General features: G+C 28.2%; 6 protein-coding genes across 12 annotated transcripts; 3 read left to right on the top strand and 3 right to left on the bottom strand.

The window, feature by feature from the left end:
* Positions 1-5,392: 5,392 nt before the first annotated feature.
* On the bottom strand, positions 5,393-15,075 carry LOC111039574 (short-chain dehydrogenase/reductase family 16C member 6-like). Of its 2 annotated transcripts, none has more exons than XM_022323150.1 (8): positions 14,945-15,075; positions 13,001-13,148; positions 12,549-12,703; positions 10,539-10,716; positions 6,140-6,269; positions 5,942-6,056; positions 5,732-5,857; positions 5,393-5,626 (listed from the first exon to the last, which is right to left on the bottom strand). In XM_022323150.1, exons 2-8 carry the CDS (start codon positions 13,127-13,129, stop codon positions 5,554-5,556), a joined length of 906 nt encoding a protein of 301 aa, XP_022178842.1. In that variant the 5' UTR covers positions 13,130-13,148; positions 14,945-15,075; the 3' UTR covers positions 5,393-5,553. The 2 variants fall into 2 exon arrangements, with proteins under 2 accessions (XP_022178842.1, XP_022178834.1); XM_022323142.1 differs by lacking the exon at positions 14,945-15,075 and adding an exon at positions 13,786-13,959.
* A 1,784-nt stretch (positions 15,076-16,859) lies between these two features.
* Positions 16,860-18,588, bottom strand: LOC111039398. The gene is made up of 3 exons (XM_022322916.1): positions 18,530-18,588; positions 18,207-18,463; positions 16,860-17,131 (listed from the first exon to the last, which is right to left on the bottom strand). The coding sequence occupies exons 1-3, from the start codon at positions 18,586-18,588 to the stop codon at positions 16,860-16,862; spliced, it is 588 nt and encodes a 195-aa protein (XP_022178608.1).
* Positions 18,589-21,792: 3,204 nt separating this feature from the next.
* Positions 21,793-27,303, top strand: LOC111039365 (arginyl-tRNA--protein transferase 1). Of its 3 annotated transcripts, none has more exons than XM_022322869.1 (10): positions 21,793-22,345; positions 22,432-22,558; positions 22,823-22,971; positions 23,034-23,150; positions 23,226-23,303; positions 23,390-23,568; positions 24,630-24,779; positions 25,573-25,754; positions 25,820-26,069; positions 26,123-27,303. In XM_022322869.1, the coding sequence occupies exons 1-10, from the start codon at positions 22,246-22,248 to the stop codon at positions 26,270-26,272; spliced, it is 1,482 nt and encodes a 493-aa protein (XP_022178561.1). In that variant the 5' UTR covers positions 21,793-22,245; the 3' UTR covers positions 26,273-27,303. The 3 variants fall into 3 exon arrangements, with proteins under 3 accessions (XP_022178561.1, XP_022178569.1, XP_022178552.1); XM_022322860.1 differs by lacking the exon at positions 24,630-24,779 and adding an exon at positions 24,825-24,980 and having other exon boundaries at positions 21,802-22,345; XM_022322877.1 differs by lacking the exon at positions 24,630-24,779 and having other exon boundaries at positions 21,799-22,345.
* A 443-nt stretch (positions 27,304-27,746) lies between these two features.
* On the bottom strand, positions 27,747-31,256 carry LOC111039380 (delta(3,5)-Delta(2,4)-dienoyl-CoA isomerase, mitochondrial). The gene is made up of 8 exons (XM_022322891.1): positions 30,914-31,256; positions 30,713-30,839; positions 29,896-29,984; positions 29,344-29,471; positions 29,123-29,249; positions 28,837-28,990; positions 28,493-28,619; positions 27,747-28,065 (listed from the first exon to the last, which is right to left on the bottom strand). Exons 1-8 carry the CDS (start codon positions 30,960-30,962, stop codon positions 27,967-27,969), a joined length of 900 nt encoding a protein of 299 aa, XP_022178583.1. The 5' UTR covers positions 30,963-31,256; the 3' UTR covers positions 27,747-27,966.
* A 3,983-nt stretch (positions 31,257-35,239) lies between these two features.
* On the top strand, positions 35,240-43,409 carry LOC111039464 (MPN domain-containing protein). 4 transcript variants are annotated; one of them, XM_022323006.1, is made up of 10 exons: positions 35,240-35,718; positions 35,911-36,132; positions 36,704-36,850; positions 40,961-41,051; positions 41,576-41,705; positions 42,015-42,184; positions 42,247-42,495; positions 42,562-42,722; positions 42,839-42,931; positions 42,995-43,381. In XM_022323006.1, the coding sequence occupies exons 2-10, from the start codon at positions 35,911-35,913 to the stop codon at positions 43,379-43,381; spliced, it is 1,650 nt and encodes a 549-aa protein (XP_022178698.1). In that variant the 5' UTR covers positions 35,240-35,718. The 4 variants fall into 4 exon arrangements, with proteins under 4 accessions (XP_022178698.1, XP_022178705.1, XP_022178715.1 ...); XM_022323013.1 differs by having other exon boundaries at positions 35,241-36,132; positions 42,995-43,409; XM_022323023.1 differs by lacking the exon at positions 35,911-36,132 and having other exon boundaries at positions 35,243-35,718; positions 42,995-43,409.
* Positions 43,410-45,130: 1,721 nt separating this feature from the next.
* LOC111039457 (cilia- and flagella-associated protein 57-like) lies at positions 45,131-55,874 on the top strand (the record flags this gene model as incomplete). Its single annotated transcript, XM_022322994.1, has 15 exons — positions 45,131-45,434; positions 48,228-48,579; positions 48,984-49,138; positions 49,603-49,860; positions 50,235-50,442; positions 51,315-51,737; positions 52,497-52,712; positions 53,226-53,399; positions 53,851-54,168; positions 54,224-54,408; positions 54,464-54,563; positions 54,636-54,817; positions 54,893-55,187; positions 55,296-55,511; positions 55,566-55,874. Coding segments are annotated over exons 1-15 (3,627 nt in total), but the record flags the coding sequence as incomplete, so codon positions are not given.
* Between the last annotated feature and the right edge of the window lie 16,215 nt (positions 55,875-72,089).

The raw sequence follows: 72,089 nt of genomic DNA, 5'->3' as shown, positions 1-72,089 counted from the left end.
ACGTCATTCGGCGGGTAGTCGATAATATTTTTTTTATAGTTGTATGTAAATATATAATATGTAATTTCAAATTACAATAACACAGTTTGCAGGCATTGCAGCACTTGCAAATTATTTTCCGAGATACCTTGAAAATAATTAACGTCACATTTCATTACTCGCGAATTCTTTGTTAAGGATTACCCAGACAATGTATGCGGGTTACTCGTTTTATACATTTTGAAAATGTGTATCAGTCAAGGTTAAACCAAGTCAATCAAATTTATAACAAATGGAATAGAGAAGACAATATAGAATAATTATGTTTTTTTTGGTAGTTAAATTATAATTGTGTACCTTTAGGTACATTATTACTAGAGTCTAGATTCTGTTGGTAACTGGTTATTTATTTATTGAAAAAATAACTCTTTTATAGTATTAAACCAGTATTATAGGTAGGTAGTTAGGTACCCACTTATTCTAAAACTAAAAAGCTATTTAAATGATTCTAAAATGTAGGCTTTTCATTTTGGATACCTATATTATATTTACCATATGCATGGGTGATTCGTCAAGCATGGTCTTCCTTTTTTCTTTAATAATATTTAACTATTCAAAATCTGATTTTTGGAATTTCTTTAAAGCCTTTATTTTCAATTTTTTTGTATTTTTTAAGGTTTATCCTGTGGAGATCCGAGTTAGTATAGGTATACATCAACATTTTTAAAACAATTATTCACTAAATAATTTACAATAAAGTATATATTATAATATTATTTGAAAAACAGAAGTTTGTACTGCCAGAAGAGTATAGCGCACTCCTTAAATAGTATGAAAAATCTCAAAAATTTGAAAATATGATCTTTATATTTCAAAATTCCAAAATAGGGATTTGAATAAATTCATTATTATTTATATTATTTTTTTATTAAAATTTAAAATGTATAATCTGTAGTATTAATTGTACAACAAGCAAATAGGTATAATATTATGAGAATAATTTACATTATGACTTTGTATAAGGAAATTCGGTCTAGAACTAGTGACAGACCCTCAAGGAGCAAAATGTATTATTAAATTAAAAAATGGAGATGAGCTTGTTTGGTAAATCATCCTGAACATTTTGTAAGAATAACTAATAACTATACTACTAATAATACGCCTTTTAAGTTTCAAACAAAATTATGAGATAACTGACTTTCCAATTAATTAATATGTACCTATTGTATAAGCCATAATATAATATGTTATATGTTCTATAGGTACTGTACCTACTACCTACTACCTACTGGTGCTCTATCAGTATGTTACTTTCCCTAATTGTATAGTAGGTAATTATATATTATATACTAGTATTAATTATTGTATTTAATATAAATGGCAATAAATAAAACATAACTATATGTAGTGAATGAAGATATATCTACTGTGGACACCTTGATTTACATTAATTATTCCAAAGTATGGAAAACTGAAAAGTTAATATTATATACAATTTATAATTTTGACAAAAGTATTTTTAACTTTGATAAAATAATTACTCTTATAAAATAAATACTTTATCAAATTTGGTTGTTAATATGAAAGGGTTTTTCGTTCTGTGCAACTGTAAATAGTAGGTACAAACTATGAGTGAAAAAAAACATTAGTTGTGTTGTAATTAACATAAATTAGAGAGGTCTAATTACTATATAATAATTAAAAACAAAAGTTGAACATCGTATTTGTGACCACTGGCCATTTTGCGATGTTTTATCTGCAGGCCATTTATTTTCCACGCAGATTTAAAAAAATAATTGAATGTCAGGACTCGGAACATCTAAAATTAAACCTAAATAGGTTGTAATTATAGTTATTATTCTTATTATATAGTTTAATTTTAAACACGATAAGATTTCTGATAATTTGTGTTACGATTTAGTTATTGAAGTTATTACCTACTTATAACACTATGTATAAAATGTAAATGCGTGACCCACATACAAATAAAATGTGCCACCTGTCTGTATATCTAGTATCTACTATCTATACTACCTACAGCATATGTACATCACACATTATACTTGTAAATCAAAAAAGAAGTACTATGATCGTATTGTAAACTGCAATGGCTTATTATAATAATAGTATAATATGTAATACTTTGTGCTAATTGTATATTTTTGTGTATGTACCTATGAATTAGAAGATATTACAATTTTCAACTTACATTATTGTTTACAACGCCATGGCAATCCAGACTTTCGTGTGAGTCATAAGTCAAAGTGTACAAGTCCATTACAAATCTTGAGTCTTTTTTATAGTGCCGTTGGTCGTAACGAAAATTGGTCGGGTTCATAGACCACGGATTTACTAGCATACTTGTAGCCATTTTCAACAAAGATTTGATTATTTACAAAAACCAATAAAAACGTATAAAATAAAAATGTACTTATCACTTATAATTAAAAACCTATTTCAATATAAGCAATTCAAAGTAAACAAAACGCTGTTGAAAGTCTTGACGTTACGATTATTTGTATCACACTAATATGTGTTTGGAATTAACCACTAGCAGAACATTAACTGTGGTAAAGTGAAAGTGCGAATAATAATAAAAAAAAATAACTAGAACTAATCGAAATGTCCTTGTAGGATCCGTTGCGACTGGCCGCAGTCTCAATTCTCGACCAACGACAAACATTTAATTAACGGAGAAGGAGTAAAAAAAATCCATAATAATATATCACTTTTTGTTGTAAATAATAAATAGATACCTACCGAAATTGTAACTGAATCACTGATCACAATGAAATTCAACAATTATTGTTGTGTTATTGTAGAAGTCGCTTTTCTACCTAGTTCCAACAGTATAATATAATAAAAAATAACTATCAGTGATTTAATTGATACATTTTTTACATAGTAAGAATAAGTGAAAATAGTGAAATAATTTTTATTTCGATAAATGTTATGTACAACAACTATTATAATAATTGACATCCATATTTATTAATTAAGTTATTCCAGATTAGGTAACATATTTTCGTGATTTGAACGTAGAAAAATTTGAGATGAGAAATTTGAAATTTAAACCAATAAAAAAAAAAAGAAAATCGTTATAAAACCAATATGGGTATATAGAAATATACATTCCTTACCTTCACTCAGGGTATATCATATAATATTATACCAGCTGTATCTTATGCCATTTTACCCGGGTTTCTTTTAACGATTATGGATCGATATGTGATTTTAAAAAAATAACATAAAAGACGCGTTTCCTTATTTTGAACAGGCAATTTAGTTATAACAATTTCCAAATTTTTAAACATGCAGACTGCATTTGTACCAATAACAAAATCAACTTTATTTTTTCAAACAGTAATTACTAGAGCTAGGATTTTAATGACCTGAAAAATACACAAAAGTTCACTAAAAAATCTAAAAAGGAACTTAAAAAGTGACGATAGGTGACTATAATTTTATCAAAAACGGGTGTAACAGCAAAAATATATTGGTATGTTTTCGATATAAGTTCAAAGGTACTATTTTTATAAGGGTACTATTGGTACTAATTGAGATAACCTATATACGTAACACATATTAAAAAACTTAAAATAAACACAAATTAGTTTAAATACACAAAATGAACTTAAAATTTCTAAAAATGAACTTAAAAATGCAATAAAATGCATTTAACACAAAAAATGCAAAAATGCAAAAAAATTGCAAAATAAAAATTATACATTCTGTTGTATCACGAACAAATTTAGTTTTTGGTTAGAACTGTATAGCACTTAAAGAAAAAAAATACAAAAGTCACCAAAATCCTTGCTGAAGTAAGAACTATATTTTGTGATGAACTCTAGCTGGTAAAGCTTTTTTTTCTGAAATTATTGATACTCAACTCATCAACTTTGGTTTACTTGTTTATTAGCTATGGTCCTCCAAAGTTTAGTAAATGCATTAATACTTTGAATTTGAGTTATTGGTATATATTTAGTTTACAATACCTAAATAATTTTTCTTTCAACTATCTTTTTATACACTTAAATCGGTAATCTAATGACATGCTCCAAAACAATTTTTTGGGAGAAATGCCTACATAATTCATTATTTTAATTTTAACATATAATCATAAAAATAATTATTTTTATTATAATCGTAATTCGTTAATTAATACTCATTTTTATCATCACAGTTACTTTAGTTACAATACATACATTTGAATTCTTTGTTAGGTGGCTAAGGTATTAGGTATATAATAATGGTACATTCAACATTGGTATTTGATTATTGACTTTAATTTGTCTTATGTATGGATTTATTAAATAATTTTTGTGTAACGAAAAAAATGCAATGGTTTTTGATGCTCTTCTCGTGGTGGTAAATATTTGAAATTAGAACCATAGCTTCCCTATAATGTCTCGCATGCAATGTATGCATTTAAGATTTGAAATATATCTTCCTTCATCCCTTTCGGACATTTACCAACACAACATTTTATTTGGTACCTTTCCTATCATAAACCATGACTTACAATAATATAATTTGTTGATACACAAAAATAAGCCTCAAGATCAAGACATAATATTAATAACCTTATGTTTTTCCAAAGAGGGAAAGTTGTTTTTTTTTTGGTTTTTGTCTGCAAAAAAGAGCTTCCAGATGATCATATAAGTTAGAATAACGGTGACAGACATTGACAATTTAATTGAGATGCGTCGTTCGCAAACAAACTAGTTCAATTGACCGATTCACTATAAAGTGCAATATTTAAAACTAAATCATTATAAAATTGAGTACTGATTTGTCAAATACGGTGGTTATGTTGATGACGTATGCTTAAAATAAGATCTATGGAGTATGGTATAGTACTATAGTAAGGTAATAATCTCAGAGCTGTACAAAGATTCATCAGTGTTCTTGGCCATTTAACATATTTCTGCCTCAGTTACACCCACACACATATAAAAAATGTATACACTTATTACTTTATTTTATTAAAACAACAAAAGATTACAAAGCCTCCCTACTCGATTACCATATATCATTATGACTTAAAATATGAAAAATTGAAAATAAATTGATCATTTTTGCAAATTGTCGAGATTTTGTTAAAATTTAAGTTTAAAAATTAATGTGACTTATTTTTAAACATTTTGCAACTGTGTTTTAATCAATTTATGAGAAACCATGTATTAAATTAAAAAGCTTTTTGACCCAACGAAAGCATTTTTATTGACACATATGGAAAAAAAAACCAAAAACAATTGAACATTTCAAATGTTTATAAACAGCTCAAAGTAAGTTTTCAAATGTTGAACATTTTACTATGCACAAAAAATGATAAAATAAACATTTGTTTAAAGAACATTTCAAATGTCTACGGTTATTTATTTGTACTGAATTACAAAGTAAGAAATTCGTTCGATGAGAATTAGTTAATTTTCTGGTAAATATCCGATGTCTAAAAAATTTGGACTTCAGAATTTGACTTTCTATGGCTATAAATTGTGATAGATTTGCTCACCGTATATAAAATGATATGATAATTTTGATAGAATTTTTTTTACATGGCGTGCTTGATAATCAATCATCGTGTGCATCAACGCCACTGCCCATGAAATCTTTTAAGTCCAATGCCATTTTGTGAGGATAACACCTAAAATAAATAAGAATGTGTAATAAAGAACCACAATGTGTATATTAGCACACACTCGCACACAGCTATGGTTAGACTTTATAATATTAAATAATTTTTGTTTACCTAAATATGTTATTGAAGGCGAGCAATGAACTCGGAATGGAATGTTCAAATAAGTTCCTTCTGACTGCAGATATTATTTCTTTTGCCGTCGCCTCGGGTGTAACGAGTGGTAATAAACTGGGAAAACTATTTAAAATTGTTTTATCAGTAACATTTTTACTTGCACGGTACATTTGTACATGCGTATTGCGTTACATCACCCGATCTTACCGAATTTTGGGTTTCTTACACAGACCGGTGTCGACCATATACGGGAAAATAGAGGTGAAGTGGAGATTTGTGAAGCCATTTACTCTGCACTCGTCCGTTAACGCTTCTGCAAGACCTAAAACCAAAGTAATGTTTAGGTATTTATTATTATTATTATTATTATTATTAACTGTCTGTTGCAAGCTGATAATCACTAACCTCTCACTGCGAATTTGGATGCGCAGTAAGGCACTAAGTTCTTCAAGCCAATTATACCAGCCATCGACGACAAGAAAACTAAATGTCCATTGTTCAGAGCTTTCATTCGGGGCAAAAATGTATCGAGCATCTACGTGTAATTCAAAAATGAATCTATATAATATAAAACATATAAAATCCAAATACCACTCACTCATTCACTCACTCATTCATCGCTAGTCACTACTCACTACATTTCAAAAACTAGGTACAAAACGTAAGAATTTGAAATTTGGAATAGTGGTTCCTCTAATACTGTCAATGTGCAATAAAAAATGATTTTTCGATATTAGCATTTTAAAGAGGTGGTTAAGTATCTTGCTAAAAGGAATAAGCTCACAAATGATTTTTTCCAGCTAACGAAAAAACAAATTTTTTCGTTAATCTAAATGTTTACCATTACAGATAACATATTATATTACTATTATAATAAAATATTAGAAATATTGCCTATACATTTTTTTACCAATATATTTATTAAAAATACAAATCTTTGGCCCGGGCAACGCCGGTCGAGACAACTAGTTTTATTTTATAACACAATCTTATATGCTTTGTATACAAATAGTATTATAGGTATTATATTATAATTTAATGTTACGAAAAAAAATACACTACAATACGATAAAGTCGGTGTTGTTCGGAACATAAAAAAAAAAACGGAAAAATCACAATTATTTTTCCAAATCGTTTTTGCGGTATTAAGCGCTTATAATATAACACTGCATAATACAAAATGTCAAAATATATTATACGCACTCTTCTATATAATAATGATGATGAAGAGGAAAGGGAAAAACGGTTCTCATCTATTGTTTGTTGATTCATGGAAAACGGTTCTTGTCGACAACAAAAATTCTTTAAACTGTATTTTTTTTTACTGTGCAAATACAATTTTAAAAAACATCAATGCATTGCCACATCTCTTTTGAGACAGTTTTTAGGTCTATATGAACTGAGAAGGAATAATATATTTGCTTTCAAAAAAGGAAGCCGTTTGGGCATTGTCGGATTTGAACAGCGGGAGCTGTTTGGATATTGACCTTTTTGTCAAACGGAAGCAAAATTTATTTAAACCGGAAAAAAATCGGCACATCGGCTTATTGACATAACAAGCCAACCATTAGATAGATCAATGCGGAGGAGTTAAGTAGATACACACAATAGCTGCCGCTGTCAAAGGTAGTCGATGGGACGGCGAATATAATATTATATTAGTGCTCACTATATTACGCGTGCACACAAAGAAAACATCATCCCCTGGAGCGTACCTATTCATAATAGTATAATAATACATCATAATAACCTAACCTTTTTAGACGGCCAATTTCACAGCCGTCAATGTAAATAAAATGATAACCATATTACACGCACGACACACATATCGCGAAACTAAATAGCGAAAAAATGCCCAAATAAAAAAAAATCGAACGGAAAAATGTTAATATAAATATGAACACATGTACATATTATATATTGTGTTATAAGTCATGATTTATAATTAATAATTGTTTTATATTTATTTTATGTCATTAGGAAGTCAATTATGTAATATAGAACCTATAGTCAAAAAAATCAGTCTTATAGCCTATAGGTATATAGTACATTTATATAAAAATTACACAACTATACAAATAATAATATAATAAGTCAATACAAAACAGGCTGTATAGTATCTTTAAAATTAGTTAGTTGTCCAAGTTTAATACAAGAAGAATTGATACTTACCAATGTGGACCTACTATTTTTTAAATTATTGATCATCTTAGTAACATCAGCTACTAGGCCATTAGTTATTATAATTATTTATGAATATTATCTTGTTGTCTATATTATGCACTATTCAAGGTGGATATATGTATGTATATGACACCTTATACGACACCTTTTATGCATGTACACCTTGGTACTATTAAGTATTATTGTCTATTGAAGATATTATGCTTTTTCGAATTATAATCAACGAAATATTTTAAAAATATAATACAGTACAATTGTATGGAATTCGTATGAATTTTTATGAACGTTAGCTTTTTTCTTGAGCTTTCTTTCCGTTTACCCGTACAACTATATCACTTATTTATATATATTTATAACAATATTGTGTCTGTATTATAGATACCAATATTATTTTAATATTTATATGGATATATATTGATATATAACACAAAACATCTTATTATTATATACCTAAGGGCTAAGAGATACCTGCAGGACGTGGGTTTTATTATAGGAAGGTACCTACGTATACCAAATTGATTCACGATATGAATAATTAATTGAATTATACTATTTGTATACAACAGCTTTAAAAAAAATGTTCATACATTTTTGCATAATTATTGTATCCAATTAGCCAAGCAAAAAATAACAGAAATATTTTTATTATTATAACATTGTATTATTTTAATTTTAATATTAATACTCGTTGAATATCTCGTGAATTCAACTGTGTATTGTATTTTTGTGAGGCAAATATTATACCTATATTATATATCTCGGTTTGAGTGTATCTCAGTTCTCCGGTGTCAGAGTTTAGTTTTGTGAAATGGTTCTATCTAGATGGCCAACCTCAAGTCGTGAATATACCACTTGGTATATTTTTTAACGTGGTTTACACTACTTACTCTCTACTACGTTTCTGTCATCTCTAAAAACAATTTCTGAAATTTTCATCAAATTCAATTTAGTAGTTTTTGAGTATAAGCTACATACATATACATTTGATTTTAAGTTATAGTTTCGTTATTCAAAGGCATAATATGCTCGACAATTTGATGTATGCATGTCCCAATGGCAACCATTCATAAACAAAAAACATTTCTATTTCCACCGTAAATCTCATGATCCCTGTTTAACTACCCCTTTAAAATGCGAATATCGGAAAATCCGAGTAACCACTATTCCAAATTTCAAGTTAGTACGTTTTGTAGTTTTTGAGATGTAGCGATGATATTTGGTTTATATATATATAATAGTAGAACTAGTCGAACTAGAGATATGTTAGGTAAAACGGTACTAAAGAGAATCAACGATATCAGATTACATAATTATTACAAAAAATTCAAAACTAAATTATATGCTTACCTCCCAGACAGAAATTGTGTAACATCAATATTATATCAATTAAATATTAAGTATTACAGCTTTAGTGTAATTATAACATATAATAATAATTACTCTATCTAGAGCAGCGGTTCTCAAACTTTTTTTTCGCGTTCCACTTGAGTATTCTATCAATCAGTCGCGTACCACTGATGATTAAAAATAGAAAGACACAAACTTTACATAGTTAAATACATTTATTTTAAATAAGAATGCAGAAAAATACTGCAATATAATAATTATATATTTATACAAATTTATTAGTGTTTAAAAATTAAGGTATGAATTAAATAACTCATTTTCAATTAAAACCATGGATTTGTAGATTTGATATTAGCGATGAAATATCTGGTTCAGTGTTACTTAAGGCCTTCCGTGTACCAACATCTAGTCTTTCGCGTACCACTAGTGGTACGCGTACCACAGTTTGAGAACCGCTGATATAGGGTATTTTATACGTATAATGTTTCTAATGTGTTTTCAAATATATTAGCACTTAGCACATTTTTATTTATTGCCTTTCTTGATCATAGCATGCGCATATTTATTCAATTGTTCAAAGTCAGCAAGTTAAAATATAAATAATTTTAAAATAATATTTATAACTACTTACCTATTTACAGGTACATATACATAATATGCCCCAAGAATTGAATAGCTTTAATAAAAACAGAATACAAAGTTTCTTATATATCTATAAATATATATAGATATATGATTATACATCTATAATAAGTTATTATTATTGTTATAATGTCATGTATTTATGTATTATTATAGCAGTGGTGACCAAGTATATCTCGCGATCATTTATTAACCGTTCCGCCAAAGTATTAAAATTAAATCAAAATTTAAAAAGGTTACTAAAGATTGTAACGTTTGTACAATTTAATATAAATGAAAATTTCCCATTTCTTATCGTCTAAATAATAATCTAAAAATGTATTAAGTTGTGCCAACAATAAAATATAATATGCAATTAAAGGTAAAAGCTTAAACTCCACCAAGAAATTTTTTTTATGGCACCCTGTAAAAAAAGGTTATACATTTATAATTATCCATACCATTATGTGAATAAAAGCGATTTATATACATTAATTGTTATATGAATATATGATACTGAAAATAATAAATATATTTATTTTGGCATGTGAAGAAATAATGTCCATCCAGACAGGAATATACAACGTCCGTATTTTCTATTATTTTATTTTAGTTTTTGCATGTTTAGATAATCCGACTAGCAGTTACTTACCCAGAAATGAGCAAAAACGTTGACTTCAAATATTTTTTTTATGGTGGCTTCGTCGTGAGCCTCGAGCGGCTTACATGGCATAATACCTGCGTTGTTGACCAGAATGGTAACAGTGCCAACTTCCCTCTCGACCTTCTCGCCAAGCTCTCTGACTTTTTCCAACGTCGACACGTCGCATCTGAAAATCCAGTTTGCAAAATGACATATCTAGAATATATCTACAAAAATCATTTTGTTGCATGGCGTGTCGAGTATATGCCATATAGGGACACACAATTTTATATTCAATATTATATCTTCGATGTTATATCTCAGGTCTTTCTACTATATTCAGGTAAAATATTATACTACGTTTTATTATAAACACCTATAAATTGTCTGTGTGAGATATTTAACAAATTATTATAATTTCAAATATATTTTTACTATAGTCAAATAAAATGTAACAATAATATTAATTTCGTGCCCACTAGAAATTATGTCAAAACAAAACACACGTGTTAAAAACCTACCATACCAAACCCTACCACTACCACTATTATCCTATGAACAAAAAACAGCTAATGGCCATAGTTGCCGTGCTTAAGAAAAAAAAATATATTAATTTCATAGATAAGATACCACTTTTGGTTACTTTATGAAATATTAGATAGGTAAAGATACTATTTATAAAAACCTATTTTTTAAAAGCGCCTTTCAGTTTTAAAATGTGTATTTTTCTCACAACTAATTAAAGTCTAATTATTAGATCTAATACATAATGATAATTTAATTTAAATTGTTATATAATATTTTTTTTTTAAATAATTAAAAACTACCATATTTAAATTTTTGAAGAAGTTAAAAATCAAAAATCATCATTATCATTATCATCATCGACGAGGTGAGACAAGAGGTAAAACTCATCAAAGAAGGATTTACGATGTCTTCCTCTAGTTTTTTTCCATTTATTTTTTCTACATTCGTGGGCGTAGGCAAGGATGATGGAGGATCGATTTTTTTAGATTTTGATCGGAGCAATGAATTTATTGATTGATGTGTGTTTTTTCCCTTCATCATTAATCACCTTTTTGGGCAGTTAAAATGCTTCAATTTTCTACTTCAGCATTTTATCTGATAGGAAAATGAATCTAGTTGGTACTTTGAGGAGTCAAAGATGAACAATTCTCAAGAGTTTTCAAAATTTGGGAAAAGAAAAAATTAGGAAAAACACTGATTTTTATGCAAAACTAGTTAAAAATAATTGATTTTGTTATATTTCGGTATGACTCTAAAAAAAATAACCGAAGATGGATATATCAAATTTACATCGACTATTTTATATTAACATTTTCGATTATACACAATACAATTTTCAAAATATTTTGACTCTTTTTGAGCTTTTTAGAGGCAGAAGACAATTTCGATATTAATTTGTTTTTAAAAAATTACTGTCCATAATAATGTAACAAAATGAATATTTTTTTTTGATTATTTATAGGGTTGCTACTGTTTGAAAACAATATTATATTATTATTATAGTTATAGTAGTATTTTATAAAAAAATTTTACAAATAAATTTATAAAAAAAATAACAAGTCTAGCACGGGCAATGCTGGGTCCTGGGTGTAAAGCTAGTAAGCAATTTAAAATAAACCGATATGATGTTAAATTGTGAAGCAGTACCTATACCTTAAAGGTAGGTAGATTTTCCATACAGGGCGTAACTTAACTGGCTACGCCGTCAACATAAGGACAAGGTGATCTATACCACCATCGAGATTTCGTCATTAGTTGAGATTATTCCCACCTATATTTTGCAATTTTTATGATAATAATATTGTAATATTTAGCTACATAACCACAAAAAAATTTTTTATCTCAAACGCCCATCTTTCACCACCCCTATAAAGCTACAGCTGTAAGTATCTACACTCCTCGCTAACGCGGTTCCTCCTCTGCCTTTCGATATCACGAAAACAAAAAGTATCTTCAGAAATATCTGACCTAACCTAACCTAACCTAACTCACGTGTAAGCGAAAGCTTTTCCTTTCCATTTGGCGTTGATTTCCTTTGCGGTCTCCGCGTTCGACTGTGCGTTGATGTCGACGCACACTACTTTGGATGACACTTCAGCGAACTGCATCGCCAAACATTTCCCTATTCCGTGTCCAGTGCCTGTAATCTATATATACATAAAAATACATAAATTATTAGTCATTAGTTATTGGTCATTTTTCAATATAGTCATTGCAATTACTCTAACTCTCCACTATCGTATTATATAAATACAAATATAATAAATTATTTTTACAGAGCTTGAAACAAAAACAATAAAATTGTTGAAAACTAATTTCAATGATAGATTTTATTACCTATTGCAATAAGGCGCACCCAAATTATTATTATGACAAATTATTGAAACTCTCCAAAGACCCTTAATGGTTTTATAACACTACGTGGACATCTTATCTGTACTTACCAAAACGATGTCGTCGGCCAACGATTTTTCAGTCAACGGTACGAACATGTGATAAATGGACTCGCCAATGTAGTAAACGCTTTTAACCAACAACAGCAACAGTTCTGTGAAGACGCTGGACCACTTCATTTTTTCCGTTTGATTGGTCCTGTGAGGGAGAAAATGATTTGCGTTTAAGGCTTTCTGCTTAATGTAAGAGAGGAATTTGAAGAGCTTAGTCGCTAAAGAATAGTTTTTGCCCAGAAATTTTCAATTGTGGGGGGGGGGGTAATGTTATAACGTATAACTAATGTGGTACCTAATGCTGAAGATACAAATAAAGGCATTTATCGTCAATGGGAGGGATATAACTCCACGGGGGGTTCCCCGTGGGCACGCCACTGGTGTTTATAGGCTTACAATAATTTAAAAATGTCTAAAGAAAGACTGTTTATAAAATTATTAGGTATAATATGTTAAAAAAGTTAACTGTATGTCTGTATATAATTGATAATTAAGTAACATAACATTATAGAGTATACTGTATACTATTCAATGTATTGCTTAAGTCAGAATTAAAACATACGTAGATAAGAGTTCTTAAAAAATAATAAATAACAAATAAACAATAACTATGCAAAACATAGTTATTTGTATTAACACATTTTTTTACAGTTTATCATTCATAGGTTGACATTGAAAAGTGGGTAGACGTAATATTGTATTGTTCAGTAATTATAAATTATATATAGGTATTTATTACATATTAGTACTATGGATTGTTATTCATTAAATACTATACTCACATGAAGAAAGTTCGACACTTAAAATGGTGGTAGTTGTGTAGAACTACTCGACAATACGAGATCTGATTGGTCTGAAATCAATAACTACCAAGGGGTTCAATATTATGACGACTGTCTCTATACGACACGCGACCACAGCCTACAAGTGAGTAACAAAAAATGACTGGGTATAGATTGTGGGTTTCCTACGATAAATATTAGGAACCTATGTAATATTATAATAATATCATATATAAATATCAGTTCACAAAGCTCAACAATGCGTGTGCCTAAATATATTCTTCATAATATTTCCATAATGTATTATACTCTAACCACCAAACTTCTAATATTATTATTCATATAATACATGATAGTTAATTTTAGTGAACAGGTAATACAAATATAATATATTCCTATATTTTTAGTTACACACACAAAATTACCCCTGTAGTTGCTATAATGAAAATCTAAAATACGGTTTTGTATTTCAACAAAGCGTAAACAAAGATCTATAAATAACAGTTTTTTTTATCGTTTGTAGGTATATAGGCACTACCGGTATGATCTAAGATAACAGCGCTTTTAAAAATTTTTTTCTTACTCCCATTTCATACAAAATATATTATACTGGTTCATACGCTATAGTGCTTGTCCGTATTTCCATTCAATAATCCGAACAACATATTATATATATGGGTACCTACAACCTACATAATATTATTATTGTCACGGGTGCCCGTACGTAATATAATATACATGTATTGTGTACGCTCTATCGTTGTCGTCGGAAAACTTCCGGTTTTCAATAGATATAAGCACGATTGACAGATAAACGGTCGTACGACTCGTTTTTTCGAAGTTCAAACAACCTGGACACATTCGTCCACTATACGATTATATCTGCAGGACTACAGCTATATTTTGTACCTAGTTTCTATATAATAATATCTATAGTAGGCATATACCGTTGTAGTGATGCAAAATACGACGCCTGAGCAATATATATATGTATTTATCTCTTTTTACTCATATATGATTCATTATTTGAATATATTATGTGTACGCATTCTGATTTACTACATTCTTATATATATATGTATACGCATGTAACTACTAATTACATATATATGTATAAGTGTAAGGACTAAGGATTTACTTATATAATAAATTAACTCACCCTAATTCAACTGCAGACTTGCCATATGTTAGATGGACCGCGAAAGAAGAAGAAATAGGTTTAATATTAATTAAAAACACAATTAATATATTAGAAATGCTTTACAGAATAGGTACATTTATTACTTAAACACACAAAATATTATAATATTGTATATAGTATACTACAATATTACATAGTTATGACCACTTCCGTTAGCATACGCGGAGGGAGTGCCGTTGTCCAGAAAGGGCCGAAGGTCGGTGGTTGTCGTCTAGGCTGATACAACGGTTTATTTAGATAAAGTCATAAAGACGTAACAATATAAAATCACAGATGTCTATATTACAATGTAAACCATTTGTGTGACTGCCTAATGTCTATACAATATGATACATTCAGTGTGATTTTTTAACCATGCTCACCCCATTTGTATGCTCAATTACGCATATATTCAAATTCTGATTTTTGGAATAAAATTTTAACATAAAATATTAAAAATACACAGGTACGATTTTTTTTAAGCATTTTAAGTTCAAATTTTGTCAAAATGTATCAAATTGGAAAATTGGTAAGTTATTTTGTAGTCAAAAATGTATTAAATGGTCAATTATTATAGCCAAGGATTGAAAATTAAAAAGTTTTCTGTAATTGTTCATTCTGTAACCAAAAAATCTAAAAATTATATGAACCGTTTTTTTTATAGATATCAGAAGTTTATTTTTTGACGAAATAACATGTTATTTAAAACCAAAAATAACGATTTTAATAATTTTGTTGTAATTTAAAAATATTGTTCTTGCCTCTTGCATGGTACTTGAAACTTCAAAAATATATTGATATATTTTATACACACAGTCAAATTTCAAATGCAATTTTGTCAGCAAAATTTAGTTTAATTTACTGTAGTCATAGTAAAACAAATTACTGTAATCACATTAATAACATAAAATATATTTATCACTGGCTTGTAATACCACAGAGCTTCTTTTCTCATAATCGTTTTTCTTATACAATGATATACATTGAATTTAAATTTTACACATCCATTGAAGTGATTCTCTAGACACCCAATGTATAGCAGAGCCAACTTATCTGCTTTTTTATGCGAAATAAAATGTACCTATTAGGTACTCAATATATTTGATGCCATTGAAAAAAAACAAAAAACACTGAAGAATAACCGAAATTGAATATCAACATAGGTATTTAGACTTAAAGTAACAAATTATTGTAACAACGCTCTTACATATTTGTAAGGAACGCGTTAGGTAAATAATTAAAAATATTTTCCAAATAGATAAAAATTAGAAATGTAATGAAAATTATTTTAAAAAAGAAATTTCTAAAATAAAACGCGTCAGCCAGTTAGCGTTTCAAGCAACGCAAATAAAAACTTTTAAATTTAATTGCTTAGAAAAATAATAGATTTTGACATTTTATAATTATGGTTTTTTAACACTTTAAAATCAACATTTACTGATTTACAACGAGTTAAATGTTAACAGAAACTGAATGGAAATTTGGAAAATCGTAAAACGATCTTGCGATTTGTCAATTTTGGTTTAAGAGCAATGGTTACCAAGCTCTAATTTAATTTTTAAAAATATTTCTTTAGTAGATAGGTACAATCGCGTAGCTAGAGGGCTCGACAAAGAGTCCCCCGTGTTTTTAGTGCTTAAAAATTTACCCTCGTCTGTATAAACCCTCCAAGTTGCATTTAAATATAAAAATTAAAACTTTAAAAATTCTGCCAACGCTATGCACATATTTACATTATAATGCCTATACTTACTTAGGAAATCAGGTTGCAATCAATTTATGTTTTGAAAAATGTTAAAAGTTAAAATTTACCAAAGTGACATAAAAAATTTGTAAGTTTAAATACTAATTTTAATTTTGTTGTGTTAAATTGTGTTGTTAAATTATAAATAGGTTATTTTTTGTGAGATTCTTCGCCTTTCTTGTCGATGTACTCCATCAGTCGTAGGTTGTTAGGCTCATATTGACCACTAGGTGTTTTAATAGTACGTAAAAACTGTACTACTGAAATAGCTTGCATTTCATCGAAATCACTGGAGTCTGCATCTGGTTTAGATGCTAATAGTACAATGAAATTTATCGCTTCTTCAAGATTATCCATGAGATTGGTGTCATTAGCTGGGGCAGTTTCATCCAACCATTTTTCGTAATCGTTAAGCGCTTGTCCTACATGAAGATTTAAATATTGGTTAAAAAATTGTTAAATAAATAGTTTAAAAAAGTAGTTAAACAAAAAAAATTATAATAATTGTTTAAATAATTTATTATTCTGCACACAAAATTTAAAGTTGAATTGTACCTACTATGATATTACATTTTAATCTTAACTAAAAATATATAAAAAAAATCTTGGTAAAAAAGTTTTAAAATAATTACAGATTAAAAACAACATATCGTTATTTATATTTGTTCTTTCCGATCCAAGCTGTTTTTTTAAAAAAACTCAAAATTGAACGAGTAATATTCCTGAAGTAAAGCTAATAGTGAGTTAATAGTGTCCTTAACCGTCGATTTTAACGGACAAACGTAAATTGTGCCTTGCGAAAGGAAAAAATTGTAAATTGCGTTCAACACATTTCAGGTATAAAATATGCCTTTGTAAATTTCTATGTAGTACCTAAATTGCGCCCAGCAGAGACTATATTAATTATTATAAGTAATACTATTTGTATGATAGCTGTTTAGCATAATTCAGAAAATCAAATGGCACCACGAGGAGACGATTATCAATTCTTCTGGAACTGATATTTTAATTTGGTTAAAATAAATAAATTTATAAAAAATGAAAACATTTGGGGGGTCTAAGTTAAAGAATTGTTTTTGTTATTTTAATTGTATATAGAGTAGTATTATAATAAAAAATAAATTGTGTACAGCTATATACGTCCAATATAGTGCTTAAAATAAATATTGATGAATTTCGGGTCACTTGGAAACTGTTGGCTCAATTTACTATAGGCAATCATAGAAACCAAAAAGTACCGGAAGCAATTTACTATACTCACCCATTTTACAAATCAAAAATTGCCGTATCCAATTTACAATCACTTATCTGAACTTCACACCCGTCATTCAAAATAATTTACTTACTAACATCGCGTAAACTTTAAATCACACATTTTTTATAAAAGCTAAAGTTATATAATTATCTGAGCTTGGTTAATAAACTAAATAGTTAATAATTAATAAACGCATATTCTATACAAGTTATATTATTTTAAATTATAATATGAACTTATACCATTATCTTCATTCTCAATAAGACATTTGTCAAAAAGCGATTCCTGAGAAATTTTCGGCAAATTTAAGGTCCTTATTGGTGTTATTGTTGGTAGCGCTGGATTTTTAACAACCGACTTTTCAACTTTAAATTTATTCTTTTCCATATCTTCTACTCTGCTTATGATATTTTGATATTGATCAAATTGGAGAACTTTATTCTTTTTCTCTTTTACATCTAATTTGATTTTCAAGAAACCACCGGGTCGTGGAGTTGGTCTAAAGGGAGATTATAATGTATTGAAGTGTGAAGTGTTATACAAACAAAAATTGAAGTATAATTACGTAAAACCCATTTCTGTAACTTTCTTTTCTTCTCCCTGTGCAGGTTGCTTTGCCGCCATGTTTAAGTCTGTTAATTATTTTCTCTTCAAATTTATATTTAAAAAGAAATGTGCAAGTACTTAATTTAGATTTAAAAAACGATTTAATATTTATTTTTACTTGCTAATATGTCATAAGACGCTATTAGTTTATTTAAACAATCTCAGGCATATACATGGTTATAAATAGTATTCTGTTTAGCCAGTGCGTAAATATTATTTTTTTTTATCATTGAATAGGTTGTAATTATAATTATAAAAAATAAATATAATAATATTTTAGTTTTATTTAAAACGTTTTTTTTCCATATAAGTATACTGTAATACAGTATCTGATGATACAGTTATACTGTTATCAATATTATTCTTAAATTTTTAATTCTAATGTCTCAAATTCATAGGACTTGGCAAGTCAGTCCATTTCAGTAGAATTTTTTGTATGATAGCAAGTAAATATTACATAATATTTCGGCTAGCTGGAAACTAATTAATAATTATTTATTGCTCTGAATGATAAATTAATATATTTTTGTAAATATCATCTAATAATTATAACAAGTACCTTCATTGACTCTCAATCACACTTTTTTTTAATTTCTATGGGAGAGGTACTTACTTGATAAGTGAAATAAAAAAAAAAGATTAGTGGATGTCGCTGTGCTGTACAGTAAGTGGGTCACTGTAATGGATGGGGTTAAATTTGAATTCAATGATATAAAATCATTGCTTACTAAAAACAATTCTGAGCAAAAACGGTCTATCAGTCTATTATATTACTTAGTAATTTAGTATATTTTATATCATTGTGACTAAAGTACTTTATTTTACTAGTAACCATTAGTAGGTTAGGTTAGGTTAGGTTACTCACTACGCGCAGCGGATTTCATTCATTTTTGCCAAAAAAACATTTGAAAAGTTATTGTGTGTATAAAATATATGAATATACTTTAAAAGTTTCAAGAACCCACGAATAATATTTTTAATTTACAACAAAATAACATAAATCATTATTTTTGGTTATTTAATATGTAATTTCGTCCTAATATTTGAAAAAAACTTATAAATTTTTAGATTTTTTTTGTTACAGAATAACCTATTTGCCTGGAACTTTGTTTTCAATTTTCAATCTTTAGCTATGAAAGTTGAAAATGTAAAAATATTTAACTGTATAAGATTATTTGTATATTTTGAATGATATGGATTTCGTCGAAATATGAACTTTAAATGCTTTTAAATTTAGTTTGACTTTCTGGTAGAATTTTTTTTTTGATAAAGCTAGACAAACTTATAACCTATAAGTTATAAGGAATCTTGAATTAAATTTTTAAATATTAGATATTAAATGGATATTTTTTATGAATTTCAAAATAATTTGCGAAATTATTATTACGAATTTTATCAAAATTCTAAATTCAAACGCTCATAAAAAATTATTGAGATTTACACTCAACTTTTTTTTCATTTCCACTAATAAACCAACAACTTACGAGGAACCTAGGCACTTTGCATTACATTTTCAAGTTTTTTGATCTAGCTAACATTTTTCTACCTACATTAGTTTAAAAAAACAAATAAGAATCGACAATTTCATATGCCTATAAATAGTTTTATTCAAAATATTTTGACAATTTTATTATGCTATATAGAAAACGCGGATATAAACACTCAGTGAAAATGCCATGTATCTACGATATTATAATCATATTTTGTTGCCTTCAAATATTTATATTAAGGCAATGCGTACACAGCCAACGCCCAACATACTATAAGCAGTGTTTCTATTTTTTGCCTATTGGCTATTTTATATTTTTACAAGACAATATAATATAGTAAATCCCTGTGAATTAACGGATAACAATAAAACATAGTCGATAATTATAAAACATGGGTATATTTTATTGTTTTTATATTTTATATTAACTATATAATATTGTCTAGACAATGACGCCAAAAACTATAATTGTAAGCTAAATAATATTATTATGATTTAAATCTTCGTCATCTACTTTTATTTATTTTTGACCGTGGTACACTGAATACTGTCACATAACGTCATAACACTTAGAATTCAATTTCACTTCTTACAATTTTACAAGTTCAAATATTGGATTTACAACCTATTTTACACTGTACAGTACATAGATAATCTGTCCAGTCAGTCTAGACTCCAGGTGTCGGTTATTAATTATAAGTATATAAAGTTTCAAATCAAAACCACACACAAATGTATCAAATTATTTTGTAGTAAAAAAATGTTTAATTTTTATAGCTAAGGATTGAAAATTTAAATTTAAAACAAGGATTCTCATATATAGTTTATACGGTAACCAAGAAATCTAAAAAATATATAAACTCTGTTATTTTTTTACAGACATTTTGAGTTGAAAATGTATTACTTATTAATACAAAGAATATCGATTTTACTTACATTGTTGTAATTTAAAAATATTATTCGTGGGTAGGTACTTGAGATTTTCAGAGGAGTAAATTGTTATATTGTATACAATTTACACACAATGACATTTTCAAATGCAATTTTTTTGGCAAAAATGATTTAAACCTAGGTAGTAGGTACTGTACCTCCTTACTTCTAATGCCTATAGTAACATAAATGTTTTTAATCACATGAATAGTATAGGTTGATTGACCTACTTCGCTCAGAATACAGTAACTAACCTAACCAGCCATTACAATGATTCTGTAGACACCATAATGTACAGCACAGCGTTACCCACTTATTATAGGTACCCGCTTTTTTATAGTTAACAATAATTGAAAATTAAAAATAAAATAAGGTTTCTCATAAGTAATTTATATTGTCACCAAAATATTTAAAAAATATTTATACACTGCTGTTTTTTGTTTGTGCCTACTTTGTAGACATTTTAAGTTCAAATTTGTACCTACGAAATTACATATTTAAACGAGAATAACGATTTTTTTTCTTTATTCTAACACTGCATATAAATATTTAATGTACTGTAATATTATGATCGCAACTCTTAAGACTTAATAGACGATAATATTGTCTACTGTAGACAGTCTACATCGTGATTTGTGACCGGATGGTAGGTTTTGAGTACCTATGTGTATGTGACAATATAGAATATACCTACATCTTAAATCGTAGTCGACGTGGTGTAAGCTACAACCACAATAAACCACAACTACGACTACAAGTCTACAACAATATTGCTCTGTGTTACAACTATGGTACCTACTTACTATCTACAGCTGCGATTGTGGTTATAATAATATATTTCGAAATGGAATTATATTATCATTCATTATCAACACTGATGCTAATAGCAGGCGCAGCAGCTGCTGCAGCTCTCAGATTTTTCTCTTGATACAAATATTCAGTAAATTATTATTCGTGGGCACTTGGCACAGAAGTAACCAAGTAACTGCATAGACAAGTATATTCTAATAATTATTAATTACAACTATCTCTGTGTAGATTATACAGTGTGTAAATGTTGTCTATAGATAACAATTTCGCGTATGTATTAAACTAAAAGCCTTTCTAGTTAAACTCTATATAGTGGATACTTTATACCTTAGTTCAGCTAAAACTTATTTTTCGGCACCTCGGTTGTTGATTTTTGAATTCAAAACGTTATACAGAGTGTGTTTATAGTTTTTGAAATAGTTAAATCTTCAAGTCGGTTGATAATCATGCAGAGCAATAATACAAGAAGCATAGTATTTTATAATGGGTCAACTAAGAGATCTTCTTGTGGTTACTGCAAGAAAGAAAATTCCAGCTTTAGCAATGGTAAGCATAGTATATTATACATATCTTCTTAGTTGTTGGGCCTACATATACATATGTTGATTTATAAACTATGATTAAATGAATAGGAATGTGGGCTTCAAGTCTTACGGTAGGAGCATACCAAGATATGATTGATCGTGGGTGGCGACGTGCCGGCAAGTATTGTTACAAATCATCGATGGAAAAGACATGTTGTCCACTGTATACCATCAGGTAAAATCTGTTTATTGGAAATCAGATAAAAGCAAATAAAGGTATTGGCATTCATTTTTTTTTTTAAGACTGGAATGTAGTTTTTAGCTTTTATTTATACCGAACAAACAATATGGAAATTTAAAAATAGTTAAACTTAAAATATGGTTTCTAAAAGAATTGTGCTTGCCTAAAAAATCTACCTTGATATTTATTATAATTAAATTATGCTATTTTTAAACTTGTATATGACTAACTACTAAATTGCTTATTCTATGAAAATAGATGTGAAGCTTTAAATTTTGAGTTATCAAAATCACAAAAAAAAATCATAAAAAGAGTAACTACATTTTTAAAAAATGGGGAATGTGAGAAAAATCCAGTTAATACTGAACAAGCTGAAAGAGAACCCATCATGAAATATGAATTAGAAAGTAAGTTTTACCTTTAATGAACAAATGAATACATAAACAGTTTTGATTTATAATATTTATAGATATACAAAATCATGATGACAAAATGAAAATTACTAACACTGATTATGTGTTTGATGAAGAACAAAGTTCTTCTGCTATTGGTTCTCATAATAGTTTTTTAGAAACTACCAATAAAGGTAACCTAAATAATAAAGCATTAAAGCATAATTGTTGTCATTAATGAAAATTTTTCAATATCTTATATTTTACAGAAGATAGCAAAATGGTTGCACCTCTTAATTTAAGTTGCAACTCTAAAACTAAAAAAGAAACCAAAAAATTTAAGCCTGGTATAGTTTTTTTTTTATTTAACATTTTGGCTAGTGTTAATTATATTAATATTCCCAATAATTAATTAAATAATTTAATATGAAAGGCGATGGAGCTGATCCAAATTTGCCGAGTTCAAAAAAAAAAAAATTATTACGCATTCAAAAGAAACTAGCCAAGGATCCAAATTTTGTAACTACAATTTCAGCCCCTCAACAAAAATGTTTAGAAGAATTTATTGCAGAGAATGATTCAGTATCTACCGGGGGAGATAAAAAATTAAGAGTAAGTAGCTATATTAATGGTAATTGGTTAATTTAGAAATATTTTGTGAAACTATAAATTTAAATTGTATTCAATGCATATTTTATGTTTTTTGAGTTTTGAGTGAGTATGACCTTATGTATATATTTTTTAGGTGCCATTTTTTAGGAGTATAACTAACTAGCTGATTCTAACTTAATTATCTTACTAGTGTTGATAAAAGATTAATCTAACAATTAAACTATTCAATTATACATGTAACATAACTAAAATTAAAAATATTTACTTAATCTAATATATTCATTTATATATACGCTCAGAATAGGCAGTATTAGACATTTTTATAAGACTGAGCCACTTATATTTGTATAATGTATAAGGCCTCCATATTGTATAATGTATAAACTACTTTTCTATTTACTTATCCATGATGTTTCTTACTGTTGTATCTTGTATCAAAAGATATTCAGAAGATAAATAAAGGCCAATTCAATACATTGTACATACAATTAATGGAGTATTAAAATACCTGCCTACACTATTATGATGGACAAGGGGGTAAACAAAATACAATAAGAAATATTGATATTTGTGAACTCCACATTAAATTTAAATGTTCTAAAAATAAATGCAATGATAACAAATTTCCATATTTGTTCCATTAAATTTTTCACTGGTTATTGCTAAAGTATTAAATGGAGCTGTTTTATGAAAACCCCATGTAAAAATTGGGTATACAATTTAGATAAGTATTTATTTAATAAATTCTCTGTAGTTTTTCACTTACATTGTCTCCATTGAATGTCATGTTAAAGAAAAGGATAGTAAGAAGAATGAACTTAAAAAGGTAAAACTATAATCATAATGACAGTTAAATTAAGTAAACAATGTTAATTTTAAATAAAATGGAAAATAAGAATTTATTGAAATAGGAAGTTTTTTTGAAAAAAAAATTGTACTTAAATATTTTATTTTTAGTATACAAAAAAATACAAATAATTGTATTATAGATATAATAATTAATACATGTCCAGTTTGCCATGTAAAAATTAAGATATGCAATTAAAAAAAATCAATTTTAGATAGAATTATTAATGATGAAATCTTCAAGCAATTCTTTTGAAGATGAGTTTGCAGTATACCAAAAATACCAAACTATTATACATGGTGATAAAATCGAACGTTGTTCAAGAGAACAATTTATTCGATTTCTTATTGATTCACCTCTTAAAGTAAGATTTTATTCCTTAACTTACTGAACATTTTTTATGTATAAGGTGTCTTTGGTTAAGACCGGCACAGAAGCATTTGCTCAAACTTTTACTGCTGGAGCTACACTATTTGCCAAATATCAAATAGCCGTGCACAACGACAAAGCAGATGACTGTAATATGGAGCAATACTTATCATTTCTTGTTGATTCACCTTTGAAGGTATCATTAATTTCTTAGACTAGCGGTGTTATTTGCTATTTATACAATACATATTATCTACAAATTTCAATACGCCGTGTTGTATGCTATTTATGCGTAAAATGCTGATCACTCATGATTGGTTGTAATATTATCTTTATTATTAACCAGAGCACTTCATGGGCCAAATTAAGATTGTCAAAAATTGTACACCTTTTTGGTTTAAAAAATTCACCCAAATTAACTGGTATAAAATATAAATCACCAATTGAACAAAAAACACAAATGATGCACACACAGCTAATGGTTAAATCACTTAAATTCTAGGGTTAAGAAATTCAATATAGATTATATACCTCTTCTAATTATATTTCAATGAAAAACTCTATGGCTCTATTTTGGATAAATAGTATTTGCAGATATCATACTATACTAACATTATTGTGTAGATAGCATGAGGCACCACTACCTTTCTTTCGATTAAAACATTATGTCATTTGTAATGCACAGTTTTTTTTGAGTTTGTCGGTCTGATCGATCCACCAATTTGATAAATGCTCCAAACTCAAACACAATATAATTGTTAAATAAATATTTTCAATTTTATTTCTAGGAGGAAAAATCTAATCATCCTGATCATCCAGGATATGGTTCATTTCATCAACAATACTGGCTTGGTGATAAACTTATAGCTGTTGGAGTAATAGATATTTTACCAAAGTGTGTATCATCTGTATATTTATTTTATGACCCAGATTATCATAATATAGTGTTAGGAACTTACAGTTCCTTGAGGTAAATTCAAAATTGTTTATAATAAACTTTAAGATTGAAATTAATTAATTCTGAGAATGTTTTAGGGAAATATGTTTAGTCAGACAATTGCACAACATGTCACCCAAATTGAAGTATTACTATATGGGCTTTTATATACACTCATGCCCAAAAATGCGCTACAAGGCCAAATTTCGACCATCTTACCTATTATGCCCACTTCAATATACATGGCATGCAATTGATAAATGCATTCAAAAACTTGATAATGAAAAATATTCTATATTCGATGAGTCTGGTGATATTCCAGATGTTGATATTTGCTCAATAGATAATGTAAATAATTAATGAAATTAGTGTATCCCAAATATTAATGTTGTAATTTATAGATTCCAGTGCTGTATCGTGGTTCGTTGATGCCTTATTCAGCCTTCAAAATAGTTGGCAATAAAAAAAATGAAGAAGAACGAGTTAAGGAATATAAAACATTAATTGGGCCTACACTAGCACGGAAATTAATTTACTGCATTATGGATTAATTATCAATAGCTTCTGTATATAACATATCGATCTGAAATCTTAACAACTTATGAGTTGTATCAAAATGTATAATATGTTTAGTTTTTGATGTCTTTATTTTAATATTAACATTTATATTATATACCTAGAATTATAAAATATACTAATGAGTAAAATTATTTGAAACTAAAAGTTTCTGAATAATTTTTTATTTTTCGGCTAAACTTATGTTTTAAAATTTGAACTACTATGGAGTTTCTGAATACAGTAGTTAAGAAAATGTAAGAAATGTAAGCAATCACCTATTCTAACTAAATGATAAGTATAGAACATTTTTTGTTTTGAGCTTTTATGCTTTGCCTGTGTACATATGCATATATTCACTTCTCTAGTTTTTTTTAATGTTTGCTCTAAATGTACGATGATACTCGGGTATACAGCCCTATACCTATTAGGATTTTCAGCTACTAAAACAAAATATTCTAAAATTATTATTAGTTATTTATAATTCTTATATGATATTTAGTAGATATCAGGTGGTTGTCAAAAAAATATTCTGAGAAACAATGATTTTTAATCTACCTTAAACTTTTTAAGGGTACATAACATTTTTCTGAATCTAAGTTTCCATAAATCAAAAGTGTTTCATCATTGTGTGGATTCTTTTTTTAAAGATGTAAAGATGTAATTGATATTTGTTTAGAAAAGTACTACATTAAAAATATCCAGAAGACTATCTTCAAAAATATTAAATACTTGTATCTGATAGTCACGAGTGCTGTAAAAAAAATGAAGGATATACATTTTTTTTTACTTATTACATTCACTGCAGATGATGTCAAATAGTGTAATTTAACATTGTTTGATTATGCTGATTAATGTCATGTGCCCTGCTATTAAAGGCACTCCAATTTAGTTAATATTACAATTAAACTATTAATTATTGGTTTTTGTTAACTTTAAGTATTTCAAAAGTACATGCAAGTTGACTTTTCAATTTTTAAGAATTTGTTTGAAAACTTTAATTTTTTCAGCATCACAAGTTTACTCAAATATGCTGTACAAAAATTTGTTTACAATAAGGTTTTGCTTTATCATTTATGTCCGTGAAAAAGGCATACCCACAAATATTTTTTGTAATACACCAGAGGTAGTTATGAAATTTAATAACTTGTATATAAATATATTACTTTTAAATATATTATTAGTTATTAGACATAAATGTATTCAATAATATAATATGAACTTAAAATAATAAACTATACATTTTATAACATATTGGCATATTGCTATTTATTCAAACAAACCTTTTTTATTGATGGTACCAAATTGCTTTCTATGATATTCTTATTAAATCTATTTTTTAGAATTATTTGTACTAGCTTTTATAACCAACAGTGTAAACCAAAAATATTAATTAACTAAATATTGGATGGTACCCATTAGTTGTTAATTTTAAATAAACTGTATAGATACAATTCTGAATAAGAGCAATTGATTTATGTCCAAAATTAAGTTTATTAAAATACTTAATTATAGTTTTTTTATCCTTTGTAGAAACAGCCATTGATGCTTTAATGAAATCTTCATTTTGTAACAATACTTAACTATTGGTTGTATTTAATTTAGAATAAAATGTAAAGATTCAATTTTGAGAGAGCAATTGATTCATGTCCAAAATTACATTTAAAATTAAGTTTACTAAAATACTTAATTATAGTTTTGAAAATATTGGTTTTTTATCCTTTGTAGCAACAGCCATTGACGCTTTAATGAAATCTTCACTTTGAAGTAATGTTTGATTCCAGTCCGCCTGTAAATTAAATATAATTTTTAGTTTTTTTTTTTGTGTATTATGTATACAATGTGCTAACACACTTCATACTTTAATATACTTTAATTTCAGACAAGTTATTTAATACTATGTGACTCAATAAAATTATTTAATTAATTAATTTGAGCTATTTTAGTTAACTGATTAACATAAATATTGTTATTTCTTAGTGTAAGGAATGTAATAATATTACTTATTGTTTTAAATAAAATGGTGTTAACAGTATAAGTACATATGAGAGTCTAATATATAATTAATTAAATTGAAATTTAATAATAAGTACTTAATTTAAAATCATTTGAAGGCGGAACTTGAAAAAAGTGTCACTAACTTTATTATTCAAGCTTTTATTTGAAAACTAGAACAACCAATTACTATTGTTCATTTTTAATACTTGCGAACTTACAATATGATCTAATCCTTCTTGAACAGTATGATCTCGTGAATATATAATGCTTCTTTTAGTCATTTGGACTCCTACAGGACTTTTGCTGGCTATGTCTGTAGCAATGTTCATAACGCTTTCTAACATGCTAAAAATTAATAATTAAAAATTTTAATTATTGTAGTTATATAATTATGGTAACATAAATGTATTAGGAATATAAAAATTATTAGTAGTACTACTAAATAAAAACAAAATTCAATCAGAAAAAATACTAAATTGTTTTCTAAGTTACAATAAACTTATAAAATTACTTTTTAAAGGCAAGTATTTAATATGCACAGATATATCATTATCAAAATTACCTTTCTTTAGTTTCATATACTTGAGTCACAAAACCAATACTTTTGGCTTCTTTAGAGGAAAATTTACGAGCAGTAAATGCTAATTCATTGAATGTACTCATACTTCCAATAATTTTTTGCATCCTTTGCAGTGTACCAACATCTGCTGCCATTCCTATTTAAATAAACATAAAAACATTAATAAATATTCAATTTGACTAAATTTTAAGATCTTAAATTAAAATTGTTGATAAAACTTCAATAATAATTAAACTATTATAACATAATATTTCAAAGTTTAACAAACCTATTTCGGTTTCTTTAAGTTGAAACCAAGCATCTTCTGTGCAATATCGTACATCTGCAGCTGAAACTAGATCAACTCCTCCACCAATACATCCATTATGAATAGCAGTCAACACAGGTTTATCGCACTGACAAATTAAATTACAATTTGTTCATATAAATACATTTTTAAATTTAAATAGTGATTTTGAGAATAGTTATGTTAGTAAAATATAATAATACTTTTTCAATTGCAGTGAGACAATCTTGATATTTCTTAATAAAAACTCGTAAGACTTTTGATTTTCTTGCAATATCATCATGACTTGCAACCTCTTGGCCAAGATTCATTAGGTCAAATAAATCAATTCCTATTGGAAAAAAATAAATATAATTAACATGCTTTAAACCGCAAATTGTAACCACAAAAAATATCTTATTTGGGGGCATCAGATTGTCTAATTTCAACACAATAACAATTTGTTATGCTATTAAAAGTTAATGATTAACTTGTGATAAACACAGGTGAATAATCTTTTTTTATCAAAACACAATGGTTATCAATCAAATTTTGAATAAAATTGTATACATATTCCAGTGGGAGAATAAGCTGATTCTAATTATTCCAACACAATACTCTACTATCGAGACTGGTCCCACTATGGTAAGGTGTTGAATATGGATTTACAGAAGAACCTAATTTCATTGAGCCTCGGGCATGTTATTTTGTTGGACAGAGTATAAGTCTGATACATCATTACATTATTCGTATTCAATATAATATTTAAATTGTACCTGAAGTGAAATATTTTCCATTAGCTGAAAGAACAATTACTCTGCAATCTGTATTCTCGTTTAGTTCATTGAAACATTTTCCTATTTCGCTGAAAATATATTTATAACATTGGTCACATGATACGCTTTAATTTTTTCTTCAAAGTTCCATCAGTTATCTTACTAAACCTCTAGAATACAAAGTTTTATATTTTATGTACCACCTATGTGGCTACAACTATGTACTAGTTGTTTTCTGTACCGATTTGCAAGTACACATAGTTATAGAAATTATTGAAAACTATTGTTTAATCCATTGTTAATTGTCCACATTACCTATGTATCTCAAAATAAATGCTAGCTAAATTGGAATGCTATAATAGATTTAAGTTATATTAGTAGTAGATGTACTAAGTAGAAAATATGCACTTATTATAGGTCATGATTAGTGTTGGACCCAGCTTGCAATCTAGTCATAATTATAAAGGGTTCTCTTTATAATTCAAATTATTAACATCCCTAATGATACAGGTATAACAACAAATGACTATCAAACTTTCTGAAATTAGTAAATAATGAATTCATAGACTTCAGCATAGATATTTAACTTAAATTTTATGGGTAAACCCTGGTTAGCCTTAAATCTTTTAGTACTTACTGCCTAAGAATAAAGGGAAAAAGAAATACTAATAACAGTGGACTCTAAATCTATATTAATTTGTTTGGGTCCTGTAGAATGGCATATGATAAATAAATTGAATTTAAAGGGAGATGATTTTCTAGGGGCTCCACAGATGGTAAGAAGTATTATGTGCATACATTTTCAAATATTACTTACAACCACATTGCATTATTCATTGCATTAGCTTTTTCTGGTCTATTTATTTGGACATTATAAACAAATTCTTTAGGATTTTCAATTTTAAGTGTATGATATTGAGACATTGCACTCATTTTTGATATATCTAAAGAATATTAAAAACAAAAAAAAATACATTGGTTTGTTTTTATTGAATATTAATACAAATTTTATATTTACTTCGGAAAAATACAGCTCCTTTTTGCAAACTAGAGATTCCTAAAAACATGGTAAATTATATGAACACCACGGAAATAATATTATGTAAGTATATTATATTATTAATGGATTTTACTTTTGTTAATGTATTATTTAACTCAATACCGAACAATTTGTTAAAATATCGTAAATAATATATATCGTAATGCGTTAAGTATTATATTGTAATTGTGATAACTAGTAGTACTATGGGATTCAAATTTTCATCAAGAAAAGGTATGCATTCAATGACGACAATTTTAAAACTTTCACTTTCTTCACGGATTTTAGATCATGACATTGTGCAAGTAAGCAATACAATTCAAATTGTTCCTAGTAATCACGACTTTAGATAATACTATCTACAACCGTGATAATATCATCATCAACATACAATTAATAATATTTAATAAATTCAAATTCCAAATAATGTAGGTAATATTATTATTTAAGAAACCCATATTACTCTATGAAATATGAATACAACATAATATTATTATATTATAATTAATGTGTCTAATATCTATAAGGAATATAAAAATGTGATGCAATTATTTAACGCGTTGGACATCTCTCATCAATTACTTTTCCCACAAGGGTTGAAGAGAGACAATGCTAGAATGCATTTTATATCAATTTCCTTGTCTTCTAAACAAACTGCACTAGGCAAAACAGTATTTTCACATTAAATTAAAAAGCATCCATTACGCCCTTATGGAATCACTGAAGTATTCATCACATTTACCTATAGTTTTATATTTCTATAGGCAACAAATACAAATTTACATTAAGGCTTAATAATGGTACCTACTTATAAGCAGTAAGGTTAGGTACCTACATTATAATATACCTAATTTATAATTATATAATTAAATAAATTGAATTGCCGAAAATAATAGAAATATAAAAGATAATTAATGTATTTAAATCTATAAAATATGAAGATTAAATGCTGTTCGTGTTTACTCGCATCACTTAAAAACACCTGGACCTATTTGGCTATTTTGTTTTTTATAATCTTTGTTATATTCTGAATAAGGTTTTTAAGGAAATAACAATGCAAAAAAACGGGAAGTGCTTTTTTGACTGGTTGATCAACATAGAACATTAGAACCTAGCCTATGATAGCTGGAGACTTGATTTTTCATAGTACTTACCTCCATGTAGAGGTGCATTAAGAAAGAATTTTCAAAAATTCACATTTTAAATAGGTGCTTACACAAGAACTTTAAGATTTATAAAGAAAATAAAATTTTTTTTGTTTTTAAATGGTTACCATTATAGTTACAATCGATCAGATGAGGTAAACAATGCATCAAATTGTCGAGTTTATGGCCTCGAATAAAAAACAACAAATCTCAAAACAAATATGAGTTGAATGTAATAACATTATAATATTACATAATACATATATATCTACTTGACCCATTTTGTAGGGATTTCTAACTGTTCCTGCAAACATATTTATAAAAATTACCAATGTTTGTCTGAAGTTAAAGTGTTGACAAAATTCATAAAAACCATGAAAATAGTCAAATTATTTAGTTAATAATTCATAACATTTTTTTATACAGCTTTCATAATTTAGTACAAGATTTCCCATAAGTTTCCACCTGAATCGAATAATTTTTTACAAGTATTTGAAGTTAGACATGGATATTCAGCCGTAAATTAACAAATTCTTTTTCAACTATTATCTTATTTTGTTGTTTTATAAAAAAATACTAACCCTTCTACCCCAATTACTTGAAATTTTCATCATATGTTTATTTTATCATTTTTAATACATGATAAAATTTTCAAAATAATTTGACTTGTTTGGAGTTATTTATAAAATCTGAAACTTTCAATACTTTTAGTTTTTTACTACATAAACGTCAATGAAATTGTGTTCGTTCTGTCAAAAAGATTGCAAAATTAATTCAAGGCCCTCATAAGTATTTATAATAACAGTTGAGTGATATCAATGGTCTATAGGCCTTTTTTTTAAAAAAGTATTTAAAGTTCAAATTTAGACTAAATTTATCATAATCACAAAAATGTTCAAAGTATTTTATAGTTAAGAATTAGGAAATGTTCAATTTTTATAGCTGAGGATTGAAAATTAAAAACAAGTTTTTTCATAAATAGTATTTGTACTGTAACCAAAAAATCTAAAAAATAAGTAAAAATTGTTTTTTTTTTTACAGACATTTTAACTTTTAAGTTCAAATTTAGACAAAATTACATACATATTAATATCAAGAATAATGATTTTAGTCATTTTGTTGTAATTTAAAAATATTATTCATATGTAAATACTTGAGACTATTATTATATTGTATACAGTAAACACAACAACATTTTCTAATGTAAATTTTTCGTTGAAAATTTATTTAACATACTTTAGTACCTAATGCAGTAACGCCTAAGAGTAAAATCAATTACTCTAATTACAATGATATAATAAAATGTACTTAATTATATTATAGTCTGACAGACTGTGTTCACTCAGAATTGTTTTTTGTATACAATGATATTGAATTCAAATTTAGTAAATCCATTACAGTGACTCTCTAGTCCTAGTCTGTAGACACCCAATGTACAGCAGAGTGTTACCTACTAAACTGGTTTTTATTTTACTTTTAAGTTGTAGTCATATTATTTTCTACCAACTCTCTATCTTTATTTTCAGTAATCTTATGATTAATACCAATTTTATATTTTTATTCTTCTCTTTGCTTCTTCAATAATGCAGGGTTGTACTTTAATAACATTGAATCATAATCCACATTACCTTGAGTTCTAGACTATCTTGTCATATTATGAGCTCTATCAAATCATTACAATGAATAATGATGGTATTTAATATACAAACTCAAAGGATAGAAAGTTTGCGGAGGACTCTATGGCTAAAAACTGTAAAAAAATATGTATGGCACAACTTATAATATGCCTCCATAGTATAATATTATATAATTTTATATATTTATAAATGTAATAAATAATGCAGGTATCTTTTTGAAATGTGGTGGAAAGGAATCAATATGTGGGACACATAAAACGCCTTTTTAAGGTTCACAAAACAAATATTTTTAACGTTTAAGTGATTAAATAATGAGATGATGACAATAGTGATGTTGATGATATAATAATTTTTAATTATATATTATTACCTGTTTATAAGAATTTTTAATAATCCACTGCCTATTTATTAATAACTTAGAGTATTATTTTTTTGTGTCATTAAAACCACATTTGTATCATACACTTCATACTAGAATATTATATTGTTTAAATATTGCTGTAGTAGCATATGTCAAGATAACTAAACCCTATTTAAATCTCTTGGATCTTCAAGGGATTCCATTAATTAAATTTCTAGTATAAATTGCTGAGTAGAATTATCCAATAATTTCATTGATTTTCCAGCATCTTATCCCTTTTCATATCTTTTCCTATTCTTTTTCTGTACAGCCATGCAATTGTGTATAGCTCCTTCTTCTATTTTTTAATCTGTGTTTTATAGGTATGTTTTAAAAACAATTTCTTGCAAAAATGTAGTGCATTTTATGTAAAACTGATAAGTACGTAAACCCAAAAGGGTAATCTTCATTTTTTGGATCTTCCAATGCAGTTTTAATTTCCTATTCTAAAACAGTATATATTTTGAAGTATTTTGATTTATTAAAACAAATTATTTTGAGTTTTGAATTCCTATACAAATTGTCAATAAAAATAAATGTACTAGTCCAAGGGATATAATATGACCCCAGCCCACTGTACAATAGTCTAGTAGCACAGTGACCCAGTCCACCCTTACCCCATGTCACAATTCACAATTTACAAATTAAAATATTATTTGTTCATATCAATAACTGAAATACCTAATGTGTTATTATTATTTATAATGTGTACAATAATAATTTTATTTAAAATTTATTTGATATTAATTTATATTTATGAATTCAAATTTACCAAATTCAAAATATGAAAAAAAAATAATAAGCTCATACCAACATAAAAAATATGAATTTATTTTCATGCATCTAAATTTGATGTATTATTACTCTGAGAAAAATGTAAATATGCAATGATATTTTGTGATCAAAAGATCCATTAAGTATATTCTGAGGTGTATTCTGAAATATGTGTTTGGTAATCAAATAAAAAGAGAAAATTTATATTTATATTTTAGTATACAATCCAATTGACGATATTGGCAAACAAATTATTTGTTAAGCGTTAAGCCCAGCCATGTAAAACTGTATTGTTCTTAAACATTTAATACAATCGCTCAAATCGAATATTATCAATACGAAAAAAAATCTAACTACCTATCACCACTATCACTTGCATCCCAAAAAAATATTTAAGATCACTTAAATTATCTACTTCAAATTTACATAATACGACATACATTATAAGTTAGAAATCTTAATTTTGCCGTCAAGAATCCTGCTCTAGCGGAAGCGCACCGTTTGATATCAATATTTCTTACTTCATATTTTGATTAATAATAATAATTACCTATTATTTATTAGTTATTACTATTATCTTAGCTTCGTCTTGCGCGTCAGTAAGTTACGATTGGAGACGACGCGCGGCGATCGAGGTGCCGCGGTGGTTGTGTACTTTTGACTGGCGGTGGTGTAATATTGATAAGACGGTCGCTGATAATTGTTATGTGCGCATCTATTATCAATATTATCATTAAATTATTCCAATCATTTAAATTTGAATTTTTTCGCGGATAATTCACGTAACGTCTGCGGGTGGTCCATCGAGCTTTGCGGTCACCGTTTCCGGTGAGTACGAATTTGATTTTTCGCCTTTGTCGTTACGAACAGCGGTCGGTCACGTACGTACGCCGATGCGGTCATTGTATCAATATTTGTCAATGCAACACTTCTGTCGACGCGGCCTTTGCAGTCACTAGACCGGACTTGACGGCGACAATCGCCTTCCCGTATCTATTATTCTCACACGTACTTCTTCAGATGGTGAACGGCTGCGAGATGAATGGGGTGGCCGTGACGGATTCGGCCGTAGCGGATTCGGACATGGCGGACTCGGACGTGACGGTAGGACCGTCCACATCGTCTGCTAGGTCCAATAAGCGGCGTATGCGCGGCACCACCAGCCGCACCGTCACCTTGCAAATGCTGTTGGATACAAACATACTCGAGCCGGGCAACTCTGTCTTGTCACTCGAGTACATGGTACATGGAACAATCTTTGCCATCCATCCCACCTCCGAGCAGCCTGCGCTTGCTAATACTTGATCTGCATGGTTTTTATTTTCATTTTCTTTCGTATTTGTCCATTGATTACTGTTAATAATATTGGGTGTAACACCTGTCTGAAGTAGCTTATGATTATGATTGATTCTGTAGGAGTATGTTCTTTTTACGTTTTTTGTTGTTATTTAATTTATTTTTGTTTTCTGTGGCACAAGTTTGAACTTAAAGGTGGTATGTCCATTAAACCTAATAATTATGTACTTGTTATTGACTGAAATTTGTTCCCTGTTGTGCTTTTATTCAATAATTTTTATTTTTGAGCTTATTTTTGCTGCGTGAGTAAACTGTCAAATGGATTGAATATTTTTATTCCTATTTTTGAAATTGTGTTGAAAAGTAATTTGATTTAAGGATATATTAAAACAAGAAGTAAGAAATAAATGTAAGTTATGATTTTTTTTTGTTTTAAAATTATTTAAAATCATAATTTTTTACTGAATATTTAGTTTGTATAATTTTAAAACTACCTAATACATTTTTTTTTTCATAGGGTCAACGATTTATGGGAGATTTATTACCAGATGGTAAAATCCGATCAGTTGAGACTTTAAATGAATTTGCATCTCCTAGTGCATGGGCCTATAATTGTAAAAGTATAATTAACAAAATAAAAAAAGCTGGCTGTGGTTGGTCATCAGTAAGTATAATCCATAATAAATACATTAAATAGGTATATTCTTTAAAATCTAATAAAAACTCATCTAATTAGTTTGAATTAATAACTCTATATTATCTTATACTAAGTTTTTAGTATTTAATTTTGAAACTTATAAAAAAATTATTATTTTACCAGATTTTAACACACAGATACAATACAGTTCATTGCATTTTCCTCTATTTTAAAAGTAATATGCTATTATTATGTAGTTATACAAAAATATCAAACATTTCAGATTATTTGAGCAACTTAAATAAAAAAAAATGTTATTTATTAATCTACCACAAGATTATATGAAGTTAATAACTATTAATTTCCTTGCATTTATATTTTTTGAAATTTTTTTAGATCAGACATCAGTTTAAATATATTTTAAATGTATCTACATTATTACAAACTTATTTAAGCTTAGATTTAATTTCAACCATAATAGGTAACCAACGTGAGCTCATCTAATTATTTCAGTTTTAATTTTAATAATGAGTATAGGTAGTGTACCTATAATGGTTTAAAAAATAAGCGATCTACACTGAATTTTTATTATTAGAATAGAATTTATTTTGTTATGTAGACAACAAATGAACCACCTATTTGAGAAATGACTTATGTCACAAAATATTGCAAATTGAGATATTGAGTAGAATGTGTTATCAAATGATAGATGAATCATGTGTGAATATTTGCAAAAAAAAATATTTAATCTTACCACTGTAAATAATATAATATAGACATCATAACAGTACATATAACTATGTATCACCGGTGGTATAAAAACAGTTTTTTCTTGTTTTCTCAGAATTACTTTTAATGGACTTAAGCTGTTCCTCAAATAGGTGGTTTAAATACTGAAATACCTATAAGATGAATATTGTATAGATTGTAGCCTGTAGATATAATGCCATTTATAGATATTAATTTCAAAGTATAGTTACCTATTTACCAAACACTATGTTTCTACTTTATAGTTATTAGGGATGGGTGGATGAGACCATAATGTCTTACTTCCCATTGCAATCAAATAGGTATCTTGTGTCTAATAGTATAAAAATCAATGGTTCTTAATTGTAACTTGATACTTTTTTGTTGTTTATCATGTTATCCATTTGGTTAAACATGCTTCATTGTTAGTAACAATGAAGCATGTTCTATAGTGTATAACAATTTGTTATACAATGCAGTCTTAATTGACAGTATGAAATAGCTATACAAAATAAATAAACGTACTGCCAGTTGCTTTTGGTTCTTTATTGTGTTTACTTTAGTGAGAAACAATTTTAAGACATAATGGGGTGTCCTTCATTCTAAATAAATCACATCATTTGCTAAGAGTACTATCTAATAAATTGCTGTAATGTTATGGTCGAATAAAAACTATTTTAGCATTAACAAATCAAATATTTAACTTTTAACTATGTAAAGTTATAACATAGTTTTAAATATTGATAAACAAGCTACTTTTTTTCACACAATAGTTTAATTAAAACACATGTTAATATACCTACATAATTTCATTTATCTTATCTTCTTAAATTGTTAGTAAAATATATTGTAGCCAGTGTCGGCCTGGGCTATGAAAGGCCTAGGCAGGGTTTTTTTAGGGCCTCAATTTTTTTATCAAAATTTATCTAAGATTGGGTTGAAATTGTGAAAGTCATGTTTTGTGATATCTTACATACATATAAAATATATACATTATACATGAATATTTTTGTAGCATATTAATTAATGTATTATTGTTAAATACAAACTAACTTGACTTCATACATACACAACATATTATAGAAAATATATATTTAAAATTAAACTATTATTTTATTATTATAACAAATGTGTACATAATATTTCTTATTTAAAAAATAGATGAATTTTATACAAGTTTGAATTACATACTCTTTATTAGGTATTAAAATTTACTTTTTCTTTTTTAATAAAATTACCTTAAATTCACTGATACACTATTTAAATAATTATATTCTACTAATTAACAGACTTGGTTAATTTTATAACAACGTTATATTGTATCTGTATGAGCGTTAACATATTATGAAAAATATGTAGTATTCAAAAATAGAACAAAAATAATTTACGAAAAATAATAAATACTCGTAATTTTAAACCATTATGATGCGATGAGAGAATTTAATGTTGCATGACAACAAAACACTTAGAGAATACTTGTATTCTAAAAACAAAATTATTCCTATAAACCGAAAGTATTCACATATTCAATGTTAATAAGTTTTTATCCTTTAAACTCTTTTTGCTCATTAATTGTATATATTTGTGCGAGACCCAATTTCCAAAATTTAATCGCACATGTATGTAATGACCTAAAGAGCCTTTAACAATACTTAGCACCCTGGGCTATTAAGTCCCCGTCCATCACTATTTGAGGTGCCTATGCTAGAATAAAAAAAAAAGTGAGGGCCTCGGCAGCGTTCGCTGCCCCGCTGCCCTGGCCAGGCCGACACTGATTGTAGTTACTAGCTACAAGCCTACAAAACACTCATTAAAAGTATCAAAACTCGTGCAGGCATGTAGCCAGGATTATTAAATTTGTGGGAGAGAGGGGGTTATTTTAATTTTATTTTTAAATACAATTTATTGCCCCCTCGGCTGTTCACACATTTAATATATTTTTTGAGCATTATATGGCTATGCGAGAGGGGTGTTTTAATATCCAAAATATCCACTTATTAATGAACTAAAATAAATTACTTCTATAAAACCCAAGTATATCTAAGTAAAATATGAGAACACCATATCTCTCATGTATATAAGATGGGAGAGTTGTGGAAACAGTCGTGTCAGCTGACAGTAGTAGGGTTATTATATACAAATTCAAAGGGTTTTCATCTGCCGTTTGTGCACTCTTATTTTGATAAGAGTGTGGTACTATAGTACATTGCATTTCTATTATTTTTTTTGGTTTTCTATACGATATTCATAACTCACGTATTTTATTTTCTTATGTTTATACTGCATATTTGTGTCATGGAATGACCAAATAAATATTATAATATAGCTTATAAGTGTGGTCCACTGTCCCATGACCCATAATCCTGGTATAATGTGATTGGCAATTGAATAAAGGCATAGTTATGTATGCACTTAGTTAATAGTTATATATATGCTAATGCTTTTATTGAACAATTAATTCATTATTAATTTATTGAAGTATGAATTAAAAATGTACGAACTAACTTTATGATGAAACATAAATATTTAGAGAATCTGAGAAATACAATGGAAGATTTGAAATAAAAATTATATGACATTCTGTAAATAGATTCGGCCTAGTAACAGTCTTGTTACTCTCTTGTAACCATCTTACTCAACTATCAACTTCCTTATCTGTCATCAGCCTAAAGCTTTAGGATGTGCTGGTCTAGCCCTTTCAGTCACATAGGTAATTCAGTAATTGTGTGGACCTGATTGGTTCAAACATTGAAAAATGCATATGTTAAACATACTATGTAATATTTATACAATAAATAAATTAAACTATGCATATACAACACATTTATATAATATATTATAGTATTATACACTATATGACATAACCCATATGCAGCACCTTATAAATAAATTATTCAACTATAAAATAATTAAAAATATTAATTTTTAATATTCACACCACAAACTAAATGTAGAGGTAATATAGACATTTTATTTCATAAAAATTGTGTTGCTATTTTTCAAGCAATTACATATAATTATTATTCTACTAATTAATAAACTATAGTAAACATATTTAAAAAAAACATAGGCTCCTTATAATACTTTAATAATTCAAGTTTAATTTTCCTTACATATCATATACTCACATGTAACAACATTTCCACCTTTAAAAGGTTTATGCACATAAAATATATTATGAAATATAAATATTATAAATATATTAATATGCAATGTAATATATTATATGAATTGTAAAAACATAATAATACAATTTATTAAGTTTAAAATACACGGGTAAATATATTTATATTATGTATAGGTATTGAATATCAAACAGAGATTTGAGTGTATTTAAATTTAAATTCTTATGAAATATTCTTATTTGAATTCAATATTTTTAATAAATAGATTCGGTATAAAGGAAAGAAATTGGATGCATATAAGCATGCATATTTTAGAAAAAGAGAATCTTCAAATATAGAGCACAATATAGTTCCAGGTAAGACAATTTAAACATTTAATAATTTAGTGTAACCAAAATTTAAATTCACAAATTTATTTAAAACTATTTATTTTTATTAAATTAAATTAGATTTTGTTTTGTTTTTAAAATCAAAAAACAATATTTACTTTATATTGATACATTTAATAGAAGTGTGTATTATGGTGTAAAGGTTTAATGGAGTCATTATCAATTCAACAATTCTGAGCAAAGTGATTAATTTATATTTTTATTTAAAAACTTTACTTTTATTAGTTATCATTTTTTTACACGATTGTTCTCAAAGTTTTTTGTGACTTATTTTCATTATAAAATTTCATCAAGTTTTATTTTGGTGAAGAAACGTGTATAACTTATCTGCTTACAATTAAATCAAGTTGTATTGTATTGAGTGTATCCTTAATGATGACAATACTAAATACATGTGGATATGACGTACCCTATCACTATTTGGATTTTTAATATTCTTTATATATTTTGTTTAAACAAAGTAATAAATGGTAATGAAGAACTGTTTTTAGTTGAAGATATGGAATCCGATGTCTCGTATGCAATTCAAAATGAAGTTTTACCACTGATTCCATCAATTGAGTCACCTGTTGCAAAAGAACCTATAAAATTTTGTGAAATTCGTTCAAGATCTAGTAATCAGTAAGTTTGTTTAACTTCATTGAGTTTGTTTTCTTAATGCACAATAATTAAAAATGTTTAACTGAGTTTTTTATTTGCATATTTGAGAATTATTTCTCTGTGAATTTAAGAAAATTATGAGTTATTCTAAAATAATTGAATAAAAGACAAAACAGTTAAGTCACCAGTTAAATCGTTTTAAAATTTAGTTTAAAAAAATAACATTGTTCAACATTTGCAAATTCTGGTGCATTTCTTAATTACTATTCTTTTATCTTATACAATAGTAGTTAATATTCTAATAGTTTGAATGATAACAATTTTTTTCAGAAATCTCAATACATTAGTGGAATGTACAGATTGGTCTTATATTAATAAAGTCCAACCATTTCATGTTAATATATCAGCAAATGCAAAATTATTACTAGATTTTCACTGTCATCTGATGAGTTCAGAAGTTGTTGGGTATCTTGCTGGAAATTGGGATTTTTCTACACAAAGTTTGTATTTTATTATTACCTAATTTTATAGGGATATTTTTTTCAATGTATACATTTTATAGCACTGACTGTGAAAAACGCATACCCATTCAGAAGTCGTCTACATGATGCGGAACTCACGTCATTGATTGAAGAAGAAATACGAAACACGTTTACAGCCAAAAACATGGTACTAGTTGGATGGTATCATTCGCATCCTGAAACAATCGCTACTCCCACATTAAGAGATATCGAGGCCCAACTTGAATATGAAGTACAAATAAAAGGACCGACTGTTGAATCGTACATTCCGTGTGTTGGAATCATTTGTTGTAAGATATATTTTTATTGTTTAATTATGAAAATGTATTAATTTAATTCTATTAATGTTGATTTAGCTCCTTACGACAAAGGAAAATCTACCTTTGATTCAACTATCACGTGTTATTGGGTACTACCATCATTTGAAAATGAAATACACGATTATGGACGTCCAATGAACATGCATTTTACTACTAAACCAGAAAAATCATTAACACTAGATATTGTTATGGCATTAGTAAGTTATATCTAAACACAAACTTAAATTTAATTATTTTGTTGTAAATTATGTAGATTGTCTTTATGATCATGTATTAATATTTATAGAAAATTTGTACATTTCTTTTTTTTCAGAAAAAATGTGTAGATTTCAATAAATATGATCCGGACGTAATCAATTTTAAAGATAAGTACAAAAACGATGTGACTTATTTGGAAAAACTTAAGGTATATACAATATTAAATTGTTAAAAAATAATAACTAATATCATTCAATGTGTTTTTCTTTAGATTTCATTGATGGACAAATTTCCAAAAGATGATACAATACACCGGTTTTTATGGAATTTCCTAAGTGAAATAGTTTGTATTGGAAGTTCAGGTGATACAGCCAAAAATAATTTGCAAAATTTGATTTCTGTAATCTCATCACGTCAACTCTTTCTGTCAACATCAAGTTTTCAAACACCAAATGCATTGGTTGAACATTTAGAGTCTTATTTGAAATCATGTAATGCTAACAGTTTGACGTTAGAAGATATTCCTACAACTAGTGATTGGTCAAACATAACCTCAGCGAGTATTGCCAGTTCTCTATTTAACGATTTAGACTTTTCTAAAGCAATGTCTTTGATAGGCCTATCTCCGTCACGGTATCAAACAGATCCTTTAAAATAGACTTAGAACCTTTTAAATAAAATTTTTTATTTAATTTTTGTAGTCAATGATAAACATATTAGAAATATATATTTATATACTATATGTATTAATTAAAATACTTTTGAACTAACTTGATATCGATAGGTACATAAATATTTAAATAAGAACTATTTTTTATTATGTCAACAAATATTGAAACATTTATTGTATTGTATAATATAAAAATCAGTTTTTGAACCTATGTATCTTAAATCAAATTAAATGTAATTTAACTATTGTTTTTCTTGGAAATTTAAAATTTGAAAAATGTACATTGTTGGAATACAATATTTGATTTTAAGAAAAATGTTTGAAAATGTAAACTTATTGGTTATTAGATTTTTTCAAAATTATTATCTACATTTTTCAGTCTAGAATGTGTTTTTTTTTTTTTATCCAGGATTCTATGACTAAACAACTTTGCTATTAATTTGTTATAAGTGATCCTTACAATGTCATACAATCTAATTTTAATAAAAATATAAAAATATGTAATAATTGATTTATTTTTATTTTATTTTTTAATATTTGTTTTGTAATAAATAAATGTGCTGAATAATAGTATGTTTTTCAACATTTGATACAAATAAAAATATTTTTTTGTTTGTTTAACTCACCATACCAATATTATTCAATTTAGTAATGTGATATTTTTCAACAATGTAAGTTAAATTTTACAACTCATAAGTGATTTAAACATACATCTTTCTATATGGCTATGGACCCTCTAATATTGAAAAATGGCTAAAGGCGCCTGGCATTTGCCTAGTAGGTCGGTCCGACACTGGGAATAGCATATTTGGGAAATTAAGAGTAAGCAACATGCACTGTCTCTCTAAAAATAAATATTGATAGGTACTGTTACGGTAGGTTCATTTAAATAGCCATAATAGTGGCCATGGTGATTAAACATGTTGCTACGTAATGTAGACTACATTGTGTAGTCAATATTCACCAAAATACATAAAAGCTATGGCTGTGCACTTGCATAGGGGCTACTGCCTACTGATTTAGTTGAAGGGATGCAAACATTTTATGAGGCGAATTATCCCCCCCCCCTACGACAGTCCAATTATTGTTAAAAATAAATAAAACATTTAATAAAACATTTTTTTTCTTGAATTTAAACATAACTATATTATACATAGGTCTATGGATTCTACATTCTTAGTGATTTTGTGACTTATACCTACCTAAAAACAAGGCTAAAAAGTAATTATTTATTGTTAGTAGTGTAACATGTAAACGATAAAAAATAATAATAGTAATGACTATTATTTTATTCAATACTTTAAAATTCGATCCAGTGTAGAAAAAAAATTGAAAAAGAATAGAATATTCAAGCCTGAACGCCGATACAAAAAAGTACTAAGTAGGTATCGATTAACAAGCACTGTGCATTCGTACACTAGGTACCTACTTACTAAATTTAGCTTGCGTCATAAAAGACAGCCCTTTATCCGGCCCAGACATTCATTGTATTAAATGTAAAAATTCTATATCTGACCGACAAGATGACAAAAAATTATAAAATCTATGTCTATCTATCTAACGTGATCGCACTAGAAAAAAAAAACAGCAAAAAACTACTTAGTAACGACTCGGCGTCGTGGAAACCAAACGGCGTACAAAACGTACAATTATCATTCCAGCATAATATATTATATTATTATATCGTAGACTCCTCGGATATTTCTGCGATCTCGACGACAGAAGGCACCTCTATACATCTATATATAGGTACGTGCAATATAGGTTGTGACCCCTGAAAAAAGGTCTGCAACACCGGCCTGGCAATGACCGCGAGCATGTTTTTCGGCTCTACGCCGTCCCTGGAGATTGAGCCCAAGTTTGTGTTCGGCCTAAACAGCAACATTTCGGGGAACTGTCTGTACTGGAAAAACGACGTGATCGTGTACCCGGCCATGTCGGTCATTGTCATCTACGACGTGAAGACTAACACGCAGAGATTCATCAACCTGACCGAAGGACCGCGAAAAGTCATCACGGCCATGGACTTGAACAATAACAAGTATGTTTGTAGTATGATAAGGCACACATAGCCACATAGGTACCTAACCTACGAAATTGTACCAACTAAATCCGATTTTCTATTAGAAACCAACTTCAAAGTTGAAAGCCAAAGTATTTTTTCTACAATCAAAAAATAAAAACACATCATTGTAAAATCTACGTACGCATTTATCATTTTGCTCAAAATATAAAATGTAAATAACACTGCTTTTATATTATATTATCAAAAAATCACCTTCTAAGTATTTTGATACCTAAGCTCTTTGTTTTGACAAAAAAGTTGACATTAAATCTTAGTTAAATGAATGAAATATTTTTATTATTCATTACTCTAAAAGGCGATGACAGACACATAAAAAAAATAGTGTAAAATCTATACAAAATATGGAAAAATGAGAATTTTTAGTTTTTCTTATTTTATTGTAGTCAAAAAACAAATAGCAGTATCTTCTACTTAAAATGTTCACAAAAATGTTTATAATATTAGCGTATTTTATATATCAATTATTTTCACAATGTTTTGAATTTGAATTATTGTCATGCCAAGTTGTTATTACTTGAATTACAAAAAAAAAAAAAAAATGAAGCGTAAGCCAACCATAATTTTTTATCTGCGTTTGCAGTTAGAATATTTCTATATTCAGAGGATTATGATTTTTTCTTCTTACCTATATTTATAAGTTTATAATTATAAATAATAGCTTAGACTATAAATCATCAACATTAACCCTGAAATATTGTGGGGAATAGATTGCTACAATTATAAAATGATTAAATTCAGTCATTCAGTCAATGATTTCATTTTCATTTTCTTTTAAAATAAAACTCTTTAAGGCTACTTGTATATTGGTGAAATATATTTTAAAAATAAACATCATCGATATTATTTTGGGGCTTATATCGAGTATCCAGGGATGTACTTATAAATTTGACTCCACGGTGCTATTGTTTTCCTCCTCCTTCACTACAAAAATTATTTGACTTCTTCTACCTACCAAACACGTCGCGGAGTTTACCTTACGTTGATCACTCGTAATAACGAAATGTATGTTATTGCTATCCTTGCTGCCTGCTGGTGCATTATGTTATGTCTATAAATTAGTAACAAACATAAAGTAGGTTTGTTTATTATCCACTAATTACGGAGTAATAAATATTTACAGTTTACATTATTTTTTTACTAGCTTTGAAGGAAATATATAAAACTGATCGGTTATCATCATCATTATCTATAAATCTTGTCTATAGCCGTGGTGCCATAGCCTAGTGCAGCGGTTCCCAACCTTTTTAGTTGTGGGGACAACCGATTTAGTAAAAAAATCTTTCAGGCCCACAAATAGCTCACCCATATATGAATGCTTAAATATATATATATAAACGTCAGTTGTTAGAACTAAAAATAATTAAAAAATCAATTGTTCATCATGAAAAACACTTTATTAAACTTCGTCACAAGTTAATCAATTTAATGAGATTTTTGACATTACGTGTTCTTCACGAGAGTCAAGATCGGGATGAAAACTGCATGTTTTTAGAATTAAATCACTTTCAACAGTCAGTTAATTCTTATATTAAGAGTTAATTATAAAATAATTTGACACTACAGAGTGTACATAATATTGATAAATATTATAACCAGAAATATTATTAGGTATATACTTAAAATACATAATAATATTATTTTAAAAATATATATTTATACGGTTCACGGTCTAGTACCAGACTGCTCGAGGCCCACAAGTGGGCCGCGGCCCATGAGTTGGGAACCGCTGGCTTAGTGTTATAATCTTAGAAGATTATTGATAAAAAAATATGTAGTCAATTTATATAATAATTGTTCATTAACAGAAGATGGACAATATAAAAATCTAATGTCTCCCGAGGCGTTCCCCTCTTCTATCCCAATCCCAACTAGACACTAGAATACTAGATACGTAACTGCAAGTATTTATTATTAAGTTAGTGAAATTGTAATTATCAAGTAGGTATCTTGATAGTATCTAATAGCAAGGCGATACTCCATAGACGATTATTTATAGTTGGTTGGTATCGGTATGCATAATGTATAGTATATCCGATATCGCGATACGTATACGCCGATAGTCATTTTTAATTACCTCGATCATCACTGCTTACAATAGGAATGCCAACTTTCAAACTGTAATGTAGGACAATTTTTTCATATCCATTTTATATTATAAAATGATAACTAACAAAAAAATTAATTTAGTTAGTTAATTTACATTTAATTTATATAACCTTTATTAAATTAGACATTATAGCTTATGCCTTATTGATGCTTCTGACTTAGAAAATTCAACGAACAGTATATCAGATATCTTACATTGTGTAAAGTAAATTTACACTTAATAGTGTCTAAATACATAATTAAATATTTAAAATTACCATACAAAATGAACAATAGTTATAAACAATATTTTAAATTATAAGTTATGACATTTAAATAAAATTAGATGTTGACCACCTTGGTAGTTAGTATTTTTGTGGACAGATTTACCCATACAATTAGTCACTAAGGATAAATTGATGCAATTCAAAAAATAATAGTTATACAAATATGAAATATAAATAGGTGTGTTGTGAAATGTAGGAATGTAGGATATTGTCCTACAAAAAGTTCAAAGCATTATTGGAACTAGGAAGTTGTACAAATCAAATAGGATATGTAGGACAGTCCCGCTTAATGTAGGACGATTGGAAACCCTGCAGGCTTCAACAAGTTTAAGTACTAATTAGATTCTTCCTAAGTACCCGACTGAATGACTTGCAGCCACGTGTTGGCTGTGGCGACGGTAGACGAGAAAGACGCAGTGGACGGCGGCGGCGGCGGCGGCGGCGCGAGGCCGGTGGTCAGCATTTACGATCTGCGCACGCTGGACTTGAAGCACGTGTTCCAGGAGCCGGACTACAACGACGGTGGTGAAGACGGCGAAAATGAAGACGACGGATCGCAAAAGACCTACCAGCGGCGGTTCTCTAAAATTCAGTTTTTGTGGGACAACATCTTCGTGGCGGCCCTCGTCGTCGGCGGCCATGGCGGGTCGGACTGCACGTTGTACTATTACAGCTGGAGAAACTCGACGGTCGAAACGTTCGTGAGGATCGATGGCCCCGTATCCGACGTGAGTTATGAATTTTGAAAAATGTGTGTCAATGTGTGTGATGGCACATTTTGCAAGGTTTTTACTTGGTAAAAAATAAAAACAGCGTTTCGAGCCATCATTACATTTATATTAATACTATACCTAAAGGTAGTTATTTTTTAGATTCCGAAAGGAGCCAATACTTAATTTATTTCAGTCGATCAAAGTTATTAGAGTAAACATTGATTATTATAAATTTAAGAGTAAAAAAATGTACACCCTGCTTATTGGCTTGTAAACAATTTTTCACCTATGGTTCATCCTAAATCCCAGCCCTGATCGATTGAAATTTGCAGTGCATAACGCAATAGCACTATACCTATCACGTGTCTTATTATAATTGAACTATATCATAATTATTATTGTCTCTTTCGTTTTTGCAGATGGCGTTGAACCCGATCGACACTGCCATATGCTGTTTCGTAGGCAAAGAGTTGTTCCGGTTGATGACCAAAGCCGAGACGGACTGGCAGCAATATGGTTTCCGCGAAGCTGATGGCATACACTTTACATGCGTCTGTTGGTTGTGCGGAGACAGGTACTAAATACGTGTAACGTCCATGCGTATATAATAAAATGTAATTAGTAATAACCGATGGATACTGATCAGCGTTTTTAAACATTTCATCCAGCTCAATTCTTAGTGGAAAGCGCTTACGGCAATACATGCAACAAAAATAAATAATAATAATAATAATAGATTAATTATCTTATTTTATTTTGATGTTAGCCAACTTTATCTACATTTTTAATTCTTATACAAGTATACCATAGACATATTGAATATGGATAATCATCATAAACCATACATGATATCTATATGTGAAGTCAAATGTAAAAAGTTTCAAACTATTCATGTGATGCAGACGTGTAGTTAACAATAACTAAATACTTTTATTTCTGACATTCATATAGTCACTCCTGTAAACTTGCTCTTACCCGGACACCCAGGCGTTAACTTGCTTGATTTTTATCGATTGTATGCATTATGTGGGTGTACAGATGTCTGGCGGGCACCACTGACGGCAACGTCATTCTGTTCAAGAACGGCGAGCTGCAAGCTTTGTACCGTGTTGATGCGATCAGTGAAATCGACGTGACAACGATAATGACAGAGGTCTATTTGTCTTTGACCACGAAACCCGCTAATTTATCGCGAAAAGACGTAATCCGGAGCTGTTTTACATTCGAATCTGGTCTGGTGCTATTGGTTGGTGACTTTACCATTTATCATTTCAGGAAAACGGACGAAGGACGAAGGTTAGATATACACACACAGTACAGACAATACCAATTTTTTGTTTACTTAATAATTATTTCGTACATTTATTATCGGTTTATCTCTATTTTTGGCAATAAACACGAAATGATACTATACAGTATACAAAATAATAATTCACGATTCATATTATTAAACAGCGTAAAGATGATTTTTTTCTCAAATAAAATCATAAATAAGTTAAAAATTACTACCGAAATATGTGCTATCGGGGAGCCAATAGACGTATACTTTTTGAGTATTATTTACCTGAAAATGTCAGGTGAGGCTCTACCTAAAAAATGATGAAGCCTCCGAGTACTACATTGAATTATAAGACACCGTTCACGGGATAAGCTGGTTTTCATTTTCGCAGATACGAGAAAACCGACGTGTTCATTAAGGAAGAGTATCGGTATTTGCAGCAGGAAGAAGTAAAGGGCGAGTTACCGATGCATTACATAGAGAGCGCGTGCATTAGCCCCAACGGCAAGATATTGACGTTCATCACGAAACGGCCTCAACTGTATCAGGCACTTCTATCTCAGCTGGATGAAAACGACGACGTATCGACAACAATGCTTGTATGCAAATATATTTATACATTACTATTGCGGTCGGCGTTATCACGGAAATATTTATAAGGCCCGGCGTAGGAACGACTAGGTATAGTGATGAAATCTCGGTGCTGCTAAAAATTATAAGACTTTTTCGTTTTGCTAGAAAATCTTTCGAACCCTGTGATTCAGGTGTATACTTTTCCCCATTTTCTTCTTATATTTATCCCATGTACACGAATCGTGTTCAAAATCTAGAAATATTTGAAAAATCCTTTTTTACTTTGATTACTGTAGCGTTCAATATTTATATCAATTGATTTGAAAATACATCAAAATATTTAGTTAAAATAATTTTTCTATAATTCTAAAATTAATGTTTAGGATTCATGCAGACATTCAATAAGATCGAACTAAAAATGTGTTTTGTTGATGAGGTAAAATGTAAGAATTGAATCTATTATAGGTGATTCGAATTCAAAAACTGTAAACTTCCAATGTAAAAGCCTAACGAGTTACCTAAAAAAACAAATCATAAACCGTAAATTAAATAAAATAAACCAGTGCCTATTTATTTCAAAATATGGGAAATAGTAAAAAATTAGTTTTTTAAATTTGTATACTACTCTGAGAAACATTTTTAACTAAAAAGGAAGGATGAAGCATCATCTAAGGCGTTCTGAAAAATAAATTCACCAACATCCGGGTCCTATTAATCGTAGTATAAATATATAATATTAATACGATATAAATATATAATCAATGTAATATGTATACCAATAGCATAACTAGCATAAGCACCATAAGGTCTATACATATAGTGCTGCTATTGTTTTACCTGAGTAGAAAATGAATGCATTTCACACCACGGGTTTGGTGTTTTTCTGTTTGTCTGTCAGAGTTTGCCCACCACACCAGGACCACTTGGCGTGGACATGCACCATGGCCCCGTGGAGAGCTTATCGACGAGCTTGTGGAAACCATTTCTGATGACATGTGGCAAGTTGGATTACACCATCAAAGTCTGGGACTATGTGCAGTGCACGTTGCTACTGTCTAAACACTACCCAAAACAGGTGTGCGTCGTTTCAATGCACCCCACCGGTCTGTATTCCGTAACAGCGTTTTCGGACCACATAGCGTTCCAGATGGTTCAGATGGACGATCTGGTGCCGTTGAAAATCTTCAAAATCAGGAACTGTACAGCGGTCACGTTCAGCGGGTCCGGTCACAAGTTCGCCGTGGCTAAACCAGGTGCCATAGATGTATACTGTTCGCTATTGTTCGTTAAATGTTTTTCGTGCCATGGTCACTTGGGGCCAGTAAGTATTACATGTATTTATGAAACGAGAATAAAATATTGAGTAAAGTAAAGTACGAATTTTGAAACATTAAAAATTATAAAAATCATATTTTAAAATAAAGAAATAAAACTATAAAAATATTTTAAAAAGGCTTAAAAAAAAACTATAAAAACGTGATCGAATTCAGTTTTGTTGAAAAATAAAAAATAATATTACTATGTTTTTTTTTAATTTCTAAAATGTATTAACGTGCTAAATGCATTATACTTACAAATTTGAAAATTAAAAATAATATAAAATTAAAAATTAGTCAGAAAAATGGGAAATATAATTTTGTACATTTATTCTGCGTTAAATGGTAATTCACATTTTTATTGATTTCAATCTGATCATGCTTCGTTTAGAACTAGTAGAAAATAAAATAAAATACCATACAAATTCGTCATAAATAGCAGTACGTCATTATACATTAATACAAATATGAAACTGAAATGGTGATACAATTTTCTATTTTTTTTATAGAATGGTTTTTAAATACAATATTATATTTTCCAAATCAATAACATTTTCTATCTATATTATCTAGGTATTATTTTAATTTTTTTTTTTTTTTGTGCATATTAAGGACGTTTCAATAGTTTTTTTTAGTACATAAGGGCATACTTAGTACAAATGGTATACGAAAGTCCTTATTCTATAGTTATAACAGAAGTACTATATAGGTCTATTTAACTATTATACTAACCATTTATACGATGCAAACTTAACTCTGGCCAGATTGAAAAATTGGTCTGGTGCAATCACGACATGAACATAGTCGCTTACGACATCGTTGGTGCCATATGCACATTTGACACAAAAACCGGAAATGTACTCACCCACATCGCTCCCTACTCGGGAGCGGCTTATACAGATTTGGCAGTTGCACAAGACGTTAATCAATTATTCGTCATTGCCAAGGACGGCAGTTTGAAAGAAGTCTTCGATCGAAAGGTTTTCAATTTTATTTACCTTCCGTTTATGAAGATGTTGCTTTAAAATGTGGCATCTCAACAATAATATCTGGTAACGCACTGCATTGAACCAAAATATTTTCTTCTTGTACCTACCCATTTTTATTTCATATTGTAAATGAAAACAACGTTATGGTTTTCTACTAAATGTTGGCATCATATTTTGTGCTATGTAAATAATGTTCAATTTAAATAACATGATATAAAATAATATTATACAAAAAATAAGCTTCAAATTTAAATATCCCTAGAATTGACACAAGCGAAGTGTAGACAGTGTTATCTTTTTAAGTTTTACAAATTGGTAGATATACTCGAAAATTAGTGGATAGTGATTTAGACAAATTCAAATACCAAATCTTTCTATTATTTAAGTTTTCAATGATCAATAATTTCAATAAATTTGCAGTGTGGCGTCATTGTAATTTAAAGAAACTTTATATTAGATGTCTAAACTGTGTTAAATATTATACATACTAACTTCTTATTTAAGGTCAAACGTGAAGTGAACTTTTATGGAACACCATTGAATGCAATATCCATTTCTAAGTCAGATTTGATTTTATTCATAGCATCCGAAAATGGAGTTATATTGACCGTAATATTACCTATGGGAGTTCAAATCGAATACAAAGAATTTAAAATCCACAGTCATAGCATCAAGAAGGTATGTTAGGTATGTCCTAGGATACCATTGCTTTCAATGGCAAATAATTTGGTATTATAATTTTTTTTTAATTAAACGTAAGTAGTCTGGAATAAAAATTATCATAATCTAAGTGAAAATTAGAAAAATTTGAGTGTTTTTGTAAAGTAAAAATATTGAACCATTTAATTAAGTTTAATGGATAATATTCGGAATACACCTTACAATGAAGAATACACTATATAATAATAATTTTAAAAACCATCTAAATTCAAAATATTTTAAGCACACAAGACAATTACATAAAAAATACGTGATTTATAAAAAGCAACGAGTTTTTCATTCAATTTTCATTGTTTATGAAACAATAAAATAATTTTCTTTTGATGTAATAAATATAAATAAACATGTATTATTATTGCGATGTGATTAAACAATTTTTCATTTACCCGACATGTACTTATTCGTTAAGATGTGTTTGGGAACAGACGGCTCAGTTTTGGTTTCTTGTTCAGAAGATTCGAATATATGTGTATGGGAAGTGAAAAACACAACAAATAAAACAGGGAAGATTGATATACCACTTGAATATACTGATGACATATTAGTCAACTTGTTGCAGTACGATCAATTGCATGAAAATATCAAAAAAATTGAAACAGCGGTGAATAAATTGGAGACAGAAAATACAATTAATGTAAATACAACTATTAAAGCAAAAGAACAGGAAATTAAAGATATAAACATAGCAAACACGACACTATATTATGAAACCATTAAAAAAAATGAAGTAATATAACTTCTATATTCAAAATGATACAATATTAATATATAAATGATTTAAGGAGGAACAAGAAAAACAAAAAAAATTGATAAGTAAACTCAAAGTTGAGTTAAACCAATTAATTGAAACAAATGAGCAGACTATAGTCAATTTAGAATCATATTATAATAAAAAATTAGTAGAGAAATACAAAAAATTTTCAATTCTTGAAAACAAGGGATTTGTATTAACTTCTGGGTTAAAAAAGTAATTTTTTATGATTTATTACACTATAATATTATAATTTATTACGGTAAATTAGAAATTTAGAAGCTCGGCAAGATGCTGTAGATCAAGAATTACAGGAGGCATCAAGTAACTACGAAAAGCAACTTAGAGAAAAAATTGAAGAAATACTACAAGTATATGATATTATTTACTATTATAATAGTGTGTGTTAAGAAATCTAAAATAATTATTGCATTTGTTCTTAGTCGAAGGAAAAACTAATTAATGAAAAAAATATCACAAAAATGTTGGTGGGTGATACTGAAAACAATGTAGATGACAATATTTTCAGTATAAAAAAAAAAATCAGTGATAAGCTGAATAATATGAATGACTTATATTCAAAAACTATGAGTACCTTAGCGGAGGAAAAGATTAAATATAATTTGTATGTATTTAGTACGTGTTAATAAAATATATAACTGTATAAGCGCATTGTTAATCAATTATAAATATTGTTAAGGCATACTATAACTATCGAGGAACTAAGGCAATCAGCGGCACTCCTCGAAAATGATATGGAAGAATTAAAGCTGGCGGCTACTAAAAAAAAACATAGAATTTCTGTTTTGACACGGTTACTGAAACAATCCAAAGATATTATACCGCAAAAAGATTCCCAGATTCTAGATGTTAAGCAACAAATGTCACTATTTGTAAAAGATTTAAATATGCTCAAGGAAGATATTATTGAATTAGAACAAACCACCGAGCCATTAGAGTTAGAAATACAAAATATGAAAAATTCTAATGATCAAGTAATTACAATTTTTTTTACCTATATTATTAATGATTGACATTATTATGTAGTTCAGGCAGCTATTCTAAATACTATATGATTATCTTTTGTATATATTTGTATGCAGATAGATATTAAACTCGAAGAAGATATTAATTCTTTGAAGCGTTTAAATATACTTTTGGAAGATTTAATAAAAAGGAGATATGACACCAAAGTCGAATTAAAAAAAAAAAGACTAAGTTTTGATAATATGACAAAAAATATCAAACAAATGGAAATTGACATACGTGCGGCTTCTCAGTATTTTCATAATGCATCTGAAAACAAAAGATTACTAACGGTAAGTCTAATGGTTATTTGGAGTTAAAAAATAAAATGCATGAATATTGTTTAGGATTTTTACAATAAAAACATAGGAGACACTGCGATTAGTGAGATCAAAGAAAAGGAAATAAAAGGGAGGGAAGAGTTTTTAAAGCAGGATGATTTTTTGAAACATCGTATTAGTAGTCTGAAAGATGAGTTGAACGCATCTGGCAAGAAAAACGAATTTTATTATTCAACAATGGAAGAAAACACGAAACTTATGAACGAAATTAATATGCTACGGAAGGAGGCTAATTTCTATTTAAACAAGTACACCAATTTCAAATATTTATCAACAATGAAACGTGTGGATGAGTTAAAAAAAAAAAAAAAGAAAATTGAAAATAGTACCTAAGTAAAATATATGAAACATTTATGTTTGGAATGTACATCGTCAGTAAAAAAAAACGAAATAAAATTTTCTTAAATATCCGTAATATTAGTCTAAAAATAAATATAATGGCAAATATTAAAAATAATAAATTAAAGGTATGAAATAGGTTTGTGGATAAGTTATTTAAATAAGACACAGAATAAACTGAGACTAATTTATTGTTCTATATGAACAATCAATAAACAATATATATATTTTTTATAAGCATTAAATAGTTATTTATTTTTTATTTATAAGACTTTCTTTTTATTTAGACAATTTTATAAAATAGTATAGACAAAATTGTACTTAATTATAATGTGGTTTGTGATAAATATCATGGTCACGTAATTCATATTCAGTGCTCGAATTGAGAAAAATAAAAGAAGGTGGGTGGAACTCAACTGATACAGTTATTGTTTTCATATATTGTGCGAACTGTGTTATATATTAGGTAATGATTTGAAATATTGCATTCCATTCACATACCTAATGCTTACTGCTACATTCGAAATATGTGAACATGGACAACCAGACATTGCTGAAGTAACGCAGCTTTTGATATTTTTTTATACCAAGCTCGGATATTTCCAGAGTTGACTAAAAAACCAAAAAAAATATTTTGATCGTTTGAAACGTGTTTTTTTTCAAAAGTTGTAGATCTTGAGCTGAATGTTTTGAATAAACCTACATCGATGGGTTTTTTTTATTAAAAACTAAGATAGATAAATCCTAAGAATAAAAAGTAAGATTTTACTCAAAATCAGTTTTCAAAAAAAATGAATTTTGTTTTTTAGTGTAACCTACCTAATCTTTGATACATGCAATTTTCATATTAGTAATTTCTATCTACCATACAATTTTCGAAATATTGTGATTCTTTTTGAGCTATTTATAAGCACAGGACAATTTTGCATATTATACGTTTTTTAAAATTATTGTTGATATAAAAACTTTCGATTATTCAAAAAATTAGAAAATGTAATAATTAAAAAAAAGTTGAGTGTGAATCCAAAATAATGAGCGCCGGAAATTAAAATTTATCAAAATCACAAAAATTGTCAAACTATTTCGTATTAGAAATTCATAAAAAATGTGCTAGTACATCTAAGAATTGAAATTTTTGTAAAGATTAACCTTTAATTTTCCTGCATTTAACAAAAAAAGTAAAATATATTTTTTAGAGCGTTTGAAGTTGATATATTTTTGACATTGAATACCTACCCGAAAATTCTCATACAACTATTATTCAAAAACTATTATTATTTTGTAGGAACGTTCATCAAATGTTTATTTTATCATTTCCTATACGTAATCGAGTTTTATAAATATTTTGTTTCGTTTTGAGTTTTGTTTAACATTTGAAATTTTTTAGTTTTTCATTCTATAAATATCTATAAATAATTATAATAATAGTTGAGAAATATATAGTTTTTTAAAAAAAATATTTAAGTTTAAATTTTGATAAAAATTTATCAAAATCTTGGAAATGTTAAAATTATTTTGTAGTTAAAATATTATAAAATGTTAAATTTTTATAAGTAAGGATCGAAAATTTAAAACAAGGATTCCCAAAAATATTTCATACTGTACCAACAAATTTAAAAATTATATAACCCAGTTATTTTTTTACTCACATTTTAAGTTAAAATTTTGAAATTATATATTAAACCAAGAATAATGGTTTAGGTATTTTTTTTTAATTTAAAAATTGTTATTCGTTGGTACCTACATTTAACTTTTAGAGTTCCAAAAAAAATTATCCTTAAGTACTTGTACCATGCAATTTGTAAACTTTTTTGAAATTTTAGTTTTGTTTTATTTTATTCTTATTTATAAGACAGAGTTGAGAGTTGTAAACTAATTGCTCATAATTATTTCGTATTACTAGAAGAGTTAAAAGACGAAGGTAATACATATTACTTATTTAACAATATAAATTGTTGGACTACTAAAATAATTCTATAATTATTTACTTAAAGATATGTAGTGTATTTTTAAAGTTAAAATGTATTAGACGGAGTTTTCAATTAATTATTAAACAATACTGTTTGGTTTCTCATTCATTAAAACAAAATTATATTTGTTTCTTTTTTGGATTTAACAAAATAAGCTAATGATAGTGTTATACCACTATAAGGTCTGAGATCATTTTTAATTCAATATCGCCTAGTGTCACTACCTAAAATTATAATTACATTATTATCGTTTCCTTTTTAATATCTAAAATATTATTATTAAATGGTCGAGGGTTTAAATTCACGTGTAAATGTTTTTAACATGTTATTATGTTACCCATGTAACATGGTACATAGATGTACACTTATATATATATATATATTATACATTATATTGACCGAAAAATATTCAGCGCAATCACACACGAACGTTAAATTTGTATAATGTTCTGTGGTGTCATCAGTTTTTTGGAGCGCTCATTAAAGTTTGTACATATTGTACACAATCCAAAACTACCCGTGTTTCCAAAAAACATGAGTCTGCGGAAACCGCGGTTTCCTGCTATGCTTATGTTTATACGACTTGAAAAAATATTGTTTCGTGTGTCAATTAATGATTATGTACACTACATAATATTATGTGTGTTTATGTATAGTTGTGCATATGTGTAAATGTATAAAATAAATATAAATGATACGGATTTATACAAAGTAAAATGTTTCGTCTAAAATCGTTAGGTTCTCGCAATTAATACTGTTCTACGAAACTGTGTTAATGTGTGAAAATTGCATGTAATAATAATTCTTTTGACAAATTAGAATTGTTGCTTTTATATAATTAAATTTGATTTATAATTCTCATACGAAAAAAAATGTAATTACATACTATAAAATATATTATTTATGAGAAATAATATGTTATGTGCTTTTATAATAAACGCTATAAACGTAGGTGGCAATAATTGTATCTGTGTTGGTACCTATAGAAATGTGTGTTGATTTAAATTTATTTTTAATCGTTCGAGTCCTTTGTAATGAAATAATAAGTGATGATTTTTGACGAATTTTGATTTTACATATCAGTTGGAATGTAATTATTCAAAGGTTGACAAGTTAAAATAAAAAATGCAATTAACTTTATTAATTGTAAATTATAACTATAGCCCGGTCAATAGCTTATAAGTTAAGCCAACCTTAAGTACGTTAAGTATAATATATTTAATTCTATAAGTTTAAAAGTTAATATGGATAAAAATGTTAACTTAAAGGTTTGATTTTTGTTTCTAACAATTTATTTGGTATCACCTATATTCTAGGAAACAACTAAAAGTCAAGTAAAAATTATTTTTTCTTTTATTAAAACTTATTAAACTGGTTGCAGTATGAAATCTTCACTGTTCACATATTATATAATAATATACTAATATGGGTACCTGAGATATTATAATATTATGTATTATGTGTAACTTAAATTTTTTGACAGTATTATATGATTACGTTATTAGTTAGGTACTATTATTTGTATACATAAAAATCATGTAGATTAAACAAAAAAAATATTATTTATTTGTATTTATCATGTATAGTGACTTTTTTATTTGACTTATTAGTTATTATTACATTTTTTAATATTAAACATATAGTCAAATAAACAGTGTACAATTATTTCAAGTTAAAACCTTATGATTCAAAATTGTAGAATACCTAAATAATCACATTTTTTTAAAACTCAACATATCATATATATTAATTCCAACACTGATTATTTATTACACACATGTGTAAGTCCACGGAAATGTAAAAGTCTACCAAAAATATAGAATATAAGATTTCATAGAAGTAAAAGGGTGCAAAAGAGATTTGATTTTGGTTTAGACATATTATTTTTTAGGATTAATTAATTTTTGATTTATTGTTGGTAGTATCACGTAAACAGTAGTATGATATAATACCTATTTGTAGGTTACTTTGCGGCGTGGTTTGGGCCTTTGCGGTGAATTGTTATAATTCAATACGTAATATTATGTAACTAAATATTTATATGTAAATATTACGGGTAAAGTACGAAAGGTAATGTATACATAATTGGATTATGTGAACATTAATAAGTATAATTGAAGTGAAAAATATTATTTATAAAATGTTAAAATGTACAAATGGATGTATACCACCTATTATAGAATGTTTAACCTCTAATGTAATCCGTTTAAAAATGGATAGTTCATCTATTACCCGAATTTGATTATTATTTTGAAAATTAGTTATTACCCGTGTTTGCACATTATCCCGCTACACAACATACACAGACAGTGGGTACGTCATCTTAAAACCAATTTAATTTCGGTTAGTGCCTGCTGCCTACGGATATAGATACATATAGATACATTTTCAAGGCTATTAATTAAACATCATAATAATATTATGTAGGTACATTTGAATAATAATAATAAAAAAAAGTACCTAATCGAATAGTAAAAAGCATTAACCACTGGTTTTTGTATAAAGGAATGTTTAGGTAGGTACATTGCAAACATGTTTGCCAAGACATTAAATATATATACATTACATGTATGCGTATTGCGTGTACGGTATTTACATTAGTTAGCTTTGTACTCCATAGTCTGTATGTACGATACTATATGTGGCATATTTTGAGAGAGACGTAAGAACTTAACTCACCCTCTGGAATAGCCGTGCTATCCACTGAACCGAAAGCATTAGCCTATACTGTCTGGAAAAATGGAAATGGGCGCTTATATAAAGTAACATCGTATGCGGTAAAATTGCGATGGGCCTACCTTTATCGTTGCAGACGAAAATAGCGAGTTTGATTTATTCTTATTTGCTAAAATCTATATATTTATATCTATATTATAAATTAAAGCTGGCCAACTAAACGAATTTTATAAAAAAAAAGGCCCATTTAAAATTAATAAAATACAGTCGTATGTTTGATGTATTAATGTATGTATTGGTGAATATTTTAATTTATCAAATAATTCTAATAATGTGCGTCGTTATATAAATTAAAAATTACAATGTTCTACCTTATAAAATAATTATAAATTGAGCTCTGTTTTCAATTTTTATTTTTTGAGATGAGTTTAATACCGATAAAATATAATATACTTGGGCTTAACTGAAATTGTGGCATTCAGTTTGCATACATACTACCTACCCTGGTAGAAAAAAACCCTAAGTTACCAATTATAACCATACGTGTAAATATAATTATATTACAATTGACTATATTCATAATTTAAAAATAGTGGTATGTTTATTGGGTTTCATACATTACTATTAATGAATTACTAACCATAAATTAATAATTGAGATCTGGTTTATTTATGTATTTGGGTATTAATTATATGATCATCTAAGTCAAGTATGTACTTCGTTTAATAAATGGAAATTTGCTTCCTCTCCGAGTTGGTTGGTATTTTTCGTTCAAGTTCCAACTATAATAGTCATTCGACTGAAGTAGGTATCTAAAAGTTTTGCTCATTATCCTTAAATGAAGTTCGAGGTGTAATGTCAACGTTCGTCGGATGGTTGATACAGTGAACTTTCTGAAATATCACACGTCATATTATATCTATCGTACCCTGTAGGGTATGGCAAAATGATAGTTTACTCATAAATTAGAAAATATATAAACATCGGAGTTTTAGAAAAGAAATTATCAAGTTAATCTTTAATTTATTTGTACCTATATTATATATACGATAAATTGTATTGTAGAAACGAATAACTCTCAAATATTAATAAACAACATGTTTACTTCCCTGCTATGTAAAAGTGTCAAAATTTGAAAAAAAAAATAGAATCATAACGGAATCTGATGATATTTTACTAATTTCCCACATTTTTTGTAGAGCATTTCCATGTTTTACCTAAATTTAATAGTTATAGATTAGAATTTAGAATTTGCTGAAGTAGCATTAATGGACTCTCGTCAACTTCACTCAAGCCACCAAGTCCTGTAAAATTCTTACACATATTACTTTAATTAAACTATTGTTTTTTTTTGCATACAGATTGTAAATATTCTTTTAAATTATAAAAAAAAAGATTAGAATTTGAACTTCTCTCAAGGAATAGTATTGGTATAAATCGTTTCCAAATTATCATTTTCTTAATTATCAATAATAATTGGATAGTTAATTATTTTGTTTCCTACCGGAAATTCGTCGTTAACCAAAATATCCAGAATCTCAACATCACCTCAATCATGTACGAGTATCATGTACCTATACTATCTAAATATTTAGTGGCACTTTTGTAAAACAAAACCAAAAAACAAATTACAAATTAGAATGTTTCTTATTTTATTTTTTAAATTTTAATATTAAACAGAAAAATGTTAGTATTGTGGTAGAAATTTAAACTAAGTAGGTATAAGTAATACTTGTCAAGTGTTGTTTCAAACGCTGAAAACTGTTGTCAAAAATTACAATTATTATATTTTATGTAATATCATTTTTTCTTTTTTCTTCTTCATAATCCCTAACAGCTTATTATTCTGTGTGTAAGTTTTGGTCAACCGTACTGATAAGCTCGTGCGCAGTTACCAGTTATGAGTTACACTGTTACTTTGTTCAATATCCAAAAATGTATATATCTCTCTGGGACTCGTAACATTGTTAAGCAATAAAATAAAAGGAGCGTTATGTATAAATCTAGATTATATTATTATATACCTACATAGTGTATAGAAGTCTGGAAAAAATATTGATTGCCAACGAGATACTATATAGGTAGCTAGATTGCCTTTAGGCCGGTATTTTTACATGCTGTATAACAAATAACAACTGCCTACTACGCATTGGTCTGGTGGTGAAATGGAAGACACTGCCACTTCCGTTATCCAGAAAAGTATAATTTAATATCAGATACCTATTGCATTTCATCGAGAAGTATACTTCACTGATATTATGTTATATTATTCCCGTTGTTGGTGTAAATATTGCTTAATTTATTATAAAGCTTAAACAACATAATATAATAAAATCTTAAATTGTATTGATATCGTACATTCGTGCACTGCACACACAATAATAACATGAGAAAATGCACGCTAAAGTATAATGTCATCTGGTATTGTACACAGGGTGATCCAACAAGTATGCTCACCTCCCTTTTTTGTTTAATAATGAAGTTTTCAAAATCTGATTTTTGGAATCATTAATTATACTCAAAAGCCATATTTTCATATTCTTGAGATATTTTGAACCACTTAAGGGGTGTCCTGTGGTGATACGAACCTTTGTTTTTCAAATGAGAACCCCACTTTTTTTCTTTAAATTATTTAGCGGATAATTTTTTTGAGAATTTTGATGTATTGAAATTAAAATTCAAAAGAGTGGTTTCCTAGTTATTGGACAATTTGTACTAAGGGTAATAGTTCATTATAGGGATATGCTTATACAGTTTTACACATGGAATAAGAAAAATAACTAAATAAATCAAGAAGGATTTTACTTGCTATTTACCTAAGTGTTTAACTAAATAAATATAAAATGACTTTTTATTTTATATTATGTGTATAGATTATAGATAACAACGTATACTGTGTAAGCATTATCCTTCGTCCCTATATATTATTAACTATATTATCCTCGGCACAAAATGTGTAATAACTAGAGAACTACTCGTTCGAATTTTGATTTCAATTCATCAAAATTCTTGAAAAAAATTATCCGCTAAATAATTTACAGTAAAAAAGCGGGGTTCCCATTTGAAAAATAAAAGTTTGTATCACCACAGGACACTCCTCGAGTGGCACGAACAAACCTCAAGAATATGAAAATATGGTCTTTGAGTATATTTAAAGATTCCAAAAATCAGATTTTGAAAAACTTCATTATTAAAGAAAAAAAGGGGTTGAGCATACTTGTTGGATCACCCTGTATAGTATTGGTCTTATGACGTAGTCGTACACGGTAGACGACTAACTCTAAAAACATGTGTAGGTATATGGTACACCAAAAATAGAAATTATAACACCTTTTTCGTATTAATCATCATGGTTTTGAATATTTAGATTTTCAAAGATTGATAAAAGTCTTTACACTAAAATTGAAACACTTTAATTTTTGTTGCAATGGTCCATATCTAAATCATTGATTTAATAACCATCAATCAAGAGCAACGCTATTTTCAAATATCTTTTATATCACCAGGATGTTAATGAAGTTTCTTTATGAGTATTTTTTCTTTAATGTTAATATTTAAAGAGGGTTGAATGCCTTGTCAAACGTTTAACGTGGGTACCGGGCACGTTGGGTTGATGTTCGTTAGGAAGGACCGACCCACCCATCATATACGTGATATTTGAATGGCTGGTATTATAGAAGACTATAATAAGATCTGACTTATATGTATATTATACTTATCATACAATTTACACATTGCACAATGACATGGTAGTTATTTTTTTTATCAGAAACTTGTGGATAAATTTATATTTTCATATAGGTTAGATAAAATTTAGTCGAAAATTCATACGATTGATGTATTGCAATTGAATATAATAATTTATAGTATAGACCCACCCATTATGTATTTATGTCGCATGCATCATGCATAATATTATGGATAAATAATAAGTCTTGTCTAATAATACCTTATATCATAAATGGGTCTGTACTCTGTATTTATACTTAAAATAATTAAAATAAAAATGTTTTTATAGTTAAATGCGGGTTAACCGAAATTTGTGTTTAACTATTGGAAATTAACGAGTAACCTTGTGTTTTAATTTTAAATTCAACTATACAAAACTAAAAATACAAAATAAATATAAAATAAAAAAATTTTATTTTAACGCGTGCGCTTATTAAATGTGTATTAAATGTTTTGAGCTTAGAAATTAAAAATTGTCAAATATTTATTAATACTTGATAGTTGATAAATACATACAAACTAAGTACTTAATTGTCTTAATTTGTATATGTACAAAAGATAAATATCATGTTAGTTTTCCACTGTAATGTAATATAACACATCGACTTAAAACTATAATTTTATTTTTAAATTAAAATAAAATGCAGTTCATACTCAACTAAGAAATGTAATACGTTGTTTTTGTTAGTCAATGAATTTTTATATAAAACTACCATTGAGTAAGTAAATACCTTTATAGTAAAATAACCCTAGGCTTGGATTAGTATACGGCTTCGATGAGTAGGCTTTAGGTTTCAATTATAATAGCCGATACAGACCGTTTAAAACCAGTGAATGTTTTTCACGTAAAAATAATGTAATATAACTTTTAATAAAATACATTTAATATTAAAATGTAATTTTTTTATTGGTTGCGGTTTCTAAAATACTGGTATAAATATTTTATAAACGATTTCTAAGAACAGGCTGATATTTGATAACATAGTTAAAATACTTATAATAATTACTACTAAAGTTGTATATAAGTCAAACAGTTATATAATTTTAATGTTAATATCTTAAACTGATTTTAATTTATGTTTTTAACTATAGAATAAAACCAATAGGAATAGTGGGTTCCTAGCTTTCATCACTATAGATAAGTGTAAAAAAGAATGAGACGATTAATCTGTCTTTAATAATTATGTATATTTTATGCCCCTTTACGGCTTAGCTCACGCGCGTGGTCTATAATGTACTTATATATGTTCTAAAAAGAACAAAATAATAAACAACTTACACAAACGTGAATGGTTAAATTACCTGGGAACTTCAATATGCAGAATATGCTATAAGTTTTGCACATGGGTAAAATATATCGCGTGTTTCGGCGCATACATAAATAAAAAAACCATAAATATTCTATAGTGGCATTATAATATTATTCGTAACGAAAATATTAATGCCGTGAGTATTAGTTTGAGTAGGTTAGGAACGACGAACAACCGTTCGGATTTATATAAGCCTAGACCGACTGCCTACAGTGTTATTAGTCATGTCAAAATAAATAGATATAAAAAGATGTTACAAAATTAACACTACGTGACAGACATTATCGTCGGTCGCAGTATACGAACGTCATCAATATATAATAAATATATATGAAATATAAAAAAAAAAAAAAAGAGGTGAAAAAATCTGTATCATTTGACAGAACCCGAGAACCGATAGTGAAGCACCCTCATCTTCATTCATTAATACGTCCCCCGGAAACCCGCTGAATATTTATATGTTGACATTTGACGCCAGCGGGGGCGGCGGCCGTTCTATAATGCGCGAGTCTCCCGCAGGCAGTGGTATAACATTATAACCTCTTCAACGTCAAAAAGATGATGGAATATCGAGGGGCACACGCCATTGACTCCTTTCACGTAGTTTTACCCTATCTGTTTCGGTTCGTTTTTCTCCGCCGAGAAAAAGAAAGGTAGACCAGCCAGTGAGACTGAGAGCGGGCTCGGGCAGCGATGACTTAAACTTATTAATGACTATCATGTATACACGCGAATCCAAAAAGTATAGCTTATAATGTATAAACGCTTCGTCGTTTAACCCGAAACCCATCATCGTTTGCACATGAGTGCGCGTATAATAAGGTGCAATACGCGCACAAGAGATAACACATTATCCACTAAAAGTATAAATATTGTCGTTGTATAATTATAAATGATCTTAGATTCTAAATTAGAAGACAGGAGGTTATGTGTACATGTGTTTATGTTTAGGTTATATTGCCTATTAGTTTTACAATACATTTATGTTTATATTATATTTTTTTATTATAATTCAGGGCTTCTTTTTTAGGGAGTCGAAATTGGTCCCAACTACTGGGATACCATCATCATCACAATATCAATATTAATTGTACTAACTACTTTTGGAAATTTTAATTAACATAAAATGCAAAAAAAAAAAATATATAAACATTATAATATTATTTTCTTAGATAATATTATCGGAATTCACAATTAATATAGAACTTTTATTTTACAAATCGAAATTAACACTACAGCAAGTGGGTGTATCAAATATTGATATAGCACTGGATTTCATTCACGACCACGAGTAGGTCAACTATTGGTGGTTAATGGTTATTGATTACAGTTGATCAGCTCTGTTCGGTATACCTACATTTTCGGGATTCATTAGTGTTATTTCATTAAAAAATTTGTTATTTAACATATTATTAGTATATTTTACTACGATACTTCACGACCCGCGACCGTCCACTAACTGAAAAAACTGATCTGTCCGCCGTGCAAGGGATACTTTTTCGTACGATATCTTAACGAGTTACCGCGACCCTAAAAAATAACGTGACGCGTGTTCGCATCGATATTTCTTTCACTCCCCCCGCCCAGTCATAGTTCGTCGCCGGTCGTGTGTTTTTTAGGTTATTGTATTATTTTTATTTCGCAGAGCAAAAAACTATACTATCAAGTCCGGCGATGACGACGGCCGTGCACTGTCCGGGCGGCGCGTTATTATTGCATTAATGTACTATATATACATTATACATAATATTACGGATACGATATATATATATATATATTATTATTATTATATGAAACGGTCGTATGGTGTATAGCTATTATTATACGCGCTGGATGTCTGTCAGGACGGGTGTCAGCCGGGCGTGCTTTTGCTGACATCCGCGAGACGCGACGCTAACAAAGGGCCTACGCCCCAATCGCAAAAGAGACCCGTTAGTGCAAATAAGGCCAATAAACGCGTGTACACTCGACGTATATTATACGCACGGCAGTGCAATATTATTATGTACAGTATACAAATATATAAGTTCGGGAGCATGTATGCATATATATATAGGTGGTGCATTGTATTTTTGCTGCCACTGATAATAGAATATCGCGGCTAGTAGTAGTAGACTCGTGCATAGTGTCGTACGTATAGTGGGTTCAATAGTAGAAGTATATACTTACATATATTGGAAGGCACGTACACGAAAAGAAAAATCGGGAAAGGCACATAAGACGTATTTTACAAAAAATTGTATTTTATAGCTCATGATTGAATATAAGCGTTGTGTACAATTTCTAACTTTCAACAATTTTCTTCGGGGGGGGGGGGGTCCCCTTAAGCCCCTCTGTATACGTGCTTGTACATAGGCGTGTTCAGCGTTTGGTTTCTCGGGAAGCATAATATATAATGATATATTAATACGACTCATTTTTCAATACGATTTGTTTAAAAATTAAATATTAAGACTTTTGATACGAAAAATTCAAGGTAGTTATCTTTGGCGTAGAAAAAAATGTGAAAATGAGTTTTTTATCGTTTGCCAAAAGTATGGCTATTCTGATTATGGGGGGGCTAAAAATGCAAAATGTCAATGATGGCTAAACACTGTAGAGAGTTTCCCACGTCATTTTTAATTATAAACATCATCAGGTGGTGTATGTCAAGTAGATTGTTAAGACACTACTCATGTATGTAATGTATACATTCCAATAAGTTTAATGAAAATACTTATTGAAAAACACCTGTGCACAGAGTCTGCAGTTATATCAAACGTATATTTATAAAAGATAATATAAATTATTAATGAAGACATTTTTCACGCCCACTTTGACTCAGTGAACTTGCACTCTGTCAGACTTCATGTGTCGGCTATACAATGTAATACCGATAAAGAATAATAATAAAACATTTATATCAATTATATGATGTGCTAAAATAATCATCATACGTGACTATTTTACTAAGGTCAAAAGTCTTACTGGCATTTTACAAACCAGCAATATAGTATAATATATTTATAGTATATACTAACATTTTAATTGTGAATACAATAATAATGACTGTCATAGATGTGCAGACGTGTTGAACAACTGTCTCATCATTTCTGCTAGTAATCTGTGAATGATATTAGCCAACAGGTGACTGACGTACGGTTTCCAAGGTGCGACAGGTCGCGGAGTTCGGTCTCCGTGACGTCCAAAAAACCGTCACATTCTGTACCAGTATCATTGCGGTTTTCGTGCAGCGAGGGCTTGTGTTTTATGAAATTAAATTTGATATTTATTAAGAGTATTATTTTAATATTTCTAATTTTATTGCTTATCACTAGGCCTTTTGGAAGTTTCAAACAAAAATAAACCAGTGGGCGATTGAAATCTATTATAGTTGTTGACAGCGCCAAAGAAACAAAATCAGAAACTAGTCAGGTTATTAGCCATAACATTAAAAACGATTTGCTGCACTTGAATGTATTTGTGTATGAAAGTTATTGACTAAAGAAAGAGCATACTTGGCTAATGTAGATCTCATTACTTTGATAAGCAGATTTTTAAGGAAGAACTTTTTGGGTCAGATCTTTAATTTCACGGTTAGGTTTTTGTTGGAATGTTGGATACATTCTACCGAATATGGTTACATATTATCATTTATGCATTGCGACTGTCTGTTAACCTATATTTCTAAAGAAATTATTTCATATTTATTTTGCCATCATTAATTAATTATTTTTGCTTTTAATACGAAGAAACTGAACTAATTTTACCAAAAATAAATCAAATCTATTATCTATAGTTATTTAATATAATATTACCAGCTGTTTTAAACTTGTAAGTCAATACCGACGAACCGTAGAATTACTTGAATAGGTGTATCAGTGTATGGTACGATATGATTACCAAAAACTAAAATAGTTATATTGACCTGAAAGAGCTATTAAAAACTAATCGATGAATTTATAAAACTGCTCCTTTATTTTAACATTTGATAGGTTACTCGGTATTTTTATGATATATGGGACGGTGAGTAGGCAACCTAATGTGCACGAAGGACTATGAAAAGGACAAGAAACGAATATTACATAACATTGCCAATTGGGAATGAGAAGTACAGTTTAGTTATGGAGGCGAGGGCCGTATAGTCTGTTAGGTTTGGTGCAATGGCCAGTGAGGAATGGTTAATTTCTACAAAAGTGGGTAATATCCTATACCCACTATATGTAATATACTAATATATATAGTGTTAACTCTTGTCTCCTATACGAAATAGTGTTAACTCTCATCTGTTATGTTTTTAAACCAAGCCTAAACATTTTTAGAAACACTTTTAAAAATAATAATTGAATAAGGAAATTAATAAGGGTCATTACTTACTAATAGCTTAAGATTAGTCTTGATATTTTTTAAACAATTATTTATTTATTCTATACACAGTGAAATTAAAAAAATATCAAGAATAATCTTAAGCTATTTGTAATTATTTAACTATTTAAATTTTTCTGTGGCTTATATTTCATGAATAATAACAAAAAAACAAAAATTGTTTTACAACACATAAAATGTTGTTAGATTAATATTTACCATATTTTTAAAATTAGTCTAGCCCCCATATCATCTAAATTTATTATCATGGAGCTATTATCTTTACTATAAGTTAAATAACCCAAAAACTATACTTGTGTGCATTTTGATTTCAATACATCAAAATTTCCAAAAAATAATCTTCTTAACAATTTACTTCAGGAAAAAAGGTGATTATTATTTAAAAAAAGATATTGGTATCGCCATAGGACACTCCTTAAATAGTATACAAAATCCAAAGATTTGAAAATAAAATCAGTATCCTTATGTATACCTTCTTAAAAATTCCAAAATTTATAGTTTGTGAAAATTTGTTATTAACTAAAAGAAATTGGGCTTAACATATTTTGTTAGTCACTCAGTTAATTCTTAAGTACAACTGTTCATTTTTCAACTATATTACTATCACAATATTAGTATTCACAAAAAATATTAAATTAAAAACAGTTATAAGATATGTAAACCATTTTTGTCCAGCTATATTTGATATTTTGAACACTTTGATCGCTGCTAAATCATTCTACTAACTTGGTGCGTAATCCTGATATGATTTTTCCGGTAAAAAAACTAAAGTGCAGCAATCGTGCTTGACTTCTATAGAGCTAACTTAATGATATTGCAAAGAGTCAGACTTAAAATTTAAATTCTCTATAATTTAAACTATATCTAATGACAAATGTAGCATAAAATATTTTACTATAATATGAACATTTAAAATAATTTGATAGATACCTATTACTTTCATATAAGTATTACGCTTATAATTTATAATAGAACAGTCAAGTACCTAGGTAAAGACATTTTTTAAGTATTTCTTTAAAAAAAGTGTTTCTTTCTACCGATAAATTATCACGGTAATAAAGAGCATTAATGTAATAATATAATGGAAACGTAGAATTATATGTGTGTGTATGGATGTGTGTAGAGTAATTGTGTGAGTGTGTGTGATCAGTGAGGTCGATTCTTTTTTTTTTTTAAAAAAGCAGTACAGTGACCAAAGGTGAGGGGAAACTATAAAAGGAAGGGATTGCAGATTGGAAAGCTATAAAATTGAGACGGTCCGGAAGATAAGATACGAGGAGGTATGTACGTATCCGACAATAAACCCACCCTATATAAGTCCCCTAACCATCGTTGTAAACGCTTTATGTACTTTACAAAGTACCGACGGCCCTTCCACTCTGTAGTACAGTAGAGTTTGTACCGTGTGGTATAGCATATTTATTATTAGTTTTTTCCCCTTTTATTCCAGAATCACCAGTTATACTTGCTTTATTTTTTACGTCAACAGCTAATGTTTTGCGTTGGATATGATTTTTACAACACTCGAAATAAACAAATTTCGCATTCCTAGAGACAAGAAGTGTTAAATGTTATTTTTTTTTAAGAAAACATTTTTGATCTCATTTTTGGATATAGTGTGAAATACACATCATCACTTGAGACATAAAGGTAGGAACTTCTTCACCAAGTACTCAATCATTTTGAAATAATAGTGTTATAAAAATTTAATGAATTAGACTTACATTTTAAAACTACAATTAAAACGATAAACTTAATCAAGAATATAAATTGAAACTATTCTTTGAATATTAAATGTTCAATTTTTTTATTTTAAACTTTAGCGTGATTTGTCTATAATATGTAGAATTTGAAAGACGGTCTCACACAATTAAGTGTAATGTATTCAGATATTCTACTTGTGATAATAGTTGAAAATAGTGATGTGCTCAACATATTTTATTTTCATGTTTATATTTTTATTGATAATTATATGAATGCTATGAATACTACCATTTTCTTAAATATTTTAACTTGATATTTGACATTATACCTGATTAATCACACACACTATTCCAACAACCTTAAACGATTCATAAATGCTTATTTTAATTATGTATGATTTGTAGCAATAAATGGTAAAGCCAGTTATTGTAAAAGTT

The sequence above is a fragment of the Myzus persicae genome, unplaced genomic scaffold (assembly GCF_001856785.1).
Source record: "Myzus persicae strain clone G006 unplaced genomic scaffold, MPER_G0061.0, whole genome shotgun sequence".
In the NCBI taxonomy this organism is placed as follows: Eukaryota; Metazoa; Arthropoda; class Insecta; order Hemiptera; family Aphididae; genus Myzus; species Myzus persicae.
Note: the sequence above shows the minus strand (reverse complement) of the source record. Positions and strands in the feature narration are given on the sequence as shown.

What these genes read in the sequence shown, in the direction of transcription:
- LOC111039574 (XM_022323142.1), bottom strand. An exon ending in ACGTTTTTGCTCATTTCTGG is followed by an intron (nt 6,270 to 10,538) that starts GTAAGTAACTGC and finishes AATTACACGTAG; the next exon opens with ATGCTCGATACATTTTTGCC. An exon ending in TGTAAGAAACCCAAAATTCG is followed by an intron (nt 5,858 to 5,941) that starts GTAAGATCGGGT and finishes AATTTTAAATAG; the next exon opens with TTTTCCCAGTTTATTACCAC.
- LOC111039398 (XM_022322916.1), bottom strand. Translation starts at nt 18,588, where the DNA reads ATGGCGGCAAAGCAACCTGCACAGGGAGAAGAAAAGAAAGTTACAGAA. An exon ending in GTTACAGAAATGGGTTTTAC is followed by an intron (nt 18,464 to 18,529) that starts GTAATTATACTT and finishes ATCTCCCTTTAG; the next exon opens with ACCAACTCCACGACCCGGTG. An exon ending in TATTGAGAATGAAGATAATG is followed by an intron (nt 17,132 to 18,206) that starts GTATAAGTTCAT and finishes ATCTTCATGTAG; the next exon opens with GACAAGCGCTTAACGATTAC.
- LOC111039365 (XM_022322860.1), top strand. Translation starts at nt 22,246, where the DNA reads ATGCAGAGCAATAATACAAGAAGCATAGTATTTTATAATGGGTCAACT. An exon ending in AACCAAAAAATTTAAGCCTG is followed by an intron (nt 23,304 to 23,389) that starts GTATAGTTTTTT and finishes TTAATATGAAAG; the next exon opens with GCGATGGAGCTGATCCAAAT. An exon ending in GGAACTTACAGTTCCTTGAG is followed by an intron (nt 25,755 to 25,819) that starts GTAAATTCAAAA and finishes AGAATGTTTTAG; the next exon opens with GGAAATATGTTTAGTCAGAC.
- LOC111039380 (XM_022322891.1), bottom strand. Translation starts at nt 30,962, where the DNA reads ATGTTTTTAGGAATCTCTAGTTTGCAAAAAGGAGCTGTATTTTTCCGA. An exon ending in ATGAATAATGCAATGTGGTT is followed by an intron (nt 29,985 to 30,712) that starts GTAAGTAATATT and finishes ATATATTTTCAG; the next exon opens with CGAAATAGGAAAATGTTTCA. An exon ending in TGGAAAATATTTCACTTCAG is followed by an intron (nt 29,472 to 29,895) that starts GTACAATTTAAA and finishes TTTTTCCAATAG; the next exon opens with GAATTGATTTATTTGACCTA.
- LOC111039464 (XM_022323013.1), top strand. Translation starts at nt 35,911, where the DNA reads ATGGTGAACGGCTGCGAGATGAATGGGGTGGCCGTGACGGATTCGGCC. An exon ending in TCTTGTCACTCGAGTACATG is followed by an intron (nt 36,133 to 36,703) that starts GTACATGGAACA and finishes TTTTTTTCATAG; the next exon opens with GGTCAACGATTTATGGGAGA. An exon ending in CTTATTTGGAAAAACTTAAG is followed by an intron (nt 42,932 to 42,994) that starts GTATATACAATA and finishes GTTTTTCTTTAG; the next exon opens with ATTTCATTGATGGACAAATT.